Here is a 68,204-nt window from a genome sequence, read left to right as displayed (position 1 = left end):
CCTTTGCCTCATCTGCCCCCGCGCAGCTCACGGGTGGAGACACCGTGGTGCCATCCTGCCCGACGACCCGCTCTCTGCCCGCCCCGTCCCGCCCGGCTCCTTCCTCGGACCCACCCAGGCACGTGACGGCCCCTCAGAGGGGACCAAAGCGCAGGGACTTGAGTGGCACTCCGAGGTCACACAGCCAGCCGGTGGCTTCAGCCTGGGCTGTGGCTCCACACCGCTGCTCCAGGCACCTTTGCTACCCTGCCCGCTGGACCCTGGTCACCTCTTGGGACACGGGGTCAGCCGGAGGCCGCCCTGCCAAGCTGCAGGCACCCACGCTCCTGACCCAGCCACCTCGCCTGTTGGGAGCTGCCGACGGCACCCCAGGCTGCAGGTGACCGCGCACAGGTGCAAGGGGACAAAGGAGCACAAGCCAACTAAGTACTGACCCCGCAGGCTGGGCAGGGAGCCCAGTCCCACCCCCTGCCCTGTGTGGCCCCGCAGCGGGGGAAGGGAGCTTCCGAAGCTAAGCTCTGCTTTGCCCCCAACCCCATCTTTCAGGCTCCCCAAACAACGCCGTTTCTGGGTGATGTTCCTGGGTGGGTTCCGGTGACGGCATTTCTGCGCGTGGAGGCCTGGGCCCATCCCGGGGAGAAGTCTGCGACCAGAGCGCGTGACCCCACCCACAGAGCCAAACCCCACTTAGGCACCTGCCGCTCACCCTGCCCCCGCTGACGGGGCGGGAAGGGGTCTCTCCCCCCACAGGACCCCCGCGAGGATCCCGCACCGGGCACAGAGGGCCGGGCGCTGGCTGCGGCTGCCAGTTCCACCGGCCAGCCTCCGTGTGGCGAGGCCCCGTCACCCACCCCCAAGGATCCCTGGTTTCCAAACAGAACGGAGGGGTCCCACCCACCCGCGGGACAGTGCAGCTCCGAACCGGCCCGTCTTGGAGGGGAGGCCCGGCCGGGAAAGGGTCATCGCTGGACGCGCGGCGATGTTTCGGCCAAGTCCCTGTGTGCCTCTCCGACCAGATCCGTGTTTGGGGACTTCGTGTTGGTAGTTTGCAATTAGCCGTGGTGGGCGTATTTACAGCAGGGAAATGGGCGAAGGCTACACATCAGGCCCTTGTGTCCCTAGAGAGCCAGTGGCCAAACGCCCACCGACCCGCACACACCCAGACACCCGTGCGCGTGCGTGCAAATGACAGAGACGTGGAGGGCTGTGGTTCCAAAGCCAGCTTGTGTCCAGATCGGCCCCAGGTGCCGTGTTTGAAAATGCAACCCCAGATTCCTCACAAAATTTCCAGACACAAGCTAATTCTCGGAATTTAGCAGTTGGCCAAAAGCGGACGGATCGAGATTGCAACGGCTTATACGTTGGTAACGTAGACACCCTGGATTCTCGTTGACCAATGTATCCAGGTATATGTCTTTGCTTCTGTTTACCTCCAACCTAGATACTTAAAGTGCACACAGTCGGGGAGCCCGGACGGCTCCGTCGGTTCAGTATCTGACTCTTGGTTTTGGCTCAGGTCGTGATCCCAGGGTCACGGGATCGAGCCCCGTATCGGGCTCTGCACTGAGCACGAAGCCTGCTTAGGATTCTCTCTCTCCCTCTGCCCCTCCCCTACTCGTGCTCCCTAAATAAAGTGCATATAGTCACGTCTTGCTTTTATGTCCATTTTGACAATATCTGCCCTGATCTTCATTGTAGAATTTAGTATGTTAACATTAGAAAATAACTATTGAGGGGCGCCTGGGTGGCGCAGTCGGTTAAGCGTCCGACTTCAGCCAGGTCACGATCTCGTGGTCCGTGAGTTCGAGCCCCGCGTCGGGCTCTGGGCTGACCGCTCAGAGCCTGGAGCCTGCTTTCAATTCTGTGTCTCCCTCTCTCTCTGCCCCTCCCCCGTTCATGCTCTGTCTCTCTCTGTCCCAAAAATAAATAAACGTTGAAAAAAAAAATTAAAAAAAAAAAAAAAGAAAATAACTATTGAGGGGCGCCCGGGTGGCTCAGTCGGTTGAACGTTCGACTTCAGCTCAGGTCATGATCTCGCGGTTCGTGAGTTCGAGCCCTGCGTTGGGCTCTGTGCGGACAGCTTCCGGAGGCTCCGCGATCTTCATTAATTCCAACATATCCAGGTTTCAATCTGTTCTCATTTCCCATCACCTTGAAGAACTTCCTTTGGCATTTTTTGTTGTTCAGGTCTGCTGATGAAAAAAATTCCTTAGTTTTTTTGTTTTTTGTTTTGTTTTGTTTTTCACCTAAAAAAAGTTTTGATTCAACCTTTTATCTTAAAATATTTTGGACTGACCGAGAATTGTGGTTTGCGCACTGTCCCCCTCCTTTGGGCAATTTATGATCGTTCCTTTACTGTGTTGGAACAAGACCTTATTCCACTGTCTTCTGGCCTAAATAGTTTCAGCTCGTAGGTCCGCTGCACCCAGCGGCTGGTCTGCTGTATCATTTTTTTCTGGAAGCTTTCAAGATTTCCTCTTTATCTTTGGTTTCCAGAAGTTTCACTATAGGGTGCCTCTGTGTCGTTTTCTTTGTATTTTATCCAGTTTGGGGGTTCATGGAGATGACTGAATGTGAAAACGTATGTCTTTGACCAAACTGGAAATACTTTTAGCCATTAATTTTCAAATACTTTTTGTGCCTTATTCTCTCCTGCCTCCAGAACTCCAGTTACATGTTTGTGAGATTTTCTGATATTGTCCCGCAGGTCTCTCAGCCTCAGTTCACATTTTCCAATCCTTTTACTCTATTTTTTTTTTAAAGTAATCCTTAGGCCCAACGTGGGGCTCAAACTCACAACCCCGAGATTACGAGTTGCATGCTCTACAGATCGATCCATCCAGGCACCCCCATTTGACTCTTTATACTTTAGATTGCATAATTTCTATTAGGCTACCTTCAAGGTCACTGACTTTCTTTTGTCATCTCTACTCTCCTAGTAAACAGAACCAGTGTTTCTATCTTGCTTTTTAGTTTTTTTCCCCCCTTGTACTGTCAGGTATTGTATTTGGTTTTCTAGAATTCCCCCTTTGTTTCCTAGGATTTCTATGTTTTTTGCTGAGATTTCTAATCTTTGCATTTCTTTTTTAATTAATAATTAATTGCATGCAAATGAGAGCGTGAATGGAGGAGGGGCAGAGAGAGGAAGAGAGAGAATCCCACGCAGACTCCACACCTTTAGCGCAGAGCCCGACGCAGGGCTCGATCCCACAAACCATGAGATCATGTTGAGCTGAAATCCAGAGTTGGAGCCTGCTTCGGATTCAGTGTCTCCCTCCCTGTCTGCCCCTCCCCTGCGTGTACTCTGTCTCTCTGTCTCTGTCTCTGTCTCTCTAAGATAAACATTAAAAAAAAAATGTAGGGGCGCCTGGGTGGCGCAGTCGGTTGAGCGTCCGACTTCAGCTCAGGTCACGATCTCACGGTCCATGAGTTCGAGCCCCGTGTCCGGCTCTGGGCTGATGCCTCAGAGCCTGGAGCCTGTTTCCGATTCTGTGTCTCCCTCTCTCTCTGCCCCTCCCCCGTTCATGCTCTGTCTCTCTCTGTCCCAAAAATAAATAAACGTTGAAAAAAAATTTTTTTTAAAAATGTAAAGAAAATAGTTATGGACATGGTTGGATTGAAGCCTACCATTCTGACTGAGCCACCCGGTCGCCCTATTTTTGCATTTATCATAAGCACGTTTGCCCTTATGTGCTTGAGAAGGTGTTTAATCGCTGTTTTCACATCCCTGGTCGTTATTGCTAACACCTTGGTCTCTGTCGATTGTCTTAGAGTAGGCTGCATTTTCCTGGTCCTTCACATAACGATTTCTCGTTGTATGCTAGACGTTGTTATTATGTTGTAGAGGCTTTGGCTTCCGTTGGGAGTCAGGCCGCAAACTCTACTGGAGGCATAAACCTCAGGCTGGGTCTTTTGGCCACAGCTGGCGTCTGTCCTGCACAGGAGTGGCTCAGGGATCAAGCAGAACTTTGGGCGGAGCTGATACACGCGATTTAGCCTCTCCCGAGCTGTTTCTCTCCTGGGTGGAACCCCCTCCCCGCTTCCTGGTGACTGTCGTCCCAAACTCTGTCCTGTTCTCCCAGCCAAAAAGGCCAGATTTCTACCGGAGATACAGCCACTCGAACACGAGTGCCGGCTTCAGCCTGGCTCGGTTGTTAAAAGCCACGTAACGGAAGCTCACCCTGTGCCATTCGCTTTTCCAAGTGTGGCCTCCCCTCCAGACTCTGCCCTTGTTCACTCTCCAGTGCCTTCAAGTCATTGCTTTTTGTTTATTTTTGTTCTTTTGTATTTCGTCGAGTCCATAGATGTCGTCTGTGGAAAGGCCAAGTCTTGTAGGAGCTATAAAGCCCCTTGGCTTCTCTCCTGAGGAACTTGGCACGTCTCCACCTGTTCACTTTTTAAGAATCCGTCTTGTACGTATATTGTTCAGAAAAGCCTAATACCGGAGCGCCCGGCTGGCTCAGTCCCTAGAGCGTGCGACTCGATCTTGGGGTTGTGAGTTCAGCTCCCACGGTGGGTGTAGAGATTACTTACAAGTGGGCTCTTTTTTAAACAGTGCAATACTGTACAATTCATGAACAGAAATAGGGTCGGGGATGCTTAGAACTTCACACAAGTGATAACACACTGTGTTTATCATGCTCCGACGTTTTCCCCTCCCGATGTACTATTTGGAGATCTACCCGTGTCGAGCCATACAGACCCAATTCGTTCATTTTTACCCTTCAACCCCATGGACGTAACTCCTTTATCTGCCTTCTCTTCTACCGACGGACACTCAGGCCGCAGCTGGCCACTCACAGGGACAAGAACACTGCCGTAACACTCTTCGATTCTCCACCCAGACGCGTGATTGCTGGGCCAGCTTTCGCCTCACCATCTGGCGAAGTTGCCCTCCAAAGTGTGCCGATTTACAGCTCTCCCAGCAGCACATAAAAGCCCGCGCCTCAAAATATTAACAGTGGTTATGTGCGAGCGGTACAGTTCCGAGCGATTTCACCTTCTCGTTCCATACTTTCTGTCATTCAGTTCTCTCCCCGCTCTGAGCAGCTGTTCTTACAACAGCGGGGTTGTCTGTTCGCAAACCAGCAGAACTTGTCCTTCCTCTCCCACCCTCTCCACGTCAGGGCAGATCCCCACCCTCGGCTGCCCGCAGGTCAGGTGAGAGGGCCGGCAGGTGCCCGAGACACGCTCCTCTGTCCCTTACCCGCTCTCCACACTTGCCCGTGTCCCGTGCACACCGCATTGGCTTGAAACACGCTGATTTGTGCGTTTCGTCGCTTATTTACTCGCCAACTAGTCCGCCAGCCCCGGGAAGGCAGGAAGCGCATCCTACCCGTCTCTGTTACTGACAGACTGGCACTCCCTGGCTCGAAGCAGGTGCTCAGAAGCACACGGGATGGACGGCAGAGGGGACAGCGCCTCCTGCACCCCGCTCGCACCCCTACAGCGGGGGACAGAAAGAAACCCAAGCTGAACCTTCTGACTGGGCAAAATGACTGGCCCGGGGCCACACAGCTGTGGATCCGAGCTGGTGACAGAAGCGAGGTGCCCCGTCCTTGCTCCCCCAGTGACGGCGGCGTGGCTCTCCTCGGGGCAGACTGACCGACTGCGTGCATTCTGCCGACTTTTATGTTCTGGATGGCATTCAATAATTCATCGTGAGTATCAGCGACGAGATCTGGGCAGGCTGCCTAATCTCCCGGGTCACTTAAAAACCTCTGCCGTTTCTGCAAAAGTGAATGTTTGAACAATGTATTCCCCACGTCCTGTCAACAGAGACACCCTGGAGTCCCCGGGTCCGCGTCACAACTCATTGTTTTACGATGAAATGCACCACACGTGTCTCCAACACATGACCACCGTGATCGCTTTCTTCTGCCGCGGAAATGACGGGGGAGATCGTGCTTTGATACAAGGAAGGGTGACAAGGCCACGCCGTGCCGAAGCCGAGATTCCGCAATTATCGTTTGTGAAAGGGAGACTGTTATCAAGGCAGCCACAGGGACACGTCTCGGGGCCGCCTCTCGGAGTCAGGAAATTTGAGACATATATTTCACAGACGCGCGTCACCCTGTAAACCCTTCTGCATAATGCACGAGATTTGATTTAATGTCGTTGTTAATTCTGCTGTTCACAGCGGTGTGCTCTTAAGGGAGCCATCATTTTTATTTCAGGGTGGTTTTTTTGTTTTTGTTTTTGTTTTTCCCTGGCAACAGAACCCGGAGGCTTTTCTGGGGTTGTGCTGGAGTGCGTGAGCACAAGACCCCTTCCCAGGCACAGGGGGGCAGAGGCCAGGCAGCCTCCCTGGAGGCCACGGAGGTCTCTTGGGTCCGCTCTGGGCTCTCTGCACCTGGCTGTGGTCGGTCAGGGCTCGGAGGGTCGAACTTGAAAAAGAAGAAGGAAAACAGAAAAGGCTTTGTGGCAGAACAGAAAGTGAAGCCAGGGTCACCTTCCAAGCTGTGTGATGGGGTCGCTTTGGCCGGGGTCAGCCAAAGGCGTGAGAAGAACGGGATGGACCGAGCTCGGTGAAGGGTGAGAGCAGACAAGAACCAGCCCCTATGCAGCAGGGACCCAGCAGAACGCAGCTGCCTGTCGCCGGTCTGTGGCCCCGCATTGCCGTGTCTGTCCCCTCACCTCTGACCACATTCGACCTGAGGCCACAGAGCCCTCCTCTCCCAGGGAAGGCGTTCAGGGAGCAGCAGGGACCCCCTCGCAGCATCCGGGGATCCCCACCCCCTCTGCTCCAGAGGCTTTAAGGGGATCAACATCCCTGCGAACCGGATGGACGGCCAGGGCCCAGGGACGCTGGGCTGCAGCCCTGACAAGGGCTGGAATCCATGTCAGAGGAATGGCTCCGTTTCTCTGTGGGTCCCTGTGGGTCCAAACAGTCCTCAGTGGGAGGGGTCAGCTGTCCACTGGCAGATGCTGGGAGGTACTGGCCGAGCTCACACGGCCCCTTCTTTAAAGACAGCAAAGCCAAGCACATCAGCTCAGGGAGGGGGATTAACCCCGTGGAAGTGAGAAGAGAGAGGGAGAGGTGAGGGAGGCACCCACTCTTTCCTGGGAGACCCCAGGACCCACACGGGCACCTGGGGGCATCGCTCAGTCGGGGGTCAGCACCCCGTCCCAGGCCTGGACAGCCCGGGGGGATGTGCAACGGACATTTATCCTTTGCTCCCTGACAGCCCCTGACGCAGTCCTGACACGGCTTACGCTCGGTGGAGGGCGGCAGGCGACCTGTCACCATCCCCTCTGGTGCTACGGGTGCACTGTTTGTGCCCCCTCACCCCCAAACCCGTACATTGAAGCCCCGAACCCCAGGGCGGCTGTAACCGGGGACGGGGCCCTTACGGAAGTAATTCAGGTTGGATGAGGTCACGAGGGTGGGGATTAGTGTCCTTCTTCGAAGAGACTCCAAAGGGCTCTGTCTCCCTCTCTCCCCATCCTGCCGGGCGGGGACACTGCGAGAAGGTGGCCGTGCGCGAGCCAGCCAGAGGGCGCTCAGCAGAACCCGGCCGCGTGGGCCTGCAGAGCTCGAGCTTCTGGACTCCAGCCTGTAAGAAATAAACGTCTGTCGCGTAAGCCCCCAGCCTGTGGTGTTTGTGACGGAAGCCGGGCTTGACGCATCTGGGGCGCCACCCGTCCTTAACCCCAGCCCGGGGTGGGGTGCACGACTCGGGCCCAGGGCAATCGGCACAGACCCGACCACGGTGAGGGTCAAGGTGGGCACGTGGCCCAAGCCTGTCCAATCGGGGTGAATCTGGGGGGCTCTGCGCTGGGAATGCGGAACACCTTTCTCTGCCGTATCTAAGCGGGAAACACCGCGCGCGTCTCCCAACGCAGAGGCGGAACACGACCAGGAGCCCCCGGCAGGCCCCAATCCCCCAGCCTCCCCATGGCCGCCCTTTGCTAAACAGCGTCCCAGAGCCCTCCCACTGTGACTCCGGCCTCGGACATGACATTTGCCCTGGCCGACGGGTGTGAGTATCCACACCACCAGCCAAAGCTTGAAAACCACCTGCACCCATGTCGGCCCCCTGCCCGCACACGAGCGACCCCGGCCCCTGCCCCGCCTGCCGAAGGCATGCGACACCCTCGAGGGAGCTGCGTCCCTCCAGGTGACCTCTGGCCAGCCCGACAGGAGCAGAAGAACCGCTCAGCTACCTGCTCACCAGCGGACAATAACGAACGGCTGTGACCCGAAGTTACAGTTTGCCACCCGGCATGACAGCAACAGTCGAGGCCGGACGGGAGGCCCTCACCGATAAATTCCCATTTCCGCTGAGGCCGTGGTTACGAACCTGGTAGGTCCGTCATCTTGTCCCAGCCCGCAGCCCAGGGACCACACACAAGGGCCAAAGCGCAGAACCCCGGACGTTCACTAGAAGGTTCACGAGAAGTTTGTTTAATGGCAAGTTTACAAAACACGACGACAGCACGCACAGACGGGCCTCAGCGTGACGCTTCCAGCACCAGAGGAGTCTCCCGGGCACCGTCAGGGGCCGCGGAGGCGCGGGGCGCGAGGCCAGGCCGTCGGGGTGTCCGGCCTCTAGAGACGGGGCCACTCCGCTCCCCTGCCTCAACAGCACCGGCACCGAGCCCCCCGCGAGCCTCCTGGGTGCTGAAGACCATCTCGTAGTACTCGATGAGCAGCTCGGTGAACAGGTTCATGGGCACGAGGGCACTCAGGGAGGACGCCCCCTGGGACGGCCAGATTAAATTCAGCCCAAAGACACACGCCAGGTTGGAGCTGTTCATCTTGTTAAAAATGCTCTCCCGGGACACCTGGAGGACACACATGAGACAAGGGACGTGACTGTGGGTTCAGTGCAACGGCCTTGCACGGCCACCTCCCGGCTCTGGGCCTCGGTGTCGCCACCTGTAAAAGGAAGCAGTCTTTTTTTTTTTAACTTTTTAATTTTTTTAACTGTATTTATTTGAGAGAGAGTGAGTGAGCAGGGGAGGGGCAGAGAGAGAGAGAGAGAGAGAGAGAGAGAGGGAGGGAGAATCCCAAGCAGGTTCCACACCGTCAGCACAGAGCCCGACACGGGGCCCAAACGCACAAACCGTGAGATCACGCCCTGAGGCAAAACCAAGAGTCGGCCGCTCAACCCACTGAGTCCCCCGGGCGCCCCGAAAGCAGTCAGTCTTGATGCTCTGAGAGACCTCGGGCTCTGACCGTCTCTGAGCTCCTCCTGGATCTCCTCAGCACCCCCAGCCTTCTCTCCCACTCCAGAGGACTCGGGAGGCCCCCTCGGGGACAGGGGTCTCTAGCACAATGGGTACAAGCTTGGCCTTTGGTGTCACCCAGCCAGACCACCTCTCTGACAGCCACACTCTGGCCAGCGAGTTGGACACAGTCAAGGCCAAAGAGCAGGCAGGGGTCATCGGAGGATCGGGGGCAGCAGGGGAGGGGGTGAACCTGCCTTACAGCACTTACAACCCCATGAAGTTAGGATGCATCACCCATTTTACAGATGAAGAAACTGGAGGCCCAGAAGGCGCAGGGGACTTTCCTGAAGTCACGTGGCCAGTCGGGGGCAGGGGGGCCACTTGGGCCCATCTGAAGGCCTGATCTCCCCCTCGCCTCCAGGGTCCTGGGGACCTCCGACAATCGGAAGCAGAGACAATGGCAGAACCTCAGGGGTCATGGGAGAGCAGAGAACGGGGGATGGGGCATGACCCGGTGAACCCCCCCCACTTGGATCTGGTGAGGACAGCGGCCCCCAAGCCCCTGCAGGAGCCCACCGGGGCCAATGCTACACAGCACCCAGCCCCATGGGAAGTTTCAACGTCAGTGCCGTGGAGGACGGGGAAATCAATCCACCTCCAGCAGATGAAAAACAAGTAGAAAGAAAATTAGGGCAATAACTTGGTTTTTGGCCTCTGAGAAATAGTTTATTATTTTTTAAAAGCAATCCTGGGCGCCTGGGTGGCTCAGTCGGTTGAGCGTCTGACTTCGGCTCAGGTCATGATCTCGCGGTCCGGGGGTTCGAGCCCCGCGTCGGGCTCTGTGCTGACAGCTCGGAGCCCGGAGCCTGCTTCGGATTCTGTGTCTCCCTCTCTCTCTGCCCCTCCCCTGCTCATGTTCTGCTCTCAAAAACACATAAACATTAAAAAAAATTTTTTTAAAGCAATCTCTACACCCAACGTGGGGCACCTGGGTGGCTCAGTCGGTTGAGCCTCTGACTCTTGACTGCGGCTGCCCCGCGTCGGGACGGCGTGGAGTCTGCTTGGGATTCTCTCTCCTTCTCTCTGCCCCTCCCCGCCTATGCTCTCTGTCAAAATAAGCAGACGTCAAAGAATAGAAATAAAAAGAAGGTCCCATCTGTAACCGAGGGCGGCCAGGCATGTGACCGGTCAGCAGGGTCAGGTGCAGAAATGGAGCTGCTCCCCGGTCAGGCCTTGAAGTCTTCTGGGCCAGGGAGCGGCGTTCCAAGGCTGGGGGAGACCCCAGACCCCGGGCTGTGTGGGCACCAGGTGCAGGAAGGGCCGCCGCCTGGGCCAGGCACGGAATTGGGGCCTCCCCGCCCCGGGCCCTGCTTAGCCCCCTCACCTCATGCAGGAAGCCCATGAGGTAGCTGAGGACGGCGTAGTTGTGTTCTGGAAGGCTCTGCAGGATCTGGTGGCAGCGGGTCACCCGCAAGCTGCTCTCCACACCTGCAGGGGCACAGGGGTCCCTCCTGAGTCAGTCCTGCCCGAGGGGCCGGCATGGGCCTAGGGAGGAGGTCAGCTCTGAGGACGCAGTGTCCCGAGGTCGGGCCTGGAGCCCTCACTTACTCCCAGGCCGGGTGGCTGTTCGCAGCAAAGCCCTCCCTTCCATGAGCTCTGTTCCCGTTTAACAGCCATACTGCAACTCTTACCTCCCAGAAAGTCCGTAAAGCCGAATCACTCACTTTGTGAGCGACAATGGCCTAGACCAGCGGTCAGCAAACTACAGCCTTCGGACAGAAAGGCCAATTTTTGTCAATAAAACTATTGATACAGGGGCACCTGGGTGGCTCAGTCGGTGAAGCGTCCGACTTCGGCTCAGGTCACGATCTCGCGGTTCGTGGGTTCGAGCCCTGCGTCGGGCTCTGGGCTGATGGCTCGGAGCCTGGAACCTGCTGTGGATTCTGTGCCTCCCTCTCTCTCTGCCCCTCCCCTGCGCACACTCTCTCTCTCTCAAAAATAAAGACGAACAAAATAAACCATTGGTACAGAGCCACACCCTCCCACCCACACATCACATGTGGCTACTTTTGCACAACAGCAGAGCCCAGTCGGGGCAACACAGACGGACCCACAAAGCCTCAAATACCTACTACCTGGCCCTTTACGGGAAAGGTTGGTCAGCCCTTCTCCAGACCAACTTAGCCTGTTTGTGATGCCCTGCAGCTCAGGTCCCCACACCCACCAAGAGCCTGGGGGAGGCTGCCCCAGACTCAGACCCCCGTTTCCTCATAACCATGTCCTCCGCTGAACTCCAGACCTCAAGCCAGGGCGCACCCACAACTATTCACCGTGCTCCCCACGTCCCGATCCCCCGACGCTAACCTCTTCCGGCTAAGCCTTGGGCGGGGCTACCGTGAACGCCTGTGTGCTTTCCAAACGCAGCCCCTGCTCAAAAGACACAAACGTCCCCACCGTCAACGTTCTCGTTGGCCTCTTAAGAAAAGCCTCTCTTTCGTGAGCTCAAGCTGTCGTGGGTAACGGGAATGGACAGGGAGTTCCCGCGAATTGATCTTCGAGAAACCAACGAGCTTGGGGGCCGCCACCTCGTTGCCTGGGTCTCAGCTTCCCGGCCCCAACCTCCTCTTTGTAAGATTTATGGTCCCAGAGCACATCCTTGCACAAGGTCCGCCACCCGCTCTCTCTACGGTCTCTCAGGGAAAGAGCGCTCACCGGCGAGCAAGGGGGAGCAGGTTGTCACAAAGCACCTCCTGCGTGCCACGAACCGTCACGCCCGGCATTTTACGCACCTTTGATCCTCACAACAGCCCCCACTTTTACGCACCTAAGGGAAGTGAGCTCAGAGAGGTTAAGCGACTTGTCCCCAGTCACACAGCTACTGCATGGCGAAGCCCAGACTTGAATCCAGACCCGCGCGGCTCTAAGCCAGTGCTCTTAACCTCCTGGCTGCACACCGGGAGGTGGTCGTGGCTGCAATTCCCTTGTGCCCTGGACACTTCCCGAGTGTCCCTGCATTTCCCGAGTACACGCAGAAGCCCCTGCTTTCGCCCGACTTCACGGAGAAACCCATCCCACCTGAGAACGGGCTGACAGAAAAAAGAGAGGACACTCAGTTAAATTTGCATTTCAGCTAAAGAGCAAATATTACTTGCGCTAAAAACAAAAAACAGACGTTCACCCTTAATCGGAAATTCAAATGGAGGTGGGTGGGCATCCTCTGTTTTCTGTTGCTAGATCTGGTGACCCTACACCTGTCACCGTGCGGCCTGGCCGAGTGAGACCACGGTCCAGAAAGCAGGGTCTCGGTTCTCATCTCAGGGCAGCATCTCGGTTCTCAACGACCGGAATGTTGGGACTTCCTGAGTCTTCAAATTAGCGGAGGGCCAACCAAAAATGGAAACAGCTCCAAACGTTGACCCGTAAAATTATAAAGCTGGTGCAACACGACCATTGAAAGAATGAGTGACTGCACACGAGGAGGGAGAGAGGAGATGTGATGCTAACACACGAAAGCCAGGCTCCAGGACCGTGCATAGGAGCGGCGCTCCTGGCGTGACGGGCAGGTGCCCACGGAGCCCCCGCCGGGGTACGTGCCCGCGTGGGAGCGCAGGGGGGGGCGGGGACTCCCGTTTCACTGCTGTGGACTTTGGGGCTTTTGTTTGTTTCCTACGCTATGTGCCTGTGTTATTTCCAACAAAATAGAATTTATTATTTTTTTTAAATTTTTATATTTTAAAGTTTATTTATTTTTTATTTAACAAAATTTTTTTCTAACATTTATTTATTTTTGAGACAGAGAAGAGACAGTGTGTGAGCAGGGGAGGGGCAGAGAGAGAGAGGGAGACACAGAATCCGAAGCAGGCTCCAGGCTCTGAGCCGTCAGCACAGAGCCCAACGCGGGGCTCGAACTCACGAACTGCGAGATCGTGACCTGAGCCGAAGTCGGACGCTCAACCGACTGAGCCCCCCAGGCACCCCTAAAGTTTATTTACTTATTTTGAGGGGGCTGGGGAGAGAATCCCAAGCATCTCTGTGCTGGCAGCACACAACCCGATGCAGGGCTTAAACTCACGAACCGTGAGATCGTGACCTGAGCCAAAATCAAGAGTTAAGACGCTTACTGAGCCACCCAGGAGCCCTCTCATAATATAATTTTTTAAAAATTCTCAGCAGCTGCCCCAACCCAGCCCCACTCCCTGGTGCCCAGGATGAGCTTTGCCCCTAAGACACTTGTGCTTTCCATGGGTCGTGCCTCAACCCCGCTGAGCTAGGCATTCCGTGGCACAAAACCCAGACCGTCAGCATCTCCCAGGGTCCAGTTAGAAATGCAGATTCTTGGGCCACTGCCCACACCTATGAGTCTCCGGGGTGGGGCCCAGTGACCCATGTTTTAGCGCACCCTCCGGGGGTTCTGGTGCCTGGGGACGTCTGGGAACCTCAGACACCCTGACAAGCCTTCACCTCCTGCCCAGCAGGCCTTTCCCTGCTTTCCTTCCAGTAAGTGCCAGACGCCCTGCAGCCACACCACCCTGCCACACCCGGTTCAATGACACGCCTGTCCCTGCGGCCAGCCTGAGCGCTCCTGGCGAGCAGGGCCTACGTGCTCACTCCCCTCCCGTCCGCAACCACCCCGCACGGGCCGTGGCAAGCAGGTGCCAGAGTCAAAGAGGAACATGTGTGTTCGGTGATAACCACTGCACGAGGGACGGCCCGACACGGCCGAATGGCTGAGGTGACTGGCGTTTTAGAGGGAGAATGAGGGCACAGGGAGGGGTGCAGGGGTTGGGGGGGGCCTGAGCAGAGTCAGGGAGGGGGTAGTTATCCGGGTGTGTTCATGGGAGAAACACGCTGCTCGTGTCCTGGGACGGGGTCAGCGGTGCAGGCTGGGTTAGGCCCCCACCGTCACGGGACACTGGGGTCTCCTTGAACCTCTACATCTCAGAGCCGGCTCTGGGGTCTCTGACACAGTTCTGGGTGTAGAAGATTCACATCCCAAAGGGCAGAGGAGGGATTTCTAACTGCAAGCTTTCTACGGTAACCGCTCGAAGAGGGGGTTCGGGGCCTCTGCCCCCCACCAGCCTCCACCCCCCTTCTACACACAGAAGTTGGGGTGCTGGAGGTGGGGGGCTCCCCCAGAGCAGGGCAGGGAGGGCCTGGAGGCGGCCCTTGGACCGGGCCGTGCACCCCGAACCCAGAGACGCCCTCTGCCACGCTGCCTGTCGCCCCAGCTGCACCCGACAACCCCTGCCCCCACCCACGGACGGTGGTGGCCCGGCCCGGCCACTGACACTTGTCCACGGGGTCGGACGGCAACAAGAAGAGGCCGGCAGCCCCTCCCCCCCACCCCCCAGACTGGCCCTCGGCGGGGCCCCCCAGGGCAGGTACCCACTGGTGATCCCGAGAATCTGCTCATAGGCCGTGAAGGTCAGCAGCGGCTGGGGAAGCTCTCGCAGGAAGGTCTTCAGGATCACGGCAGGGATGTGGACGTCCCCATAGTCGTCAAAGTTCACGGGCTTCCCTGAACACAGAATGTCACAAGTCTGAGTCCCGACGGGGCCGCGGAGTCCCGCGTCATGATGGGCCCCGACACAAACGGCTTTAGAACTCCCGAGGGGGAGACCTCTCGCCAGGCATGACCCTGTCGCCTGCTGGACCCGGGGGGTGCTGCTACCGTGCCCCCCTCGGCGCTCTGGGGCACCTGGCAGAGTCTGGGTGTGCCCCCAGTCCCCCCGCCGTGTGGGTCGGCCCCGCCTCGGATGCAGGTGCTCGGCGCACGGGCCTGAGGACGGCCAGTCCACACGCGCCCCGCGCCGGCCCTGTCACCGGACGGGCGAACCGTATGAGGGAGAGGAATGAGGAGGGTGGGCGGGGGCGTGAGCAGAGCTAGCCACCTCAGCAGTGTCGCTGTAGGGTGCTCAGCTCTGACACGGCCTCCCGACCTGCGGGTGTCGCCGCAGGCAGCCGAGAAAGCGGTGCCGGGCCCGCTGGAGGGGCTGCCGAATGGAGACTCCATGGAACATTTCAGACCACCTGTCCGCCTGCAATGACGGGAGAAGCCCTCAAGGCACAACGGCAGCGTGCGGCCACCTGCCGAGGGCCGGGGCTCCGGGCGCAGGCCTCGCCTGGGCAGCTGCCCGGCCCTGGGCTATGCTGGGGGTTGGGTGGGGGCGGGAGCCACGCTACCTTGGGCCTGGGGGCTCTGCGGCCGTGGAGGGCTGTGCAGGCCGGGCAGGCGGGAGGCCCAGGGTCAGGGGTCTCTGCGGGGACAGACTCACCTTGATTGTACAACCGCTGAATCTCGCGGATGGTGTGGACACTGGCCGATCTCCGGAACAGGCCCTCAGTGCGGAGTCCTAAGGAGAGAGAGCCTCCAGGCACCTCACAGGTCCTAGCACACTGGGTTTCTGGAACATTCCACGACTCCTCCTGCCCACGCGTCACCCTCCCGTGGCTGGCAGGGAATGCTCTCCAGCTTGGTTCATCCCCCCCCACCCCCCCCCCGACGCCCACCACCCACGATCCCCACCTTTATTTATTCCTCAAACTTCCAAACTCCCAACCCCACCTGACTGCCTACTTCCGTGGCCCCCGGGAAGAGAGAACCAAGTCAGACAGACCTGGAGTCCAGCCCAAGTCTGTCTCATCCCGCTGTGTGACCGCAGCGAAAGCACGTAGCCTCTCTGAGCTCAGCCACCCCGTCTACAGAGTAAGGCCCTGAGCCCCTGCCTCTGAGGGCTGCAGAAAGAATCGATGAGGCTGGATATGGCACACGTTCAAGCACCCGGGTGGCCTCCATACACGCTGCTTCCGCTTAGTCCCGCAGCTGCATCGACACAGGTGACCCGTCCAGTATGGCAGCCACGGGCCATACGTCATGATTTAAATTTACGTTTAATTAGCAAAAATTAAGTAAAATTAAAAATGCGGTCACCCGACGTGGGAGACACCTAGAAAGTGCTCTACTGGGCTATTGCCGCGAGCAGCTAGAGGCTACCGTTCCGGACGCGGCAGATACAGGGAGCACTGGGCTCCCTCCCCAGCCTCTTCTCCCTTCTGAAGCTGGGTCTGTTCAACGAATATATCCAGGTCGGAGCCGCCTATGCACGGACCTTGCCGGGCTTCACCGGGCAGCTTCCCACGGGGACTTCCCACGGGCCTGCACAGTCCGGCCTCTCCTGCCCCACTACCCCTCGGCCCCCTCCTCCGGCCTCCAGTCTGCCCCATGCTCCTTGCTCCTCCCGGCCTTTGCACGCGCTATCCCCTCTGCGTGAGTGGCTGGTCCCTCTCTTTTTTTTCCTGACAGATTGTAGTAGGAAAATTTCTGAGGTGGCTCCCAAAGTCCCGGACCCCGTGGGGCACACTCATTCTGCCCGGGATCCAAATACTTATCTAGGTGCCACAGGGAAGGGACTCTGCAGACAGGATTCAGGCCCAAGGAGCTGACCTTAAGATATGGAAGATCATCTTTGGTGGGCCTGACCTAATCAGGCAAGACTTTTAAAAGGGACCGGGTTCTTCCTGGCTACAGACATTTGAAGCATGGAGGCCGGACTCGACAGGAGGGAAGGTCTCTGTTGGTGGAGGGGGCCGCACGGAAAGGAAAGCGTGCAGCCTCTAGGAAGAGAAAGAGGCCTTTGGCCGACAGCCACCAAGGACACACAGGCATCTCTGCAAAGAACTGAATTTGGCCAACAAACTGAATGAAGGTGGAAGCGGATTCTTCCCCAGAGCCTCCAGAAAGGAGCGCAGCCTGGCGGGATACCTTGAGTTTCGCTTGCGAGACCCTGAGCAGCCCGGCCCCCATGTGCCTGGACTTCTGACCCGTGGAAACAGCTTTACAGAGGAGATCGCAATGGAGTCCTCTCGGTCGCGACCGTGAGCCCCCAGAACGGCGGCTGGTGGAGGGGGGGGTGCCGTTACCATGGCAACCCCAGCACCTCAATCAGGGCTGGATGCGGGGAGGTGCCCAAAGGGTACATGTTTGATCGTGCATTCATTCAACAAATACAATACTGAGTTCCCACTTCGAACTGGGTTTTTTATTTTTTCATAAATAAAGGACCTGATACGTTAAAAAGGGAGACACTCCCTCTCCCGGTTTCTGACAACCTGGTCTTACGCACTATCTTCTCTCTGCTCCCGAAACACGGAACAGAACGGGAGGTGCCGCGAAGGACTTCTCGCCAAAGTAGAGACCATTCTAAGCGACAATCAGATCCTCCGGCTAGAGAGGCGACAGCTCATAGAACTTTCTAGCATTAGGACATGCAGTTCTGAGGGCGCGCCAGGTAAAAGGCCCCCCAGGGCCCCCAGCAATGACGGCTCCCACTGCTCGTTGGACGCGCCCCCCCCTGCACCCTGCGGCACCTGCCTGCGGGGGGCCACCCCCCCCCCCCCAGCAGCCTGTTTGCCCAGAGAACTACGCTCCTGTCAGGGTCCACACTTTTCCTGTGGATCTGGGAACTCTGGCCTCGGGCAGGAGTCCTGGAGGAGCCACAAGGCGCACCCCCTCTGATCACCGAGTGCGCCCACCCCACTGGCGACAGCACCTGCAGACCAAGCTATCTATCATATCAAAGGGGTCTCTTCACGGAGAGCTTTACATGTATCATCTCATTTAGGCCCCAGAGCAACCCCGTGAATCAGGCACTGTCATGAACCCCATGGGGCAGATGAGGAATGAGAGGCCCAGAGAAGGTAAGTAACTGCCCAAGGTCACACAGCAAGTACACAGTAGAGCCGGGATGCAAACCCAGACATTCTGTGTGCCTGAGTCCATCCCGTGCTGGTCACCCTTCCCGCACGAGGCCCAGCCCCTCCAAGTCCCCGGTCTGCACGGTGCCCGGGACACGAGATGGGCCTCCCAGAGGCCCTCACACCCCTGGCTGAAGCCAGCTCTCACTTACCTTTCTCTCTTAGGTATGTCACTGTGAATCTCAGCACAGGAGGGATGAGTTCACCTTGATTTTTGTCCTTGAGGCTGAGGGAAAAGAAAAGAAAGCAGTTTTTACCTGGAGGTGACAGGTCCTCTCCACATCTCTGTGTAAACACAGGACCGAGGAGCCACACAGGGACAGACGCAGACTCGGTGCTCAGACAGTAGGTGTTCTGGTGGCCAAAAGAGAGGCAGAAATAATACACTAGGGCAGCAGCTGAGGGCCCCACCATGATACAGGGGAGACCTGGGGAACGGGGATGGCTTCACGTGGGGCCACTTCTGAGCTAGGTTTTGAGGTATGAGTAGGAGCTTGTGGAGGACCAAAGCCGGGGGGCGGGGAGCATTCCAGACAGGGGGGAAATGCACAGAGGAGGACCAGAGGCACGAGCGGATTTGGCCGTGAGGGCAGATCCGGGAAACCTGGACCACGTGCTGACCAATCAAACAACATGCCTGATGGAAACCTAACGTGCTGCCTCAGCTGCTAAGACCCAGGCTCCTACCGTGTTCATTTGGTAGAGAATTGATACACAAGGCAACTTTAAAACACAGCCACAAATACACCACCCCAGCCGGCAGAGAGGATGTGAAGTCCCAGCCGCCCACCGTGAGCATTCTACGGCCCCGCTGGGCTCCCGCGTGAAACGTTTTGTTTGTCTCTTTCTCACGTGCTGAACGCTCTTGCCCGGAAGGCGACATATTTGGGAGACGGTTGGATGGAGGGGAAAGCGCTCTGTGGTCAGACGCGCCTGCTGGAGTCCTGCTCTGTGACGGTCGTAGCTGAGAAGAGCATGTGTTTTGCGGTTCTCTAAACGTCCGCTAGGTTAGTTTGGCCGATTGTGTTCAAGTTTTCTAGACTGTTGATTTTCTACTTGTTCCGTCAATTACTTAGAGAAGGATACTGACGTCTCCTCACGTGTGTCTGTTTCTCCCTCGGTTCTACCACGTTTTCCCTCGTGGATTTTAAAGCTCTGTTACTAGTCTGTAACTTTTTAGGATTATGTCTTATTACGAAACGCCCCTCTTTGTCCCTGGGGTTATTTCTTGTCCTGCTTGGCCTGATATTAGTACAGCCACTCCAATTTTCTTTTGGTTGGTGGCTGCATGGCAGATCTTACTCTACCCTTTTACTTTTAATCTATAGCGTTTTATCGTTTTACATTTTAAACATCAGTAGGAGCTTCCTTTTTTGTAATCCAAACTGAGAATCTCTTTTAATTGGAATGTTTTTGCCATTTACGTTTAATGTAATCATCACGACTAGGTTTAGATCTAGCATCTTGCTATTTGTTCTTTACTCGTTTTCTCCCTTTTCTTGACTTTGTTTTATTCTTTAGGACTCAGGATGGAACTACCCCAGTGACCCTCCTGAGTCACCGGCTTACAGGTATTGGGACTTCTCCATGACCACATGAGCCAATCCCTTATAATAAATATCCTCTTTCTTGGTTCTGTTTCTCTAGAAAACCTACACGAATATGCTGGGTCTGTGTCTCCTGATCGGTTTTTCTCCTAGTTACGGAACACGTTTCCCTGCTCCCACCTTGTAATTTTTCTTTTTTAAATTTTTTTTTCAACATTTATTTACTTTTGGGACAGAGAGAGACAGAGCATGAACGGGGGAGGGGCAGAGAGAGAGGGAGACACAGAATCGGAAACAGGCTCCAGGCTCTGAGCCATCAGCCCAGAGCCCGATGCGGGGCTCGAACCCACGGACCGCGAGATCGTGACCTGGCTGAAGTCGGACGCTTAACCGACTGCGCCACCCAGGCGCCCCACCTTGTAATTTTTCTTTGGAAACTTTACACTGTTGGTTGCTGGGGTTTGTGTGTTTGTATTTGGTATTCTTTTGAACGGAGATGAACTTTGTTCTGTCTTGCATCAAGTCATTTGGGAACAGGTAGAGCCTTTCAAGGATCGCTTTGAATTTTGCAAGGGGGGCTCTCGAGCAGTCTTCAGACTAAGGCCAATGTAGCTCAACGGCTAAGACAGAAACAGCACCCAAAGCCTTAAGTGCTGACGTCTCCACTTTAAGTTGGGAGAACACTTACCACGCCCAGCCCTGTGTCAGCTCCAATAGCTTCGGGGCCCTACTGTTTTCCGGTGGTACTTTAATTTCCTTTTACATATAGACAGTTTAAACACTCAAAGACTTGAAGGGACAGTCTGTGGAGAACTCTCTGTGCAGCCCCCCCCCCCCCCGGAACTCTGTCCCACAAGGTCACCCACCCAGAGCCCCCAAACTCTGAACTCCGTTACCCCACTTCGGCAAGAGCACTGGAGCCTGTCTGGCTTCTCCCTGCTCTGCAGCCTGGAAACATCCCCCGGGCAGTGAGCCGGGGGAGTCGGAGGGTCTGCTCTGTTCGTTTCCTTTCTCTCTGGAATCACGGCCCCCTGCTGCATGCTGCCTGGTGTCTGGAAACACCTATCATGATAGGGCTTGTGTGTCTCTCTACGTTCGGGCAGGACGGTCAGTTTGTTCCATGATTCTGTCACGGCAAGAAGCAGACGTCACCGATATATTGTGAAAGGGTTTCCGGGGGCAGGGAGGTGGCCACACGCCTGGCCGCGGTCCCTAGCTCCCCCGGGTCTCACTGTGTTCCATCATCAAGTAGGACCCTTGGGGAGACGGGGACAGGAATGGGGCAGGTCTACGCCTCCAATCCTAACACACAAATATGGACCTCAGCCTCCTGCCTTGGCTCCCTGAGAACAGCCCAAAGTTCAGCAACCCCCAGCTCTTCTGGGAAAATCAGTCACCTCAACAAATACACAGCATCGTCCTTGCCGTGCACTTGCATATTCGTCATTTCGTTTGATTCCAACAGGGAAGGGGCGGACAAGACAGGCTGTTATTATCCCTGCTTCACAGACAGTGAACAAGGCATCCCAGGGAGAGGAGTTACATTTCTCTTTTCTTTTCTTTTTTCTTTTCTTTTCTTTTCTTTTCTTTCTTTTTCTTTCTTTCATTTCTTTTCTTTCTTTCATTTCTTTTCTTTCTTTCTTTCGCTTTCTTTCTTTCGCTTTCTTTCTTTCTTTCGCTTTCTTTCTTTCACTTTCTTTCTTTCTTTTGCTTGCTTTCTTTCCTTTCTTTTCTTTCTTTCCTTCCTTCCTTCCTTCCTTTCTTTCTTTCTTTCTTTCAACTTTATTTATTTTTGAGAGAGAGAGAAAGAGCATGAGCAGGGGAGGGACAGTTCTTCCTTTCTTTCTTTCTTCTTTCTTTCTTTCTTTCTTTCTTTCAACTTTATCTTTGAGAGAGAAAGAGCACGAGCAGGGGAGGGACAGTTCTTTCTTTCTTTCTTTCTTTCTTTCTTTCTTTCTTTCTTTCAACTTTATCTTTGAGAGAGAAAGAGCACGAGCAGGGGAGAGACAGAGAGAGAAAGAGAGAGAATCCCAAGCAGGCTCTGCACTGTCAGCACACAGCCCGACGCGGGGCTCGAACCCACGAACCGCGAGATCATGACCATGACCCCCGGGAGGGCCCGGGGGCAAAGGCAGCGCTCCGTCCCTGATTCCCGGAGATACGTGTGCAGAGTAACAGCACCCCTGCCCCCAAAATGCGCGTTAAAATGCAGCCACTGGCATGCATTCTCATCACAGCGGGACGCAGGCTGAAGGTAGCCAGGGCCGAAGGGGTATCATCTGGGCTTCCAGCCTCGCTGGAGCTGGGCTCCACCCGTGACGATTTTCACCGAAACCACCTCAGGCTGCTTCCTTCCTCATCTGCCCCGGAGCTCTCCGGGTGCCATCATCAGAGTGGCTGGAACTCAGATGAGGAAACTCAGGCTCTGAGAGGTTGAGCCACTCGACGAAACGGGAGCGGGGCCGGGATCCGAACCCAGAAAGGCAGGCTCCGGAAGCCAGCCTCTGAGCACAGTATGAAAACCACTACGCAGACGTAAGTCGCAGATGGGCAAGAGCAGAGACGGGACGGCGAGCATCCACTAAGGGCACACGCTTAGCCCGGCGCAGGGGGGACACCACCGAGATACACAGGCAGCCGGACGGAAACCAAAAGCGCGGGCTCTGGTATCTGACCTCCTGAGGCCAAATCCTGGTTCTGCCGCCGAAGCTGAGAGGCCCAGATACACCCCTCGACCTGCCCCCACACCCATGCCTCTATTTCCTCTTCTGTTAAATGGGACGATAATCGGACCTGCCCGCCAGAGTGCTTAACACCAGCAAAGCCGTGGGACAGGCCCCGGTGCTCCAAAAACCATTCAGTGAAAGTGACTTACGGAGCAAATGACGTCACGCCGTCCAAAGACGTAACGATTGCTGGGGCGCCTGGGTGGCTCCGTCGGTTGAGCGTCTGGCATTGGCTCGGGTCGCGATCTCACACTTCACGAGTTCGAGCCCCACATCGGGCTCCGCTCTGACGGTGCGGAGCCTGCTACGGATTCTCTCTTTCCCTCTCTCTCTCTGCTACTCTCCCCAACTCGTGCTTTCTCTCTCTGTCTAATAAAGTTGAAAAATTCTAAACAACAACAACAAAAAGGCGGAACAATTGTAAAACGGAAAATTGAACTAAAACTGGGGCCGGAGTCCCGACCGTGGACGCTTAAGCGGATGCTACAGGAAATGCACAGAAATTCTGGTCGCCCTCGGACCCCCCTCCCCGCTAAGGCGCTGGCACACCGCCCCCCTAGCAGGCCGTCTCCTCTTGTCCTCTCTCGGGGCCAGAGAGGGCAGCGGGGACCACCTCCCCACCGCCATCCCGCCCGTATAGCCTCGCGACCCAGATGGCGCTCACACGGGGCACGCGGCACCGTTACCCGTCCCGCCTCGGACGCTGTGGGCAAACGGAAACTCACCACCGACACCCAGTCTTTCCCACGTCTCAGGGTCTCAGGCCTCCGGGCTGGCTCCCAGCACACCCTGCGCCCTCCCCGCTGCAGGTACACCCTCCCTATTTCTCTTTCCAGGCCCAGCCAAAGCTCTCCTCCTCCAAGAAGGCCTCCTTGCTCCTCTCCAAAGAGCGCAGGCTCCGTGTCCGCTGTCCCCCAGCACCGTGTGGGGAGATTACCATGGACCGTCCCCACATAAGCCCAGGGGAGGCCCAGACTCAGAGCAGATGTGGCAACAGAGGCAGAGGTCAGAGCGGAGCACTTTGAAGGTGGGGGACGGAGCCACGAGCCCAGAACCCAGAAAAGAAAGCTGTTTTGACCAAGAGAATACGGCAGAAGCGACCGGCCGGTTTCCGGGCCTCGGCCTGAAGACTCTGGCAGTTTCCACCGTGGTCCCAGGGACCCCTGCCAGAAACCGCGAGCTGGCCCGTAAGAAGGGGGCCACCCTGGGCGTGTCCGGTGGGGAGGCCGTGTCCCAGCTGAGCCCAGCCTTCCCTGCCGCGCGCCAGGACGTGAGGCGACGCCTCGGACCCCGGGCCCTCCGGAGGAGCAGCCGGGCCACCACTGGACGCCACGGAGCGACCTCTGGCAGCGCCCCCCGGAGCACGCTTGCCTAGCTGGGCTCTGCCCAAATTCCCGGCCCCCAGAAATCAGGACGCGTAACAAAACGGCGGCTGTTTGAGACTGCTAAGTGCCGGGGGAGGGGGCTGTCGTGACAGCAGGTAACGGAAGACGGTCCAGAACGCGCAGCCGGGGATGAGCCACGCATCTGAGCCCACAGGCCCTGCTCCCGTATCTTGTCCGCTTAGTTTCTGTTGTGATTTCATTGGCCCAAATTCGAGATGGGCTGTGGACGCTGGGAGAGGCCCCAGAGCCCCAAGGCGGCCCAGCTGGAGGCAGGCCCGGGCCTAACTGAGATGTGCGGTCGTCAGGGGCGCCTGGGGGGCTCTGTCGGTTGAGCGTCCGACTTCGGCTCAGGTCATGATCTCGCAGTTCGTGGGTTCGAGCCCCACGTCGGGCTCTGTGCTGACAGCTCGGAGCCTGGAGCTGCTTCGGATTCTGTGTCTCCCTCTCTCTCTGCCCCTCCCCCGCTCACACTCTCTCTCTCTCTCTCTCTCTCTTAAAAATAATTAAACATTAAAGAAAATTAAAACAAAACCAAAAGCGTGCGGTCCTTCCGCCGCGATTCCTCGGGGGGATGCAACACCAGTTCTGTTCTTCCTCTGACCCCAGGGTTTACAGAGGACTCCCAAACACATGGCCCACATGAACAACCACGAAAACTTTGCCAACGGCACTAACAGGCCTATGCGTGTCCTGCTCTCTACGGAAAGCTGGTTTCTTGGTGGTTTCTCTTTGCAGGAGCTGTATGTCGGGGACACAAAGCAACATTCGGCCGGCCAAGCGGTCCCTGTGACGCGAGTCGTGTTGCCACGGGAATGCGGGCGGACCCTCCCCCCCACCTCTGACTTGGCCTCCCGTGTCCCCGAGAGGGACGTGGTGGCCTGGGACCCAGGCGGTCCCCTCTCTGCGTCCCCAGGGAGAGAGGAACGTGGCGGACGGGTGGCTCTCTTCCTCCTCCTGCTTCCTTTGGGAGCCAGAGCAGTGCAAGTCCTGGCCCTGCCCTCAGGAGGCGGGTGACCTCAGGCCAGGCTCCTAGCTTCCCCGGCCTCTGTTTCCCCAACTGGAAACCAGAGATGCTGGTGCCCTCCTCCCAGCTGCAAAGAGTAAATACTGAGCGACACAGAGGCCTGCGTTCAGCTACGAGTCAAATGTACCAACGATCGAAACCAATGGAGCTCTGGGGGCTGAGTGACGTCCCAGGCCACACGCGGGCGGCCCGTGTCGGACCAGGAAGCGGGCCCAGGACGCTGCAGTGACTTGCCCGGGGTCACACAGCTAGGGGGCCTGGGTCTGCTGATTCCAAAGCCTGGCGTAGTGAACGTTCTTGGGGAGGGGGCCCTGCTGAGACCGGTCAAACGGGCCGACGCTGATGAACTACCCAAAGACCCCCTTGCCTGCAGCTTAGCTCACATTTCTTTCTTTCTTTTTTTTTAAATTTTTTGAATGTTTATTTATTTTTGAGACAGAGAGACACAGAGTACAAGTGCGGGAGGGGCAGAGAGAGAGGGAGACACAGAATCTGAAGCGGGCTCCAGGCCCCGAGCTGTCAGCACAGAGCCCGACGCGGGGCTCGAACTCACGAACCGCGAGATCATGCCCTGAGCCGAAGTCGGACGCTTAACCGACTGAGCCGCCACCCAGGCGCCCCCACATTTCCTTTTTCTAAAGCAGGCTTCCAGGGTGGGGAGGGGCCTGTAAGATGGTGAGACACTGAGGTCCCAGAAGGGGTGTGCCCGAAGTTGCAGGGCCCCCAGCCAAGCATGCCTCCTCCCCCGTGCCCTCAAGGCGCACGGACCTCCAGCCGGGCACACGGGCCTCTCGTGGTGAGCCACGGAGCGACTCATCCCCTGGGATTCGATGACCGCTCTCGGCAGCGCAGAAACCCATGTCGTGGATTTCTCCTCCCTCCCATCGCCCACCCGCTGGCTCAGAGAGGGGCTTGCTCAGTGGCCTGGGTCAGTGCAGAGGATGACAACCGCCCCAGGGGCTCTGGATAAAGCGTGCTTCCTGGCTGAGAGGGGACGCCCAGGGCAGCAGCGAATCCTTTCTCACTGGGTCCCTCCCTGTGCACCCCCATGTGTGCGGGCCAAGACCAGGGTCAGGTCTCCACAAGGACGCACGGATTACTAGACCCACAGCCTGAACTAAAGTTCCAAGGTGCATGCGGCAGGCAGGCGGGGGGCTCTCCACAGCCGAGCGCTATTCCTGGGCCAGCACCATGTGCTCCCGGCCAACCGTCTGGCCCCAGAGGGCACCGGGGGTTCTCGGCACATAATCCTTGCTCGTAGCCCCTCCCCGCTGGGGACGCGCTGGGAGTGATCAGCAGGTTCCTGCCCTGGTTTTGCAGGTGAGAGGCACACGAGTGAGGACAGGCTGTAGCTTTGTAGCGATGGGAGGGACGGAGCGGGAGGAGCAGCTGGCCGGCCCGGCTGGGGACCCGGGCTCTCCCGGCCCTCTGAAGTGGTCATTGACCTCTCGGCCCCTCCCGGTTCCGGAAACGCCTCGCTGGGCCACAAAGGCGGCCGGGAGGTCACGGGCGCCCACGGAACCCGGCAGTGCACGTGGACAACCGCCACGTGCAGGGGACCGAGGGTGCGCCGGTGTGCCGCCAGGCCTGCTGGCTCTATCGCCGTGCCCGCGTGGCGACAGAAGACAAAGCCGGCTCAGAGAGGCAAATCGTTTCACCGGAAGTCACACGGCCTAAGGGTTCAAGTGAGAATCGGACTCCCAAGCCCTTGTAGCCGGAGCAGACCACAGCCTTGCATCCCGGGTCGGGGTCTGGTGGGACTGACCCCCCACCCCTGCACAGCTGGCCTCTGTGGGAGGTGGAGGAGGAACTGGCAAGTTTTGTATCGTTCGCAAGACCAGCCCCCAAAACTCCCCGTGGGGCGGGGGGGTCCTGGCAAGTCAGGCTGGCACACGACTTAGGAGCAGAGCCCAAGGAGGCCCGGCCCGGCCCCCACCCAGGAGGCCCTTCCCAAGGACGGCGGCTTCTGCTCTCCGGACAGCCACACGGTGCAGGAGACCAAAGACGAGTGTTCCCGGGCACCCCTCACTCCCTTCCTCGTGCAAGTGGCCGCTGGGTCAGCTGGAACCGTCCGCTCTGGGAGAGGAGCAGCTGGGAGTCACGTGGTCCTGCTCATTAACGAACGGCCCAAAGGGGACCTCTGCCTCCGTCGCCCCCACATCCCACTTCCTGCAGGTGCGGAAGGAGCGGGAGAGGTGTGGGCAGGGGGACCCACCCGCTTCCCCCCCGAGTCTGGAAGCCCCCCACCCCTCTCTTCTCCCACCTGCCCACCTGCTTCACCTGTACGTGCAGGACGGAGCACACAGGTGAGGGAAATGCCACCGGGAATCTCTTTTATAAAAGAGTTTACGGGTGTGACCGTTAGTGCCTCTTTCTCCCCCTTATCTGACTTAAAAGGCCACAGAGCAGAGCAAGAATTACAAATGTGTGCCAGTGGGCACAAAATTAAGACCTAGTTGGTGTGCCCATAACGACACAGAGGGGAGAAGGGACAGGGGACGAGTTTTGTGCCGTGGCGGCAAGGTGAGTAACGTTATCGCTACTAAGAACCAGTTTGTGATGAATGAAGCTGTGAACTCTAATCCCAAGACGCAAACTACCGCAAGTGACTCAAGAAGGAATGTAAGATCTGAGAAGGTATGACGCGTGAAGACACTGAACTGTCATTTTAAAACTTCCCACGAAGAAAAGCCAAAGACATTGCCGTATGAGGTGACCGCAGATCAGTTCTTACGAACACAGACACCAAATCATCCACAAGGTACCAGCAAAGCAAATCCAGCTACGTAGAAAGAGATTATCCACCAGGAACACATGCGATTTATCCCAAGGATGCAAGGTTCGTTCAACATAAAAACTGATCAATGTAACCGCCATATTATTAGAATAAAGGACAAAGCCTCTGTCATCGTCTCCATAAAGGCAAAAAAAAAGCACGTGACCAAATCTCACATCCCTTCATAGGAAAAAAACAAAACAAAACCCACCGCTCAATGAGCCAGGAACACAAGGGCTTTTCCTCAGCCGGATAAAAAGCATCTATGAAAAACCCACAGCTAATATCATATTTAATGCTGAAAAACGTAGCCACTTCCCGGTAAGAAGAGGAAAACGCAAGAATGTGTGCTCACCCCACTCCTTCCCAGCACTGGAGGTCCGGCCAGTGCAATCAGGCAGGAAAAGGAAGTGAACGGCACCCCGGATGAACAGGAAGAAGTGAAAGTATCTCTATTTACAGACGACAGGGTCTTGGATGTGGAAAATACTAAACAAAAAATCATAAAACATCCATAAGAACTAATAGATTTTACTTAGGCAGTAGGCTATAAGATCAGCTGACAAAAATCAATTGCATTTCTTTTTAAAAACACATTTTTTTTAATGTTTTATTTACTTTTGAGACAGAGAGAGACAGAGCATGAGCAGGGGAGGGGCAGAGAGAGGGGGAGACACAGAATCCGAAGCAGGCTCCAGGTTCCGAGCCGTCAGCACAGAGCCCGATGCGGGGCTCGAACTCACGGACCGTGAGATCATGACCTGAGCTGAAGTCGGACGCTCAACCGACTGAGCCACCCAGGCGATGGGCCACTGATTTTTGACAAGGATGCCAAGGCAATTCAGTGGCGAAAAGAACGGTGTCTTTAACCAACGGTCCTTGTGTGCGTGGAGTCATCCGGGAAGGCTTCCTGGAGGAGGAGACTATGAAGGAGGACTAAAGGCAGGCAAGCCTGGCAGCAGGAACGGGTTCACGTGGTCCGCACACCCTGTTGTTATGCCCCCCCTCCCCCGGGCCCTGGAGGTGGGGAGGGCATGGTTTCACCTCCAGTCACAGGGAGGGAAACTGGGGTTGCTTAAGTTAACCAGCCTGACTTCCCAAAGCTGGGACCTGCATCCCCCCTCTGCCCTGAGGAGGCCCTCCCTCTTTCCACTACCCCGTATCTGACCAGATAGAGCCGTACTAAGTGCCCACGTGCATTTTCTCTCTTCAGCGATGGCAAGGGCCAAAGATCCCTCGAGTCTCTGACGTCCCCCTTGATACGTTAACTTAATTAGCTTGTTCTAAGGTGACAGCTTTCTGTTGTGTGCTTCTGAACTTAACTCAGCAAATTAACATTTGTGAATAGGATTTGGTGATGAATTTTAATGACTTTCATTCATTCACAGTCCAAACAAATTACATATTTGGTACTCTATTTAATATGTTTATTGCCGTTTTATTGTAGTCGTTTGCAACGAAACGGCATAAAATATTAATTTAAAGAGGCAATCGCATGGATTATCTCTCAAAGTGGCACACACGACGTTTTCCAAAGGTTGTCCAGTGAGACTCAGCACTCCCTAAAGATACAAGGAACCGGGGCACCTGGCGGGCTCAGTGGGCAGAGCATATGACTCTTGATCTTGGGGCTGTGAGTTCGAACCCCACGTTGGGCGTTAAAAAAAAGACAAGGAACTGATTTTTACAGTTAGAACTGGCCCCAGAACAGGAATGAACCAAGACCTTTATAAAGGCATTTCTAATACCTGTCTTCGATCTGGTAACGGACATCTCTGGAGTTCAAACTCTGTCAACGCACCCTGAAAGACACCTGCTCAAGACAGGGGTCCCAGGGTGACTCCCCCATACTGTGCTCAGAGACATGGCTGTAGAAATCCACGAGGTAGAGGTGTTCCGTCTTTCATTTTTAAAGCTTTATTACACAGGGGCGCCTGGGGCGCTCAGTCGGTTAAGGTCCGACTCTCGGTTTCCCCTCGGATCACGATTTCGAGGTTTGTGAGTTTGAGCCCCACATCGGGCCCCACCAGCACGGAGCCAGCTTGGGATTCTCTCTCTCCCTCTCTCTCTCTGCCCCTACCCCGCTCACATGCTCTTTCTCCCTCTCTCAGAATAAATAAATAAACTTGAAATAAATAAAGTTTTATTATTAGACAATAGGAGACAGAAGTGGTTTGGAACAACGAAATCGGCGATCTGAAAGGCATCACTAGAGTCGTCAGACGAAGGGACTGATGACGGAAGCAGCACGGATACACAGGCCAGGCTGAAGGCGGAGACACAGACAGCAGAAGCCTCAGGCCTGAAAATCCTGGAGCCTGGGCCCGCGGGGGGGTGGGGGGGGGGCCCTTCTCACCAGCGCCCCCAGAGGGGCCCGCCGTCACTGCATCGGCCAGTGCCGCCTTCCCAGGCGGGCCGCAGGGGTGCCGGGGCCACACCCACGGGCAGGAGCAGGTCACTCCAGTACATATTGACAGCGGGTAAAGAAGGAAACTTTGGTAAATTTTTGTTCCGGATACATTCGGGAACACTGTAGGTCAACATATGCTGCGTTCGCTAAGTGCTTACAATATAGCTCTCCGGGGAGACCCCACCTGTGTGCGTGTCTGGGGAGGGGAGGCAGCGGTGAGACCCCAAAGGTCTAGAGCTGAGCTGTCCAGCGGGGCAGCGGGAGGGGGGCACATCAGTTGGGGCCGCCTGGGTGACACGGTCGGTTGAGCGTCTGACTCTTGGTTTCGGCTCAGGTCATGATCTCAGGACTTGTGGGTTTGAGCCCTACATCCAGCTCTGCACGGACAGTGTGGAGCCTGCTTGGGATTCTCTCTCTCTCTCTCTCTCTCTCTCTCTCTCTCTCTCTCTGCCCCTCCCCTGCTCATGCCCACACATGCACACACTCTCTCAAAATAGATAAACATTAAAAAAACTTTTACAGGGGCGCCTGGGTGGCGCAGTCGGTTGAGCGTCCGACTTCAGCCAGGTCACGATCTCGCGGTCCGTGAGTTCGAGCCCCGCGTCGGGCTCTGGGCTGATGGCTCAGAGCCTGGAGCCTGTTTCCGATTCTGTGTCTCCCTCTCTCTCTGCCCCTCCCCCGTTCATGCTCTGTCTCTCTCTGTCCCAAAAATAAATAAACGTTGAAAAAAAAATTAAAAAAAAAAAAACAAAAAAAAAAAACTTTTACATCAGTTAAAATTAAATAAAGTTAGAAATTCAGTGCCTCAACTGCACTAGTCACATTTCGAGTGCTCAACAGCCACAACCTGGCAGTGAGGACCATGTCTATCATCGCAGAAAGTTCTGGAAGGCAGGGCCTTCCTTTAGCTGTGGTGACACACCCGAGGTGCCGACTCCCACCCCCTTACCAGCCCCGCCCTCAGCTCCTTCTCCCAGGCCCCCCCCCAAGTACCTCCTTCCCCCACATACCTCTCCCTGCCCCACAGTCATTTCCTACACCTGCTATAAACTAATCGCTACAAACTCCGTAGTTCAAAACCACAGAAGCTTCCTATCCTGCACTTATGGGGGTGTCAGAAGGTAAAACAGGTCAACACGGCTGTAGTTCTACAGAAGCTCTAAGGGACGATCTGTTCCTTGTCTTTCCCAGCTCCAAAGGGCGGCCTGCATCCCCTGGCTCGAGGTCCCATGTCACTCCAACCTCCGCTTCTGTCCTCAGGCCTCTTCTCTGACTCAGACAGACCCTTGTGATGACACCGGGGCTGCCTGGATGATCCGGGATCATTCCCTCCCCGTCCCACGATCCTTCCCCGACTCACATCTGCGGTTTCTTTCACCATGTAAGGTGACACCACCATGGGCTCAGGATCAGGAAGGACACTGACGTCCCCGGACGCCATCATTCTTCCCACCACATCCTACCCCCTTCACTCTAGGCAAGAAGAAAGAGGGGGTCCCCAGCGTCTGTCTCCCCTGTGGCCCCGGAGCCCGTAGGAGGGAACAATGAAGGGTCCTTGTGCCCAGATGCCTCGGGAGGGACAAGTGACAGGTACGAGGCAGCACGTAGGCACCCCCCAGTGCCCCAGCCAGGACACCACCCCGAGAGTCTCCGTTCTCATCCCTCCAAACCTCATCGAGCCCCACTGTGGATCTTAAAGGTCACCAGCTTTTTGCGTGGGAAAGCACACCACATGCCACCTTCCGACACCAAACGACCGCCTAGTGGGCCCCACCCCCACCCTGCAGACCCTGGTCTTCCTACACGTGGTGTAGACCAGACCCGACCGCCCGGCGGGGCCGCGGGATAAAACGTCTCCTTTGTCCTCCGTCATCCCAGGTACCCGAGAGCCTGGCCAACCGCCCGAAGCAGAGCGCACGAGCACGGCCAAGGCACTTGTTGCCAAGCGGGGGAAATACCCAGAGAGGCTCCCGGGGCAGCCTGCTCGGGTGGGGTGGTGATGCAGGAGGGCCCTGGATACAGCCCAGAGCATCAAGGAAGGCTTCCCGGAGAAGGTGCCTCGGAAGGAGTCTCCGAAGAGAGGAAGCTGGCCCGGAACCCTTTTGGGAGGGGGCGTCAAAGGCCTGAGCTCACGTCATCCACCTCGCTCACCCCAGAAATAAGCAAACAAGCTGAGGTGGGGAGTGAGTTCAGGGTCGCGTGGCTAAGAAGGGGTGAGATCAGCCAGGAAGGGCAGGACACGCTGTGACACGAACACTCCCTGCTCGGGGGCTTAGACCCGACAGGAGCGCGTTGCTCCCTCGTGCCCGGCGTGGGCGTCAGCGGGAGGCACGCAGCGGTCACTCGGGCTGGCGTGACCACCGGCTGCCGTCACCACGACATGAACTCGCTTAGTGGCTCCCAAACTCCCCTCCCGACGTGGCCTGCCCCACGGTGGCGCCGGCTCGCTGGCCAAAGCAAAGAACAAGACCACGCTGCACTCCGGGGTGGTGGCACGTGTCCGGCCGCGGCCTGGGAGCCGGGAGCCGCCGCAGCCGGCGAGCAGCACCGAGCAGCGGCGACGAGAGCTCTGCTCGCCGCCGCCGGATCTCGGCGCGGCACGGCGGGAGCGCGCGCCGTGCACTCCCCGCTGCAGGGAAAGGGCGCCTTTCGCATTCTCCGCAGGGTAAGCTGGGCTGCGGAAGGCAAGGGTCTGGGGACGACCTCTCTGGGGCGTGGGAGTGTCCCACGGTCCCACCGAGGAAACGAGCAGGCCGCGGACCGGCTCACTTACTATTGCAGACTGACGCCAAACTGCTGGGTGGGCAGAGGGGGCCGCGGCGGCGGCGTCTTGGCGGGAGCGGGGACCTGGCCCCTGTGCAGGTTCCGGAGCTTCTCGTCGTATCTGCGGACACAGCAGAGGCGCGGCGCTCAGCTCGCGGGGGAGGAGCCTCGGGCCACGGGCCGGGTGCCCCGAGCCTCACGCTTCTGGGCCCATGTGCCGCACCACCACCTCACACGTGTGCAGCTGTGTGCGCGTGTGCATGCGCCCCCCACCCCACCCCCCGCCCCACAATCCCCCGCCGTCCTGGGTCTTCATCCCACCCCGGCACACGTCCAACCTCGCCTGCCAACCCTTGGCCAACATTTCACCCACGTCTCTGCTGGACACACCCTTTCCCAGCCTTTCCTGTCCCCTGGAAACTCACTTCAGCAGTCACCTCCTCCTGGAAGCTCTCCCTGATAGTCCCCTCCCTAGTTGTTCTCACGGACTTGTGGTCCCCACCGCGTGGGAGCATTCCAAGGGCAAGGTCACTGCCTACACCGCTCTGTGTGCCCGACTTCCGGCACGTGACCTGGCGCCCAGAAGAGCTAACATCTCCCCTGCCCCTGCAAGGCTGCCCACCTCGATGCGGCTTGGCGAGGACCCTGCTCCCTCAGCGAGCCCCTGGAGTGGGGACTGCAAAGGGCAGAGGGTGCCTGGCAGGGACTTGGAGACCAGCCCCTGTGCTGGCTGTGGGGCCAACCGGCCACATGCCTTCCTCTGCTCCCCTGACCCCACGGGAGAGACCACAGAGCCACATAAAATGAAGTGACAGACGCACTAATAGGGTTTCAGCAGAAGCCACGGCGGGGGGGGGGGGTGAGGGGGGGGGGCGGGGCTGGTTTCCAGAGCACCTGCCACTGCCTCGGGTCGCTTCATTCCACACACCCGAGAAATTCCCCTAATTCTCTGCTCAAAAGCAAAAATGGCAAATACCAAGGCAGCAAACTGCAGCTACGATCACGGCTTATTTTTTAAAATCAGTTTGCGACGCGGGGAGAGAATAACCTCCGGTGTCCCGCCAACGGCCTCCCGCAGCCTCGTTTCTCTGCGTCAGCAGCCGGCATCTTTGTTGACGCCGCAGATTTCTGGGCCGGATCCGCTGGGCGCACGTTTGGAAATTAAGCCTTCCACGCTGGCGGGACTGGACGGAGGCCCGTGGAACCACGGAGGTGTTCTCCCCGGCTGTCGGAAGAGGGTCTGACTCACCGCAGGACCTCGGGGGGGACGATCAGCTGGCCGTATTTGAGGTGTTCGCGCAGCTCACTCAAATAGTTGAAATAAATGACTTTTCTCCCAAACTTATGACTGGAAGGGCAGAAGCAAGAGAATAAAAACCGATTAGGTGGCACCAGAGAGACCAGGGGCCCGGGGGGAGGGGCGGTGGCGGCAGCCGAGGAAGAACAATGCGGGCGTTTTCCGTATTAAGTGAACGTTAAGTGCTGACGCCAGAGAAAACCGGGCCATAACGAAAGCAGCGCACGTCTGCAGAGGTTTCGCTTTCCTAAGATCTCGGATGCGCCAAACACTCTTGAGCGTCTCATCTGCATGAAAATAAATAGTTGCCTCCAATGTGAAGCTGCCGTGAGTGAATCTGCACAGATCCGGGAGATGCAGGGAGGGGCCCAGAGGGCCTGCGGTTCCCGCTTGGCGGTGGCTTCCCTTTTGGGCACCCCTCCCTCTTCCAGGCTCCCGTCGGGGACAGGGACCAAGAGAGACACTGGTTTCTCTCCAGGACGGTGGCCCCCAAGAGGCCACACCGGAGCGAGCGTCACGGAGACAACCCCCCCCCCAATCCACCCACCCACCGCCCAGCGCCTCAGTCCTCCCTCGGAAACGGGTCCTCTCCCCGAGCGAGACCAGCCAGGCGAATGCCCACTGGCCGACACCTGGTGGGCACCGGCACCTGGCTGCCGTCAGTAACGCGTCCGTTTCCTGAGCTGCACGGCGGGTGCAGAACAGGATCCGGCGGGTGAGAAGCCACATGCCCGGCCCGGCCCTGCTCCTGGCAGGCCGCCATCACCTGTCCCCTGCCGCGGCTCTACTGAAGTGCAGCCGGCTTCCACAAAACTGCACGGATCTCACGTGCACAACGCGGGGAACGTGAACGCAGGCACACACCGCGATGCCATCACCACGATCGAGGGACCAAGCATATCCGTTGTCTACCAAGCTCTCCTGGGCATCCCTTTGCTCTGTGTGTGTGGTCAGAACACTCAGCAGATGTGCCCTCTTGACAAATCTTCAAGCGCGGGACACCGTGTTGGCCGCCGCAGGCTCCACGCTGGCCATCCAGAGCCCAGCAAACTTCTAGAACCTTTCTTTCCCTTCTCTAACCGAAGCTGAGCTGTTCTACCGGAAGGCAGGCTGGAGCCCAGAGCCCGCAGGAGGCCGAGCCGTGTGCGCTGGCTCCCCCTAGTGGATGAGTGGGAATCAGACCAAGTGCCCGGACCCCCAGCCACATGCCCCTAAGGGCCGAGGGGGCCTGACCATCTCCCGTGAACCGCCTGTGGGTGGGGGGACAGAGAGCTTCCAAGCTGCAGGGAGGCCTCTGGTGCCAACCCACACTGCCCGTGCAGGAGCGCCCCCCACTTTCGCTCTCTTTCTGCCTGACCCCCTCTAGCATTTGCTGGTCCCCAGGCTCTGGAGGGCAGATGCTTCCTGCCTCTCATACCCGGAAAGACCTCGGGGCAGTCCAGGCAGGGGAATTCAATCACCAGGCCCCACCTCCAGAGGTCTGAGTCAGGAGGTAGGGGCTGGACCCGGGGAAACCCCTGTTCATGGGCTCTGGAGAGCCTCTGGACTTGTCCTCCTCATTTTCAAATGAGGACTTCAAGGCTCAGAGAGGTCAAGCAGCTGCCCAAGGCCACACAGCCAGAGCCCAGTCCCGGCTCCGGGGTCTCCAACCCTCAGTCCTGAGGTTCTCTCCTGGCACCTGCTTATGTCCATGCCTGAGGCGGGATAAGGGGCAGAACCACACAGGGAATCCCAGCTGAGCCATTACTCACGGTGTGACCTCAGGCAAGCTGCTTAATCTCTCTGAGCATTAACCTCCTCTCCTTTGGAAGAGGGAAAATACAGCTGATGTCATAGGATTGTTTTGGGGTGCTATGCACGTACAGTGCGTAAGAAATTGTAATTAAAGTAATCACAAAAAGATAATAAAAAGGTTTTTTTAAAAAAATGAGTCCGGGGGCGCCTGGGCGGCTCAGTCAGTTAGGCGACCGGCTTCAGCTCAGGCCATGATCTAATAGTTCGTGGGTTCGAGCCCCGCGTCGGGGTCTGTGCTAATGGCTCAGAGCCTGGAGCCTGCTTCGGATTCTGTGCCTCCCCCCGTCTCTGCCCCTCCCCTGCTCACGCTGTGTGTCTGTCTCTCAATAATACATAAACGTTAAAAAAATTTTTTTAAAAAATGAGTCAGGAGATAGGGGCTGGGCAAATGCTAGCAGCAAACATTGAGCATTGGCTTTTACCAGGCAGGCCCTGTTCTAAACATTCCGTAATACGTTGTTGCGACAGGATCAGTACAGCCGCAGTCTGTCTCCCGGGGAAATTAAGGCAGAGGGAGGCTGCATGTCTTGCGCAGAGGAACAGGTGATCAGAGGCGGGGCAAGTCACGCCTGAGCTCCAGAACCACCGCAGCCTCTGGGCTGCCGCACTACAGAGTGGGAGAGGGGTTTTCCCCCAAGAACTGGAGAGGTTTCTAGAACTCTCAGAGCTTTTCTAAGGTGAGTGCCAGCACCCAGGAGCAGGAGAACATCTGAGCGGTCTTCTCGGGCACTAGGGTAACGGGCACTGGCTTTCTCACGTCAGCCAGGGACGGGCATGCTGGTCCTGGCTAAACAACGGAACAGACGAACGAAATCCCACCGTCCCAACAGGTGCGTGTGTGGCTGCGGCACAGGCAGCCAGGTGGGAACACTGACTGCGTGGGAATCCTCCTGAAACGAAGGAACTCTGGCCTCAGAAATCTCTCCCCACCTTAAACGGGAACAGACTCAAGGCTGCCGTTCCAGGCATTCTCCAAGTGGCACCTGCAGATCTGGGAACCGCAGCCGGCCCCAATGACAGGGCCACACGGGCCACACTCTCTGGAACGAGCGCTGGTCTGAGTTTTGGGAGTCCTTGTAGTGAATCATGAAACACGAGGTGGTATTGGGGACCCCCAGCGCAGATGCATGAAGTAGGTGCTCAGGCCAGGGCGGGATTTAAAATACCAGATACAGGGTCACCTGGGCGGCTCAGCTGATTAAGCGTCTGACTTCAGCTCAGGTCATGATCTCGCGGTCCGTGGGTTTGAGCCCCGCGTCGGGCTCTGTGCTGACCGCTCGGAGCCTGGAGAGTCTGCTTTGGATTCTGTGTCTCCCTCTCTCTCTGCCCCTCCCCTGCTCCTGTTCTGTTTCTCTCTCTCTCTCTCAAAAAATAAATACACATTAAAAAAAGAAAAAATAATAATAAAATGCCAGGTGCAAAGCTCGCAGCTGTCGTAAGCTGGCGTCCTGTTCGTGACCGTCAGCCGTTGTGACCCGCCACAGCCGTGGGGCGGGCAGAGTGCCCCAGGGACGAGACCGCCACGGTGCCACAGAGGGAGGGCCGTCCCCCCGCCCCACGGGATGCAGCCTCCTGCCCCGGTGAGGTCCTCGCCTAGAGCACCACGTACCTGATGAGGGGTTTGAAGACGGTCCACAGGACTTTGATGAAGTTGGTGGGGTGCACAACATAGAGCGCCTTCAAGTTCTTTTTGTACCTGAGGAGGGAAGCGTGGGAGGACTTCAGAGCGCTACACCCCGCGCCCGAAGCTGAGCCCTGACTGTGAGCCTCAGAACCTTCGCTGTCCGAACAGAGCCACTTTAAGGACGTTGGCCCAAAAGCAGGAAGGGGAATCAGGACCTCCCGTCCACTGGCACCACCTGGCACGCACACGGCACTTCACCGTTTGCGAGAGCAGAGCCCCCTTGCGGGCGCTCACCCAGGGGGAGGGGCGGGGCGCACCGAGCAGTTCGCAAGGGCAGGCCGCTGGGAGAGCCCCGGTGCGCCCACCGACGGGGTCCCGGGCACCCACTTAAAGAGCCTGCGTGCTCCCCTCATTCCAGAGTAAGTCAGCGCAGAGCCACGAGGCTGAGGCAAGGAGGCTGGCACCGTGCGGGGTGGCCTGGCGTCCACGTGCAGCCAGCGCGGTCCCCCTGTCGCCCGCTGTCCGAATTTCAGGAATTTGGGGAGCTGGTTGTAAAAAGCAGCCGTGATTGAATAATACGAACACGTAATTAAGTAACTCATGTTAAACGCCAAGGTAATAAATACTCGGAACTCCTCACTTCCGGCTCATTTTACTCCCCTTACTCTTTCCTGCGCCCCCGAGGCTATTCTGTCTGTGTATCTGAATAACAGAAGTCCATACCCGGTGTCCCCCTCCGACTCCGCGTCCAGGGGCGGCACGCTGGTGCCCTGAGGCTGGCCACGGTGGCAGGAGATCGCACGGGTCACAAACCAGTCACCCCAAGCCCCCGAGGGCTGGTTAGCACGCGCGGAGCAGGGGGCTGCCGGGTCGGACCCCGGGGGGCAGGGGTGAGGACAGGGGAGTGACAGAGGCCGGGAGGGGGGTGCTGGAGCCGGCAGGTGTGCGTGAGCAGGGCTCCCTCACGGGGAGGTGGCGGGACGGGAAGGCGGTGTGTGCAGGGGTGGGGTGGCCCGATCAGTAACCGGACCCGTGAGGGGGGCTGATCAGATGCTGGGTGACAGACGGGCAGGCACGTCAGTGAGGGAAGCGCGAGCAGCGCCTCCCCACCAGAGACGAGGGCTGCAGACCCACAGAGGAAACCAGAGCGGGCCCCGGGCTGCAGGACAGGAACAGCGGGCGTCGGGGTGAACACGCGGGGCCCGGCAGGGACGGACAGGTGTGAGCAACACCCCAAGGGTCCACGGGTAGTGCCTGGGAGCCAGTCACCCCAAAAGCAACAAGCACACTACTCTGACACCCCGGCTCCTAGAGAAATGGCGGAACGCCCCGTGCGGGGTGAGGACAGTGTAAGGGGCGCCCGGGGCATCTTCTTGTGCTAGAAAATGGGGAGGGGGGGCACTCAGCGTAAGGGGACACGTCTGAGGGCCCCAGGAGCCAGGCTGGAAGGGGGCCCACTTGGCCGAATTTGAATTTGAACGCTGAATATGGTCATGGATTATAACCCATTGAAAGAAACAGGAAATCACAAGTCCCCATTGATACGAATGAGCCAGGACGGCTAAGCTCTTCCTTATGGTAAATTGCCGGTGGCTTCAATCACCGCTCGGCCACCGTCCCAGCAACCACTGGGCCAAGAAACGGCAGTGGAGACAAAGGCCCACCACAAGACCCTTCGATGGGGAGCAAGACACCCACAGTCTCAAAGTATCTCCCAAAGAGATACTAACTAAGGACAAAAAGAACGGCTCTTCATGCAGAGAGGGGGGAGGTGTAGCGACTTGTGGATGGTCCAGGGTCCCAGAGGGCAGGGGCCACCGAGTGCATCCTTCCGTGGAGGTGGCTTCCCGGAAGGGGGTCGCAACACATGTGGGGGGACCGGTTCTCCCTTGAAAGGAGTGACCTGGAGGCACAGTCTGGAGAATAAGGAGCCAACAGCCAAGAGAAAAAAATTCAGGAAAACCCGCTGGGGTGCAGTCACGGCAGACGGAAAACCCTTGCGGTATAAATCTCACCAAATTGGATTTGGAGCTCCACTTGCACACCTCTGGTGACGGGGGACTCACTATCCCAGCAGACCCTCCACTGCTGGTTCCGATGTCTAGAAGGTCCATCTTTCTGGATTCTATCGAGCCAAGATCTGTGATCCTACGCCCACCCCCTGGTCCACCTTCGTGGCAAGTAGGGACTCCCACAGAATAAGTCGGCCACCTTCCATCTGACAATTTATCTGTATCAGCTCACCACAGGCCTACACAGGCGTCTCACTTCTCCTCAAGCACCTTCCGTGGCTCTCTGTTGCCTCCTTCACCACCTCCCTCCGCGATTCCCCAGGGGAACCCATCCCCCCCCTCGTCCAGCCCTCCCACCACGCAGCCTCAGCTCACCCGACTCTTTCTTCGGTCTGCCACTTGGCAATGCCCTGCCCACCCCTCCAGGGGCTGCTCAAAGGCCGCCTCCCCCACCCGGCCTCTGGCCCCACCTGGCTCCCATCTTCCCGCCCAACACGGAGAGCCCGCCACCTGCAGACCCCTTCCCCACGCGCAGGGGAGGGGACGGAGGGCGGCAGCCAGGCACGGTGCGTGGGCACAAACACACCGCTCTGCGCATGCGCTGTCTGCTCAGGGACCTTGAGGCCGCAGGGGAGGGGCCGGCGATGCTTCGGGGACAACCCAGGAAAGCTTCATGGGGGAGGGGCCAGAGCTGGGGCCTGGTTGCCTCTGGCTCCGCTCAGGGCCGGGCACCCAGTGTCAGGCAAACGGCGGTGCAGCTCAGCGACAATCCTTTCCCCGAGACACAGGCCAGAAAGCCAAGAAATTCCTCCGAAGGTTCGAGGCCCAGCGACAGCAGGACCCAAAAGACGCGAGGGCGGGCTTTGGGAGATCAGGCTCCGCCTCCTCCACCCCGCCCATCAGAGCTCTGAGGGGAAGACCTCCAGCACGGGTTAGAAAGGCCTTCGAGAAGGAAAAGCCAGAGAGAGGAACACGGGACACCTGCGCGAAGGCCGGACGGTGCAGTCTATTAGCAGCCCCGAAGAGCTGACTGTGACACAAGACGTCGCTCAGCAAAAAAATCCGCCAGCCCCAAGCCGTTGCCAAGGGGTGCGCGGGGCCCGGGGCGGGACAGGGAGAGGGGGTCTCGGCGGGGGGTCCCAGCACGGCCACACACCAGGTGCGGGATGGGGGTGGGGGAGAGACACGGCTCTCTGGGGCCTGTGCGTCCGCACCTGTAAAACGTGCTGCCCACCTGCCCACCTCTCCGACACGAGGCACCAGAAAGCCCCTTGCAGGTGGGCCTGCACAAGCACGAAGGGCACCCGGAAGACGGCGCGAGCCCACGTTTCTCTGCCATGTGTCTTGGGGGTCAGTAATCTGGGGGACACGGGCCAGACCCGGCCACCTAGTACTGCACAGCCCTGCAAGCTGTGAAGGGTTTCACGTTGTCAATGGCCGGAAAAAGAATTAAACACACGATAGCTCAGGATATGTGGGAATGACACTCGGGGCGCCCGGGGGGCTCGGTCGGTTGGGCGTCCGACTTCGGCTCAGGTCACGATCCCGCGGTCCGTGAGTTCGGGCCCCGGTGCCGACCGCTCGGAGCCCGGAGCCTGCTTCGGGTTCTGCGTCTCCCTCGCTCTCTGCCCCTCCCCTGCTTGCACTCTGTCTCTCTCAAAAATAAACATTGACAAAATCACAAGAAAGTGACACGAAAGTCACATGCCAGGTCCGCCCCCGGTTTCCGTATTACCTGTGGCAGAACCCGGTAGCTGCCGCAGCAGCCTGGTGGCCCACAGATACGGGCCGTCCGGCCGCCTCTGCCCCAAACGACAGCTCTGGACAGAGCCCCGGCCCCCAAGGGAGGGGACCCCGAGCTCCTTCGGCCTAGCTCCCGGCCCCCTGCCGCACAGCCGAGACCCCTCCTGCCCCCCCCCCCCCCGGGGCCTGCCCGTCACTCGGCGCAGCCCTGAGGCCCACCCCCGAGGGCTGGAGGGCACACACCTCCCGTCGAACTCCTTGTAGGTGCTCTGGAGCCAGCCCAGGGACGGCTTGTTCCGGCTGTTCAGCCCATAGTGGAAGTAGACGATGGTGTAATCGCTCTCCACGTACTGGTCCAGCGTGTGCTTCAAATACCTGGGCACAAAGCACAGACTCGGTTTCGAAAATCACGCTCCTGCCGTCGCTGAAACCAAATACGCGTTCGCCGCAACAGAAGCTGTGGGCACCGGGGACGGGCCGGCACCGGGTCACGTGGGGACACGTCCAGGGCACCGGGGAATCCACCTGCAGGGGCCCTGTCCTCGTTAGCTACATGAGGCTCAGTGAGGTTGGTACTGAAGGCCACGGTCACACAGCACGTGGCAGGCCAAAAAAGGGCCCTGAAAACACATCCGTGTCAAGCCTCTGGAACCTGTGAACGTGACCTGATGTGAAACGGGTCTCGGCAGGTGTGTGATCGAGGGAAGGCTCCTGAACAGGAGCTCATCCAGGATCATCCAGGTGGGCGTGTGTGCCGATGGGACAGACAGAAAGAGGGGAAATCACGGAAGGGGGTGTGTCTGAGAAGACACAGGGGAGGGTGACGCCCCCCGACCCCGGGCCAGGACCACGGGCAGCCACCAGAAAACAGAAGCCAGGAGCCTCCTCTCCTGGACGGGGAGCTCCCTCTGGAGGAGCAGGGCCCAGTCAACACCCTGGTTTGGGACTCCTGGCTCTGCCGGAATAAACGTGTTGCTCTGTCCCACAAACAAGCAGTAATGAGCTGCAGCAGCCACAGGGGACTCTCGGAGGACGCACCGGGATTCAAGCCCAGGACGGACCGCTCAGCCCCCCCACCTCAGACTCCCTGCCCTTCTGCCGCACCTCTAGAAGCAGCCACTTCCTTCCCGATCAGCTCCGAACGTTTTTCTTGTGCCCATAAAGCAGGATCCTGACTCTGCTCTGCGGTCACCTGACCGCACGCCACAGTACAAGTTCTAGAAAGCTCCGCGGTCACTTCCCAGCCCTTGGTCCCTCCCTGCCTAGCTGCGGGACCCGCTTGAAAAGGCCGCATCCAGCCACCCGCAGGAGGCGAGCTGTTCCGTCGGCGTTTTGGCCAGGGCCCCTGACGTCGAGCGGGCCGGAACGGGCTGCCCAAGTCGCCACCCAGAAGCGCATCCTGGAATTCAGCCCGGATTCCGTGCCACTGGGGCAGGGATCACACCTGCTTCTGCTGTGAGCCGTGCGAAGGCGGCCTGCCCGGAGCCCCGGGTCCAGCAGGTTGTGGGCCGGGTGCTCACGGGGACGGAGTCCGCGGATCTGCTCCAGGAGAAAACCCCAGCGGCCTCTGCCTGTCTGCAAGGGCTCAGCTGCCAGCCTTTCACTGCAGGGACACTGCGGTGGGCCCTTTACCTCACCCAAAAGGGCGTCAGCTTCTCCTCTGCTCATCTGACTTCAAAGCAACATTAGAGTGGCCTCTGCCCAAAACACTGGCTCTCTGAACAGCAGGCCTTTGCACGTATTTACTCACTTAACCCTGTGAGGCAGGCACCATAGACCCATTTTACACAGGAGTCAACTGAGGCCCGAAGAGGCGAACCAGGAAGGGCAGAGCCAGGATGTGAAGGGAGCAGCCTGGCTCCAGAGTCCACTCTCTTGCCCACACTGTCCCGCCCCCAGAGAGCCACATGCTCCCGCCCGTCGTCTCTGAGGTATAAACGTGACACAAAGCCATCCTGCCGTGACCCTGGTTTCGGCTTCCCTGTTGTGGGAGGAGTTCCAGGTCCCGGATGCTCTCCGGTGCGCCGGTTCACACACCCTCTGGACTAAGCCGTGGAAGCGCCACTCACTAAGACCATCCCTTCTGTCACCCTCGCAGACAGAAGCCAGACTGAGATCTCCAGTTCCAGAGTCCCGCACCTCCGGGGCCTCCCCGCTTCTGTAAGGACAGTCACTGTCGCGGTCCCCAACTCCCTCGCCAGGGGAGAGCAGGGGAACGTCTGGCCAGCTCGCTTATCCACGCTGGACGCATCAGCAAAAGCGGGCACCCGTGGCCCAACGCGCTCCCCAGTTCCTTCCACAAACACGCTGAGCCCTCCTGCTGTCAGAACACATCTGCCAGGCGTGCTCAGCACAGGAAGCCATTAACTAAATTACGGGTTGAGCTGCAGAGACACGACTTATTTCTTCACCCACTTCAAAAATAGGAGCGCGCATCTGGCCACAAGAAAGCCGCCGCGTGGACAGGGAGAGGGAGGATGGCGTATGCGGCGACAAGGTTTTCCGTGGAAACGTGGAGAAGGCTCAGCCTTAGGGCTCTTCCTAGCAAGGCCAAGAAGCCCACAGGCACCTCTGAGTAGATTAGAAAAGATGCTCCTTCTTCTAGCTAGACACTCTCCAGCACTGGGTGAGAAGAGCACCAGCTGAATGGCAGCCCCTCACGGCGATGCCCCTGTGCAGTGAACAACCTACACAACTGGTCACAGAGGCCATGCTGACCACTTCCTTCTGGGAGTGAAGGTTTCTGAGGGAGGCGGGCACGCGAGAAAACACAACGCACCAGCTGTCGTCAGAGGCTGGTTGTTTTTGGACCGAGGTGAAACTCCTAACAGTACCATTTTAAAGCACACGCTTCGTGGCATTAAGTACATTCCCCATGTGTGCAACCGCCACATCCATCCCGTTCCAAAATAATCTCACGGCCCGAAAGAGAGCCCCCACCCATTAGGAAGTCAATTACCCCGCCTCCTGCAACCGCCAACCTGCTTTCTGTCAAGGTTACTTCCCTCTTTGCAAGGAAAGGAATTCCAAACACGTTCTGGCCCAGCGGTGTGACTTCAGCGAGAGCCGACCCGCCGGTCGTGGGTCATGGGATGCCACAAAAGGAAACAATCCGGCAAGGGAACGTGTCAGCCTTGGAGGACCCCAGACGAGAGCTCTCTCCTCATCCGGCTTCTCTCCCCCCCCCCCCACCCCGTGTGCCCCGTAACGCTGCGGGCGCGCTGGAGGGAGGCCAGCACCTCGCGGGAGGGCCGGCCCGCTGTCCGGGGTCACCGGCCGCCCCGGATGCGGGCGCCCCTCGGGAATCCCGCGGCAGGTCTCGCCGCGCAGCGGCAACAGCGGCACCGGCTGGAGACTCCTGAACACCTGCTGCCAGGCTCTTGCCGTTACCGGTGCGCCTCCCGCTGCCGTGGGAAGAGGCTTTGACAGACCAGGTCGGATGCTCGGGTCGAGGGGATTCTCACAAGACCCCCGGCCCAGAGGCTCCCGAGTGCTTCCGGGGCCCGCTCACGCTTTCACTCGAGCTGGGGGCTCTGCGCTATGTCGCGGGGGGAGGAGCAGGTCAGCCAGAACGGTTGTGACCCGGAATGGAAGCCGTAGCCAGACGTGAGCCAGGGTCTGGCCGTGCGAGTGAGTCGCAACCGGCAGGCCGCCAGAGGGCAGATTCGAAGGCAAGGCGCAGCCGCGTGCGCCCCACAGGCGCGAGACCACCACCACCAAATGTGGTGACCGAGGCGAGTCCCGCCGGCCCCCAGCCTGGGCAGGTACCCCGGCAGGGCCTCGCTCGCGGCGAGATCCTGTGCGAGAGGGCACTGCGCCTGGAAACGCAGCCACGGCGGGTACTCGAGCGGTGCTGCCCTCGGGGAACGTCCTCCGCTCCAGGCCCCGGGGGTCCCGCTCACCCACAGAGGGGTTCCGTGCAGCGGCTGCGGTCAGTACACGCGGGCTCTCACGAAGCTCATGGGGTCGATCGAGAAAGGAGGCACCAGAAGCACCCTGGCCATCACACGGAGCGTGCAGACGTCACAGGGACAAGACGGGGGGCGATGGCGGCCGAGGCCGCAAGCACGTAAGCGGAAGGCCTTCCTTCCGAGCAGAGAACACTAAGCAGATGCAGGAGACGGGGCTCCCTGTGGCTCTGAGAGGGAGGGAGGCTTGAAAGGGCCCCGAGATCTAGGCCCAGCGCTTCGGACGGTGGACCCAAAGCCACCCAAGGCTGGAGAGGCCATCAGTCCCACAGGTGGCTTTGCTGACCTGGCAACAGATGTGACATCCATCCGGGGACCCGCTAGTCAATGTTCATACATGAGCCTTTAGCCCTAAACGTCCACTCTGTGCTGATGGTGAGGGAGAGGCCTGCGCACAGGGAGGCGGATACACACGTGTTGAGGGGCAGGCAGCCTATAGGGTGTGCGTGCACACAGAGGGAGTGTGTGTGCGCTGTGTGTGCCCATGGCAGGTGTGTGCACAGCGGGCGTGTGTGTGCGTGGAGAGGGAGATACGCATACGGTCGTGGGGAAGGCAGACCACAGGCTGTGCGTGTGGATGGGGTGTGTGTGTGCACAGGGGTGTGTGTGCACGGGTGTGTGCACGCACACCGGGAGGGCACACGCACACAGGGGGGCGTGTGTGGAGGGACACAGGCAGGACTTACTCCAGCAGACGCCTGTGGTTGAGCTCGTGGGAGGGGGGCATCCGGCAGCAGCTGAACGTGATGACCCGTCTTCCAAAGCGATCCTCCCCTGCAGGAGCAGACACGGGGGTGAGGCCCGCCCGCACCCGAGGCCCCCCTCCTCCCCTGCGGGAGCAGACACAGGGGTGAGGCCCGCCCGCACCCGAGGCCTCCCTCCTCCCCTGCGGGAGCAGACACAGGGGTGAGGCCCACCCGCACCCGAGGCCTCCCTCCTCCCCTACGGGAGCAGACACGGGGGTGAGGCCCGCCCGCACCCGAGGCCCCCCTCCTCCCCTGCGGGAGCAGACACGGGGGTGAGGCCCGCCCGCACCCGAGGCCTCCCTCCTCCCCTGCGGGAGCAGACACAGGGGTGAGGCCCGCCCGCACCCGAGGCCTCCCTCCTCCCCTGCGGGAGCAGACACAGGGGTGAGGCCCGCCCGCACCCGAGGCCGCCTTCTCCAGGGACACCCACAGGCATTAATGGAAAAAGGAAGCCTCCTGAGCAGCCGGCCGAGCTGAGAAGCCCAGGTGGCTGGCAGGCGGCACCTAAGGAGCATCTACTACGGATGCTCTGTGCACATTAGCCAAGTTCACGTTCACCACCAGCCTGCACGCTGGGAGCAATGTCTCCATTTTACAAACGGGCAACGGGCCCTGTGCAAAGCCACACGGGGCTGAGGGCCCCAGGACTGAAACCTGGACGCCTCTGCCTTCAAAGCTAGTGTCTGCTGCTTCCTCCACACAGCGAGTGTCCTCCGGGGCGTCCCCAGGACTCCGGGCCCTGGAGAAGGCTGGGTGGCCTGGGGGACAGTCACTCCTGGACAGGACCTCACAGGGTACAGGAGCCCTGATGATCGGTGCTGCCCCCCGGCATGGCCCAGGTGACCCTGTGACTGTCCCCACACAGCGGTGCTCACCACGCAAGGGACAGTGGAGGGGGGATGCTCCCCAAGGGCCGGTGTCTAACCATGTGCCCCAGAACCCAGGCTCGCTGCCCGTTGCCTGTGCCCAGATTGTGTCCGATAATCAGTCACTGATCGACTGAAAGACGCGTTGTAGAGCCTGAGGCGAACAGGTACTGTCTGAGAAATCGCACAACTGTGAACTCACTTTCGTGGCGAAGAAGCATTTGCATCTGTTTCAAGGGTTTGCTTGAAATGGGGAAGGATGAGGGGCGCCTGGGTGGCGCAGTCGGTTAAGCGTCCGACTTCAGCCAGGTCACGATCTCACGGTCCGTGAGTTCGAGCCCCGCGTCAGGCTCTGGGCTGACGGCTCAGAGCCTGGAGCCTGTTTCCGATTCTGTGTCTCCCTCTCTCTCTGCCCCTCCCCCGTTCATGCTGTGTCTCTCTCTGTCCCAAAAATAAATAAACGTTGAAAAAAAAAAAATTAAAAAAAAAAAAAAAAAGAAATGGGGAAGGATGAGAACTCTGAATCAGACGAACCAGAAATGCACGCACGCACACATACGCACGCTCATGCCCCGGCCCCCTGCACACGCCCGGGGCAGCTGCTTGTGATTTAGGACACGTGTGGCTCTTTCCAGGAGCCTGGAAGCTTCTCTGATATTCAGAATTCTAGCGCTGTTCTGGTTTCCAGACACAGCACCTTCTCATCGCACGGGCTCCTTAGGGATTCTGGTCATGCCTTCCCATTTGTTTAGAAAGCCCCTGTTTGGAAAGACTGCACCGGGACCCACACGGGGATCTGCTTTGCCAAATGGGGGCCTCGATGGCTGCGCCTGGAAGAAGAAAAGCGTCTCCCACATGCTGTTTCTACCATGTCGGGGGCCAGGGGCCCACGGCCACCCTGAGTCTGTGCTCGCCTGTGGGAACCGAGGGAAAAGGACGGCATTGCTTCTCAAGTTGGGAATCGTCTGTGTGGCTACTGAAGAAACAAGGAATCGATTCCTCCCAGGGTCGAAAGACATTGTTAACGTCCGTGATAAGAGGCCAAGAACACACGGCATCATCATCTGGAATCAGACCAAGTGGAAAGCCTGCGATGTGCTAAGTCATATGGCGAATGGAAGACCAGGTCAGCAAACGCTCGCCGAAGACCCACCGTGCACTCAGCTCTGGGGAGAAGGACCAGACACGACACCCGCCCGGCCCCACCGATCTGGGCGAAGGGCAGTGATGCGGGGACGGGGTCTCGGCCCAGCCCCACAAGCCCCCGAGAAGCCACGGGGGCTCTGGCAGGCCAGGCCATTTCTGCAGTGACTTCCACGTGGTTGGGTTTAGGCCACGCTTCTCAGGTGAGGGGTTCCATCCTTCACAGGACGGTGCTCGCTTCAGACGGCGGACGCCGGCCGGAGGTCCCCAGGCCCCCCCCCCCCCCCCGCGCTTCTGACCAGCTGGCTACAAATCCAGAGGTTCCCACCACCCCCTTGTGATCGATAATCCACTCGCTCACTTACGTTTTATCAGAAAGGATACCAGTCAAGACCGGCCAAGAGGGGAGACGCGCGGGGCGGTGTGTGGGAGGGTCCTGCCCACGGAGCCCCCGTGCCCTCTCCCCGTGAAGTCTGGAACACCGCCATGTCGCCACCGCGCAGGGCAGGCGCATCCAGAGTGGTTCCGGGGTTTCATCACACGGACGTGGCTGACTGAACTGTGACCCAGTCAAGGCGCGGCTCGACCGGTCAATCCAGAGGCACTGCCGACCAAATCCCTGGCTGTGGACTGAACGCAGTCTCCAGCCCCTGGAGGTCACGACGCCCAGACTCTCCGACCCAGGTGGTCGCTCCCGGCACAGCAGCTCCACCCCGAGCTGTCTCAGTGGCACCCGCGACACGGGGTCCTCCGTGAGCCTCCCCTCCGGCATAAGCCAGCAGGAGTCACAAAGCTCCTCCCATCACTTGGGGATTCCAAGGATTTAGAGGCTACTTCCCAAGAACCGGGGACAAAGTCCAGACACATTCTTTGACCCCACCGCGTCTCACGACCCCGCACCCCCACCGTGGTCAATCGTGCCCGAGGGGTGCACCGCGGGGCGGGGACGGACATCACCCACCGGGCCAGAGGAGCAGAGGCCGAGCTCCAGAGAGAGGAGGTGAAGCTTCTTCTTCTGCGGATGGGGCCTGGCTGAGGGCAGGGCAGGCGTCTGCTCACGGGACGCCCTGGGCAGCCGAGGAACAGCACGGGGTGTGATGCAGACGTGCCATCGCGGGCGGCAAGGGGTGACGGGAAATGATGGTGAGAAGAGGTCGAGGCCCCAGGGACGAGGAGGGTGAGGGTCTGACTTTACCCGGTTGACGGCGGGGAGCGGTGAGGAGGGTGAGTAAGGGACACCATCTTACTCACTCAGTGGGTTATTCTGCAGGCCCTTTGGCTGCTGGTGAGCATGGCCTGAAGCGGGATGTCCCAAGTAGAGACTGCGAGGGGGATGGGAGGAACAGGGGACAGGGGACAGAGACCCCCAGGACTGGGGAGGGGCCCCCAATGCTGGCTTGGGCTGCTGGGCCATTCACGGAGGGTGGGGGAGGGTGGACACAGGAGCCAGAACCAGTCTGGCAAGCCGCGGGGGAGGGGCGCGGGGGAGGGGCAGGGCCAAGAGGGGAGCACCGGGCACAGCTACGGACAACCGCTGAGGCAGCATCAAGGACGGAAGCTCCCTGGTGCAGAGTGGCGATGGCCTGGGAGTGGACGCGGGGCCGGGGGCCGGTGGATCCCAGGGAAGAGTGAGCCCCCCCCCCCCACCAAAGCCACCCAGTCAGGATCCACAGAGGGTCCTGGTGGGTGACACTCGGGCACCACTGAGGCTGAGAAGCAGAATGTCCCCACCCCAAGACGGCGAGAAGCGAGAGACAGGAGCAGAGCAGAGCTCAATGCCAGGCAGGGCAGAGCCTCACAGAGGAGCGGGGGGGACAGGCACAGGGACCAGATGCCCTGCCACACAGGGGCACAGCAAGGCCACCCCAGGGCCCAGGGTGAACAGCAGGAAATTCCGGGCAAGAAGTGTGAACTCAGGCTCCCGGAAAACCCCAGGGACTTGGTGTCCAGGGACCCCAACCCTCCGGGCCAGGCCAGAACACAGCGGGTCTCCATCAGACCCCAGAGCCCTCCCCAGACCACGCGTTCCCTGGTTTGTCGAGGGGGGCGGGAGGGGCTCTCGGCCTGTCCCTGCTCCCGGGCCCGTGGCTGCTGACAGGCCCCTTGCTGGCCAGCTCGGGTCAGCGGGCCCAGAGGGCAGGGGGTGTGCAGAGACGGGGCAGGTCAAGAAGGATGAATCCCCAGCCGAGGGGTCTGGACTCAGTTCAGCCACGCAGCGTGAGCCCCCGCCATCCGCCATCTGCGAACAAGGGTGAGAAGCTTCCCGGGCGGCGCACGACGCGGGCACGGGCACGGCACTGAGGCAAGGACGCGGGGAGGGGCTGGGAGGCCGGCGCCTGCATCCGGCCCGGGTCCTTGCCCTGTGGGGGCCTCCTGCTTGTATAAACCACTGACTGGCTCCCTCACTCATCATGAACACTTACTGTACAACGTTCCTCAACTTGCATGATGCTGAGTTACTATGGAAGGCCTTCTCCTCTCCTCAAAACCAAAAAGGCAACTAACTTAACTTTTTCTTTTCCTTTTTAGTGTTTGTTTGCTTATTTAGAGAAAGAGAAAGAGAGGAAGAGAGACAATCCCAAGCAGGCTCCGCACCGTCAGCACAGAGCCCAACGCGGGGCTGGAACGCACGAACCCGTGAGATCCTGAGCTGAGCGGAAATCGAGAGTCGGATGCTTAACTGACGGAGCCACCCGGGTGCCCCAGCATTTTCTTTTCGTATCAGTAGACTTCCAAACGTCCCGCCAAACTACGCCCACAGCACTAATCAGACTGAACAAACTCTCACGGCAGGTGCAATGGCAAAAACAACCTGGGTCCCTTATACGGTTCTCTCCGCAGCTGACGCTTTGGAAAATTTCCATCATAAAAAGTGAACAAAAAGCGAGGGAGGGAGGCACAGGCCGGCCCTGGCCCCGGGGACAGAGTCCCTGCCCCCCACAGCCGGGCAGCCCCACACCAGCCTCTCTGCACCGGCACGCAGTAAGTGCTCAATAAATGCGACCCGTTACCACGTGCCAGGCCTGACGCCGGGTGCCTCCAGGTGTGCTGTTTCGTTTACAGAAGAGGAAACTGAGGCCCGGAGAGGCCACGCGAGCATCGGGGCCGGGTCCACGCTTGCAGCTGGCTGACTCCCGGCCTGCACGGGGTCCTCTGCCCCCTGAGGACCCCACAGTGGCAGCAGGGAGGCCTCCCGCGTGCACGCCTGCGCGGCAGCCCTGAGGAATCCCCGGGACGTCCGGGATCCTGCTTATTAAGCAGTCGAGGCGGCATCTGCATTAATGACATCAGTCAACATGAGTGAACACCCCCTCGTCGTTCTCTGGTAACACGGGCCAGCGTATCGAAAACGGGCTTCAAAGTGATATAATGTGCAAGGAAATGAAAACCATCAATAAGATGCAAATTCTCCGAGGCCTCAGTGTAATTCATGACCCCTATCCCTCCCCTCGCTGTGCACAACACAGCATCGCTCACTGTCTCCAAGGCGGGAGAAGCCCAGTTTATGAATAAAGAAGTGCTTCCCAGAGCCATCGCCCAGAACGCGCTCCAGACGATCTGTCATCCGCTCCGAGTGAAGGACGATTAAAATGCATAATAAAGGCAGTGGCCATCTAACCAGGAGCGATTTGGGAGTTCGTCTCCTTGGGTGTCTGTTTCAGGGCTGCTCATCGTTTTGCAGAGAGGAAGGAAATGCGAAGGCCCATTTTTCTGCATCCTGCAGGGAAGCCTGGCTGGGGTCTAACCTGGGGACAAAGATCTGGGTGTGGGGTGGTGACCTGTCACCCAGTGGAACCAGATCCTCCTGTCCTCCTCTTCTCTGCCACTCGCCTCCTCTGTGTCTCTGGATCACATCTCCAGCCTCTCTGCTGCTCCGGCTCCAACCTTCCCCCTGCCCACCCCACTCGCCACCAGGTAATCTCCCCCTGGGCTCACAGCCCGGCCCCCGACTAAGCTCCAGACGGTGACCACTGAAAATACTGAAATCCGGGGCGCCTGGGTGGCTCAGTCGGTTGAGCGTCAGGCTTCGGCTCAGGGCACGATCTCAGGGTTCGTGGGTTCGAGCCCTGTGTCGGGCTCTGTGCTGACAGCACAGAACTTGCTTGGGATGCTCTCTCTCTCTCTCTGCCCCTCCCCTGCTCACTCTGTCTCTCTCTCAAAAATAAATAAACCAAAAAAAAAAATTAAAAAGAGCGATGACCCCCAACTTACTTCCCAGGGCCCCCGTCTCTTGATTCAATCTCCTGCACCCCTGGAAACCTCACCCTACCGTGCGGCAAACCCTTCCCAGGTAGGTTTCTGCTTGTCCTCCAGGCTGACATTGAAAACCTCTCTCAAATTCATCCCCTCTTCTCCACGCCACCGCCACAGCACAGGCTCGGCCCTCTGTCCTCGCTTCCGCTGGGTCCCCCTGCGGCTGCCATCAGCACCCTCCACACCGCGGCAAGAAGGGTCGCTCTGAACCACAAGCCCCCTCCTCCGCCTCAGGCTCCCCACCAGGACCAAGTGCAAACTCCTGAGCACACCCTGTGAGGTGCTGAGAACACGGTTCCCGCTAAGCAGCCACCCTCAAAAGTACAAAAAGATCTAATGGGAAGCGGTCTATATGCGATGGGCTTCATTTGTAAAGACTGGGACAGGTTAGGGGCGCCTGGGTGGCTCAGTCGGTTAAGCAGCCAACTTTTGATTTCGGCTCGGGTCATGATCTCACGGTTCATGAGTTCAAGCCCCCACGTTGGGCTCTGTGCTGACAGTGCAGAGCCTGCTTGGGATTCCCTCTCTCTCTCTCTCTCTCTCTCTCTCTGCCTCTCCCCTGCCCGTGCAGGCTCTCTCTCAAAATAAATAAACTTAAAAAAAAAAAAGAAAGACTGGGACAGGCTGAAGGGAAAAGCATGGAGAAGGCGTATCTACCAACGCCAATAAGGAGAAAGCTGGTGCGGCTGTCCCGGCTAGATTAACGTCAGACATGCTAGGCGAGGAGTCACCAACACGGGCGCACGGCCGTTGGTAAAGGAGGGCGTTCAGGAACACAAAGTTCAACAACACGTCAAGAAGACCTCGCAATCCGAAGGGTACCTGCCCCTAAAAACAAAGCATCAAGACCCACGGAATGAGTGGACAGAACCAAGGGCAGAAACGGACACGTTTCAATCGTGGGCGTTTTGGACACTCCTCAGTCGACAGCTGATGAAGTAGAGAAGTTAGTAAGGACGCAGAAGGTCTAGACGCCGTCAATCGACAGGACCTCACTGAAATACACAGAACACGCTGCCCGATCCTGGGACACACATTCTTGCCAGGTGTACGAGGGACGTTCACCTAGACAGCTTTCAGGCTGCAGAACCTGTTGATACTCTTAAGGCTACTGAGGCCCTCAAAAGGCTTAAAAAAAAAAAAAAAAAAAAAGAGTGGGTTGTTTCTATAGCGGTTGACCATACTAGAAACCTAAAAGAGGAGATTTAAAAATATTCATTCACTGGGGCGCCTGGGTGGCACAGTCGGTTAAGCTTCCGACTTCAGCCAGGTCACGATCTCGCGGTCCGTGAGTTCGAGCCCCGCGTCGGGCTCTGGGCTGATGGCTCAGAGCCTGGAGCCTGTTTCCGATTCTGTGTCTCCCTCTCTCTCTGCCCCTCCCCCGTTCATGCTCTGTCTCTCTCTGTCCCAAAAATAAATAAACGTTGAAGAAAAAAAATATATATATTTATTCATTCATTTAAAAGTAACCCACTGCAGGGCCCCTGGGTGGCTCAGTCGGTTGGGTGTGTGACTCTCGATTTCAGCTCAGGTCACGATCCCAAGGTTGTAGGATCGAGCCCCACGTCAGGCTCCGTGCTGAGTGTGGAACCTGCTTAAGATACTCTCTGTCCCTCTGCCCCCTCCCCTGCTCATGCTCTCTCCCTAAAAAATAAAAAAAAAAAATGAAATTTAAAAAATTAAAAAGTAAAAATAACCCATTGCATACTAATAATGTATTTTTTATTCTCAGGAAAAGTAACTCTATTTCTTGCCTTCCTTTGGTGGGCACCTGGTCTGTGCTCCCACACTGGGTCCGGTGTTGGGGGAGGGGCAGAGAGAGAGAGGGGGACACAGAATCCGAAGCAGGCTCCAGGCTCTGAGCTGTCAGCACAGAGCCCGACGTGGGGCTCGAACCCACGAACCGTGAGATCATGACCCGAGCCGAAGTCGGACGCTCAACCGACTGAGCTGCCCAGGCACCCCCCTGCTACCTAAACCTTAAAGGTTCTCCAGAAGGAACACTTGGGGCTTCAGATGGTTGACCACCTGTCCAACCCCCACCCTCTCCTCGTCTCTCCGAGCTGAGTGTGCACAAAGGATGCCCATCTGTGCCTCTGGGGCCTCCAACTGTCGCAAACCATTCCTCTTTCCTCGACAAGATTCCGGCTGGGAGGGGACAGGAGCTAATGTTTACGGAGATCTTAGTGCAGCAGTGAGGTGGCAGGGTCCGCGCCTGCGATGGCTAACTCCACGTGTCACCTCGACTGGGCTAAGGGACGCCCAGGCGGCTGGGAAGACGTTCCTTCTCGGAGTGTCTGTGAGGGTGTTTGCGCCGGAGAGCGGCGTTTGAACGGAGGGAGGAAGGGCACCCTCCCCAGCGCGGGCGGGGGCCTCGACAGAACAAGGGGCACAGGGCGAATCTGCTCTGTGCTTGAGCCGGGAGATCCACTTTCTCCAGCCCGCGGACAGGGGCCCCCAGTGCTCCCGGATCTCCAGATCTTGCTGGGAGTGCCACCGTCGGCTCGCCGAAGGCAGACCCTGGGACCTCTCCGCCTCCACGGTCGCGAGAGAGCCGATCCCTACGATAAACCTCCTCTCTCACGTCTCTCCACATATCAACCCACACGCTGCCCACGTGAGAAACACACCAAGCGGCCCCGATCCCCCCGCGCCTGGTCACAGCGATGCAACACGTTCCCCGAGCCCCGCCGCTGGCCGTAGGGGAGGCTCGTCTTCTCCGTCCGGACAGGTGTTTGTTCCCTTTGAGGAAGCAGCATAACACTGCCCTTGGTTAACAACGCCAAGGAGAGGGAGGCAACGGGGAGGCAGCCCGATGAACCCACCCCCACCCCACGGGGCCCACGGGAACGCTGGCACCTGTCGGGAATCCTGGGACCACCCAGCTGCAACCCACCTGCCACCTGCAGGATACCGTGTCTGGCCACGTCGTAGAAGGGGTGATTCACGCTGAGCGCGGGGTCCTGGCCAGGTGTGGGCACCACCAAGGGCTTTCTCGCTATGCTCAGGGCGGCCGCCTTCTCTTCGTCCCTCCGCAGCTCTGTGGCAGACAATGAGGATTACAGGAAGTCAGGTGTCCTCTTGAGAAAGATGGGCAACGAGGGAGCCTCCCGGCGTCTCTTCATAGGACAGTCACCATGCCTCAAGAGTGCACCCACTGTGCATCTGCTCACTGTATACCTACTGTGCGCCCATCTCTGTTGTGCACCCACTATGCGTCTGCTCAGTGTTCACCCTCCCCTCCTGTGCACCCACTGTGCGTCTGCTCAGTGGGCACCCACCTCTCCTGTGGACCCACTGTGCGTCTGCTCAGTGGGCACCCTCCCCTCCTGTGCACCCACTGTGCGTCTGCTCAGTGGGCACCCTCCCCTCCTGTGCACCCACTGTGCGTCTGCTCAGTGGGCACCCTCCCCTCCTGTGCACCCACTGTGCGTCTGCTCAGTGGGCACAACCATGGAGGGATAAAATGAGACCTGGGGGCGAATACTGTCCTCCAAACTGACAGGAGTGGAAACTGAGGCTCAGAGACAGGGAATGAGTTGCCCAAGGTCACAATGCTCATTGGCAGTGGAGTGTGGATTTGCACTTGATTTCCCAACTCCAAATTCCAACCCAGGCCCTCCTGGGAAATGTGGATCCGCGCAGCCGGCAGGAAACCGTGGCTGGGTTGAGGGCAGAAGGGGGTCACTGTGCCTCGAAGAAGGAAGGAGTGCTGTCTCCGGTTTAATTTTAGTAGGTGAGGTTCCTTCATATAAAACAAATCAAGACAGAGCTCTTTCCAACGGGAAACAGAATGGGGCCTTGAAATTTCAGGTGAGAGCAGACTGTGGTCCCCAGATGTACTGGGCGGAAGAGCGTTGCTCCAAGATTCACGTCTGCCTGGAAGCTCACATGTGACCTTGTGTGGAAACAGTGCCTGTAGAGAGGAAATTAGTTCAGACGAGGTCACACTGGATCAGGGTGGGCCCTAAACCCGATGCCTGGGGTCCTGCTAAGAGAAGAGACACGGAGGGAAGCATGCTGACATGCGGGCCGTGTACGATGTTAAAGCGAGTCGTAGGCAACAGTGCGACCCAGAGAACTGGAAACGGGAATTCTAACAAATACAAGTGCACGCCGTGGTCACAGCAGCACCCTTCACAACAGCCAGAAAGTGGCCCCGGCCACGTGTCCGTCCGCGGATGAGTGGACACAATGTGGGCTGCCCACGCAATGGAGTACTACTTGGCCGCAAGAGGAACGTGGTACTGACCCGCGCCACGATACAGACAGCCCTGAAAATATTACGCTACGTTAAAGAAGCCAGGCCACAGGATGCGGGATTCCATTTACACGAAGTGCCCGGGACGGATAAATCCACGGAGTCAGAAAGCACACTGATGCCTGCCCGGGGCTCAGGGAAGGAGTGACTGCCTAATGGGGTGTGGGGTTTCCTTTTGGGGCGAAGCAAATGTTCTAACAGGTGGATACACTACACGTTATGAATGAGCTAAATAATACTTCACGATGGCTCATTTTATGCCATGTTAATTTCACCTCCGTAAAAAACGGAAAACAACGGTTCAGCACACGGGGGCCCGGCCACAAGGAAACGTGAGGAGGCAGAACAAACCGGACCGTCTTAAGGAAGGCAGCGGACGGAGGAAACAAGGATGCCCTTCCCGCATCCCTAACCACACCGCTGACATCGGGCTCACTGCCCTGCCACCGTATGGACCCAAGCGAGAGATGCTTTACTGTGCCGCACGCCTTAAAGCAGCAAGGGGAGCAAACCGGAAGGCGTAATTAATTGCGGGCTCCCGGGAGCCCGAATCAAGCAGCACAGGCAGACGCAGCCAAGGCTCCCCCCAGCATCGGGCGTGATGCACTGATGCTGCATCGCAGGACGGAAAGTCATTTCTTTCAGGGCCACGGGCCTTCGGCGGATCCTCGGGAGCCACTCCGGGTTTTTGCGAACCTTGAGGACAGATGTGCACTAGAGGGAGACGAACGGGGTAGCCTGGCCCCGGTGCGCGTAGCAGGAACGGCCTCTCGCGGAAACACGTGCACACGTGATGTTAACCAAACCGCCAAGGGGTGGGTCTATGCAGAGGCCCTCCCCGCAGCTTGGCCCCTGTCACGGGGTGCCCTCAGCCGTGTGTTCCAGTCACCCCGGGCCTCAGTTTGCTTGTCTGTAAGATGGGGATGTGGACGCTGGCACCTTGGCGGGTAGCCTCAAGCAGTGAATGAGGATGTTATCCCATCTGAGCCTCATAACAACCCAGGAAGGTGGCTCCATCTCGGAGGGGCTCACCTGAATTTGCACAAAAGAACCCTGGAAAGATTAAAAAGTCACTACCTGGGGCTAACGGGGGTGGGGAAGGGGTAAGACCCCAGATGAGGGAGAAGGACAACCTCACCAAGCCCTTCTTACAGGGCTAGACTTTTTCCAGCCGCGTAAGCGTATTAGTATCTGTTTAAAGCAAACATCCGCCAACGGCCTCCTCGCGGGACGAGGCTGGAAGGAGAACGCGCTTTTACCTATTTCGGCCAGCTCCTCCAGGTCCGGCTGGGACATGTTCTGCTGCTCTCCAGGGGGGCCCAGCACACGGCCCCGATGCCACCTCTCAGGGGTCCGGGCACGGGGTCCTTCCGACACCCTGAGGGAGAAGCACACGGAACCCGGGGACATTGAACACACACGTGCACACGAGGGCTCAAGGAATGAAGGAAACACCCTTCAAGCAAGGGCCTGGTTTGCTTTTCCCTCCTGAACATAAAAAAAGCACCCACTTCTGATTCTCCAAGACCCCGTGTCAAGACGATGTTTCCACCTCTGTTCCCCTGCCCAGCCCACCCTCTTCCACACGGGGGGAGGTCCACTTCCACAAACAGCTCTCGCAGCCAAGGGAGCCTGAGCCCTGGAAGGTGGCGCCGACCCCATGTGTGGGCCCCTTCCTCGGGACTGGTGCCCCTGGACGGAGCTCCTGTCCCCAGGTGGCCCGTGTCCCAGGAGAGCGGGGCAGGGGGGCAGTGGGGGTGGGGCACACTCAGAACGCGAACAGCCCTTTCAGGGCCGAATCATTTCAAGACCCCCGTCATCTCTGCCCAGAGAGATGCATGGTCACTCCCGCACCCGTTTTATGGAGGGGAAAACTGAGGCCATCAAAGATCTATTAGAACGGCTCGTGCCTCTACAGCTAGGAGTTACCAAACGTGGTTGTTCTGTGCCCAGGATAACGCTTCGGTACCTGTGCAAATCTTTACGAGAAATCCCTGTTAGTACCCAAATGATGGCATATGATTTATCCACGAAAAGGAACGCAGGACTGACACATGCTACCACGTGGATGAACCCTGAAAGCACTGTGTTAGGTGAAAGAGGCCAGCCACAAGAGATGATCCCATTTATACGAAACGTCCACAAGAGGCAAGTCCATAGACAGAAAGTGGTCGGTGGCTGCTGGGGGAGGTGGGGGGTTAGACAGGTAGCAGCCAAACAGTGCGGGTTCTTTCCGAGGTGAAGAGACGTCCTAAAGTTGGTTGGGGGGACAGTTTCACATGATGTGTGGGTACAGTAAAAACCACTGGACTATGTAGGCTTTATGGGGGTCAGGCGCATGTCATGTGAATTACATCTCAATAAAGGTGTTTGAAAAAATTAACAAAGCTGGGTCAAAGCAGCACACACAGTTTGGCCCGATTTTTTAACAGCAAAAGAAAATGGACATTGTTACAATGCTGTGTCCTGGGAGCTTTAGGATTAGGACTGATAAATCCATTCGGTTTTCCACGTTTATCCCTTTTTCATTTTTGCAAAAGCCTGTACTGCCCTTAGTATGAGATACAGTGATCTGAACTAAGACGATGTATGGCTAACAATATAAATAATGTTTTATGAACATAAAAGACTTAAGGCCTTGCTGCCTTCTACTTGTTCAAAACTCCCTTGGGGCGCCTGGGTGGCTCAGTCGGCTGAGCGTCCGACTTCGGCTCAGGTCATGATGTCTGGGTTCGTGTGTTCGAGCCCCGTGTCGGGCTCTGTGCTGACAGCTCGGAGCCTGGAGCCTGCTCCCGATTTTGTGTCTCCCTCTCTCTCTGCCCCTCCCCTGCTCCTGCTCTGTCTCTCTCTGTCTCAAAAATAAATAAAAAAAAATTTTTTTTAATTAAAAAAACAAAACAAAATAAAACTCCCCGTTGGCTAAGTGCTGTCTTTCGTCTCTCCACTTTACAGACGGTAACACTGACACAGAGCAGAAGTCAGGGAGTCACCCACCCGGTGCAGAGCCCGTGAAGGGGCGGCAGGGCGGGACCCCAGGGATCTTACCCACAACAGTGGCCGGAGGCGAGTCCGGGAGGGCCCCGGGCAAGGACAGGCACGGCCCTTCTCCAGGGGGGCCGCGTGGCCTCGCCCGGTGGCTCTCAGGGGAGAAGTCGGCGTCTGTGCTCGTCCACGAGCACGACAGCTGCCGAGGGTTAAACATTAGGATCTAATCTAGAATGAAAACGACACGTGTGTGCCCGGGACGCGGCCATTCCACCCGCGGACACACACGCACAGCAGGTGTCCATCTGTGCACGGGAGCAGGACGGCGTGAGCAGCGCCAGCGAAAGAGCCCCAGACGGGAGACGACCCGAGGACCCGCGGACGGCAGAGGGGAGCGGCCACCGTCGCGCTCCGCAGCCGCGCGGCCCCGCCGAGCACGGGGTCGGGCGCCAGAGACGCGAGGCCGCGGGGTCCCGCTCTTCAGAAGCTCGAAGCAGGCGAAGCGAACCCGCGGTGACCAGGCCCGGGAGGGGCCCCCGGGCCGGCCACGCTCCGTCTCTGGGTGCCGTTACGTGCGCGTTCACGCTGCGAGAGTTCGGTGAACCCGGCGGTCAGGTCTGCCAAGCGGTCGGGGGTGGGGGGGGGCGCCCAGGGACTGGAGAGGCTGCGTGGGGTTCCCTGGAGGGAGGCGGCGGGAGGGCGGGCCGGGGGCTCGAGCCCGGGAGAGGCGGCCACGCAGGCCGTGCACTCAGCAACCGGGTCCTGGGCAGGGCGGCGGAGCCCCTCACACGGAGGGGAACAGACTCGGGCCCTCGGAGGCGCTCCGGCCGAGAGAGGGACCCACACAGGAAGAGGTCGGCGTGCAGAAGGGAGCAGACCTCGCCGGAAACGTGGGGACGCGGACAGAGGTCACGCACGGGCGTGGGAGGCCGCGATCACCAAGAACGCCAGGGCACAGCCTCCCCGGCCCCCGCTGCCTACCCCGTGTGCACGACAGGACGATGCTGGGGACACACGCTATGCAGAGCCCAGGACTGCAGTCACACGGGCAGGGGGTTCCTGGCTGGACAGAGCGGACAGGTGTCCTCTTGGCCACCGGTATCCCCCCCGCCCCCGCCGGTAATCACCCGCTTTCCCCCCCCCACACGCACACATGCACGTACGTCCACATGTGCAGAGTCCGTGTGCACATCGTCTGCACACACAGCCTGTGCAACGTTGAAGGAAGCTCCGCTTTGGGCACCGAGGACAGAACCAGGGCTCTTTGCCTGGCCAGTCACGGCACCAAATTCCCTGAGCCGCGGAGATGGGCTCAGGAGTGACCACGTGCCCGCTGCTGTTCCAACCAGAGTGAACTCTGAAACTTCTATCGAAGCTACTGAGAATACTTTTTTTCTTAGTTTATTTATTTATTTTGAGAGAGAGAGAGAGAGAGAGAGAGAGAGAGAGAGGGCACACAGTGGGGGACAGGCAGAGAGTGAGGGAGAGAGAAAATCCCAAGCAGGCTCCCAGCTCAGAGCCCAGCGTGTGGCTCGAACTCACGAACCATGAGATCATGACCTGAGCTAAAATCAAGAGTCGGACGCTTAACAAAGACTGAGCTTCCCCGGGCACCCCTGAGAAGAGATACTTCTTAAATGTGTCCTGCTGGGCCCAAACCTGGAGGACATGGGCCTGGGACCACCAAAGGTCACCACCTGGAACTTGAAAAAATGAAGCCAAAGGCAGAAGACACAGCAAGATAGAGAAACAGATCCAGCTGCACCTGAATGCAAAGATCCCATAAATCCTCTCTTCTGCGTAAGCCGGTTTGGGTTACAGACAAACTGTCACTTCTCTTTTTTTTTTTTTTTTTTAACTTTTTGATGTTTATTCATTTTTGGGGGGTGGGGAGAGAATGAGTGGGGTAGGGGTAGAGAGAGAGACAGAGACTCCGTAACGAACGGCACGAGTTTCTGGATCGTGCATGTTGTGTGTTCTCTTCTTACAAGTTTCCGCACTCTGGACGACTGTGACCAAGAAACAGCTGTAGGGGCGGCTGCTTGCCTCAGTCGGTTCAGCGTCCAACTCTTGATTTCGGCTCGGGTCATGATCCCACATTTGTGGGATGGAAACCCCCCGTCGGACTCTATGCTGAGCGTGCACAACCTGCTTGGGATTCTCTCCCCCTCCCCCCCCCCCCCGCCCCTCACACTCTCTCTCTCTCTCTCTCTGCCCCCCCTGCCCTCCCCTGGCTCTCTCTCTCATAATAAATAAATAAACAAACACTTAAAAAAAACAACTGTAGATGGGAGTTAGGAGGCTGGAATGCTGCCCTTGCCCGGCCCCCTCACGCTAAGAAAGGCCACTGTCCCCATTTACCAGAGAACAAAACTGAGGCCAAGGGGCTGTGCACACAGGCCCGAGTCAGCCCCGGGGTGCCTCCACTTGCTCCGGGCTCCTCACACCTTCTCCCTGGCGCACGCGTGCCTAGGCTCTCCGCATTTCCCGCTTCTGGGAGCCACGACACTGCCCGAGCTCACAGGCCAGTCTCGACCGGCCTCCTCCCTCGCCTCCTGGTGCGCCCCTGCCTCCACCTGCCCTGAGGCCCCGGCCGGCCTCCTCGCGTCCTCTCTGACGGCCATGTGGCCTCGCCAAGGGTTTTGCCCTCTCTGGGCCGAGACACGGCAAAAGCTCCGCGCTGCCCGCCTCGCTGACTTGCTGCTGAAGCCAGTTGGTGGGAGACCCCGGCAGGGGGAGGGAGGGAGAGGGCAGAGGCGCCCGGAGAGAGGCCTCAGGAAGAGGGACAGGGGAGGCCTCGGGGTCACATGCCTGCGCACACAGACAAGGGCACCCTGGCCGTGCCCTCTGGGCCATCACCTCGGGCAGGCCCCTCCCCGTGGCACAATTCCAGGCCAGTCCCCGGAGACCCGCATTTCACACCAGTGACCTGACCCACCGGCTCACGCCCTGCATTTTCCTGAGGTCACCTGACCCTGGAGGCCACGGCTTCTGAGGGCAGGGAAGGTAGATGGGGTGACGGCCGGGGCCGGGGTGCACACGGGGGATCGGGCTTGCTCCCTGGTAGGAATGGGGTGCACAGAGCAGCAGGCAGGGGAGGCCCCGCACCGCCCGACCCGGACCCCAAGGCCCAGTCTGTGCGCGTCAGGGACGCCGGGCCCTCTTCCCAGTCCAGCTCTCCCCAAGCCGGAGGCAGCTGGCTGGGGACCTGGGAGGACAGGAGGGGGACACCGGGCCTGGCTGAGAGGCCCTGCTGCTGGCAGAGAAACTGAGAAAAGAAACTCAGTCGCCTGCGCCCTCACTCTGGGCGCGGCCACGGCAGCTGGTCTGCGAGGAGCGGTGGCCAGGAAGCCTGGTGAGACGAGAACTCTCCCCAGGTTAGTCATCTGTCCCTGGGCCACCCAACCAGGCTGGCGGCCGGGCACAGGGATGCCAAGGGCCGTTGCTGCCTGGGGCGGGGGAAAGCCCAGCCTTGTGGGGGGGACGCACCGCCACCCTGTCGTTCCACTTTTCCCTTACAACAGGCAAGAGGGGCTCCCTGATGTCTGATGACGGAAGGGGGCCACCCTGTCCCCACCCCCAGAGTCCCACCCGCCCCTTTCGTGGGCTAGCCTGGGATGATAAGCCCGTTACAAGCCAGACAAACAGCGTGAAAGCAATCTTCTGGAGGCACCTCTTGAGGGACCCACCCGACCCAGGGGAGGAGAATCCTTCTGGAACATTCCTGCTTCAAAGCCTCACAGGGGGCACCAACCACCAGGGGGCACAGCCAGAGTGGACCCAGGCCTCTTCCTCCTCCACTGCCCGTGGGGAAAGGCCTCCCTGCGACGCAGCACATCTGGAAGTCCTGGCGAGGCGGAGTCGGGAGTTCAAAGCTCCCAAAGGCAAGAAGGCTTTGTGTTTCCTCCAGAGTCTGCTTCGGTTAAAGCCCTTTTTTCCCTTACAGGCTCAAAACCTTTACCCCGATCCCCTATCTCAAAACGCACAGGCAGCTGGATGTGTCTTAAAGTCTGTACGCCCAGATGGTGGGCTCGTCACACATAATTGGTGCCTTGTGGCAACAGCTAGTCTGGGGGAGGGGGAGCCCTGTGAGCTGCCCCCCCCCCCACGACCATAATCCTACACTGGAAAAGAAACCCAGGCTCTCCCCACCATCCCAGGGTGCTCCGCGGGCTTGCACCACAGGCCTCCCCCAACCCTCCACACCCCTCCGCTGCAGGCCGTCGGTGGGACCCCACCCCACACAGGATGGGAGTGCGGCCAGGGCAGGGGAAGGAAGCCCATCCTCAGTGCTGCTGCTCAGGAGCCCAGGGGTTCCTCGGGAAGGCCGCCAGGCACAGGTGGCCTGTCTTTCCAGGTCCAGGAGCCCAAACGCTGCCGACTGGCTGGCTGGGCATCCAGGGGGGCAGAGGGCTCTGGCACCAGGGTGAGTCTCGTCCCACCGGCCTTGTGATGGTTGATTTTATGTGTCAACTTGTCTGGCCAATGGTGCCCAGTTGTTGGTCAAACACTAGCTCGGATGCTGCCTTGGAGGTATTTGTAGATGTCGTTAACGTTTACAATCAGCTGACCCTGCATAAAACAGATGATGCGCCATAATGGGGGGTGGGCCTCATCTAATCAGGTGAAGACCTTACGCGCAAACAGGTTTTTTTCAGAGAACAACTTCCGCCTCAAGACTACAACAGAAAGGAGTGCCTGGGTGGTTCAGGTGGTTAAGCGTCTGACTCTTGATTTCAGCTCAGCTCATGATCTCGGGGTTCGTGAATTGAAGCCCCGCGTCAGGCTCTGTGCTGACAGTGGGAGCCTGGACCCTGCTTCGGATTCTGTGTCTCCCTCCCTCTCTGCCCCTGCCCCACGCTCTCGCTCGCTCTCTCTCAAAAATAAACACAAAAAAATAAACTTTAAAGAATCACAAAACAGTGACACAAGGAAGGACCGCAGTGAACATACTGTGCCATCAACTCTCACTGTACAGCAAGAAAACTGAGGCCCAGAGAGGGTGAGGGGCTTGCCCACAGTCACACAGCAAGTCAGTGGAGAGCTGGATCTTAAAACCAGGACTCCTGACTCCAGCCTAGAACCAGAATGACTCCACATATGGCGGGAAATCGTCAACCAAACTTTTTTAAATGCAAAGAGGAAAGGAACCTCTGGCACATTCCATCACCCCGCCCCAACCACAGTTAATTCAGTCTCCTTGTTGCTTCCAGGAAGTTCAAGGTGTTGCTCTGTGTCGGGCCAGGATTCAGCTAGGAATCCTCGGCTGGTGTCTGCAACGGGACCCCCCCCCCCCCCCCCGCTCATCAAGTGTCTTGAACTGTTATTTCAATCTCACGCTACAAACAGACCCCCTGGCATTTACGACCAGTCCTCGCAGGTGCCTCCTCGTAGCCGTGTGAGCAAACCTGTGCCTTGATGGAAAACTACACCTTGTCTAGAACTGAGAACACCCTTTGGGGTTGACTCCACCCCTGGGAGCTAGTTTATAACTGCACACTGCTGTCGGCGGAGAGCAACACGAATAATTCTCGCCTACAGACGTGCAAATTCCATCCTGTCTGGTGGACTTCTCTCCCTTCCCCGCCCTCCTCCCCCCAAATGCCCCAAATCGCCTCCATTTTCGTTTCGATCCTCCCGATCTGTAAGTGCCTCTGTACTTCAGATCCTTTCGACCAGTGACAGCGTGTGCCTGGTTCCCTCAGAAGCTAAATAAAATCTTTAACTGTGTTCATTTTTCCATCAGTAGGACAGTCAGGGTTTTCTGCCTTTTTTGAAAATTATCGTTTCATGGGACTTTGCTCTGGGCGCCTGGAGTCTTGCAAGGAAGGGACGCTGAATGAAGGAAAGGCATTTCTATCCCTGCCTTACTAACAAGAAAACAGGGGCATAGAGGATGAGGCCCCACTGCCCAGGGTTTAAGTCCAGCTTGGACTCTACCCTCGCCCCTCACCCTGGGCCTCCTTCTCCTCTCTCTCTCTCCCATGGCTATGGCCACAGAAACCCAGCGCATCTGAGGCTTTCCCAAACCCCATGCTGCTCCCACCTACCCCAGGGCCTTGACACAGACTCTTCCCTGAGACTTTTAAGTTCTTTCCGCCCCCGTGAGGTTTGCTCCAAACAACAAATATGTTATTCCAACACCGCTTCTCTGATTCTCTGACATGAACTGGGTCCTACAATGCAACCCTGTTCTGACACAAACTACCAGGAGTCAGCACAGACCCCACTGGTGAATGGCTCAGTCCCACAGTGACTGTCCCCATTTCGGACACCAGTCCCGAGTCCCAGGTTCCCAGGCTGTTGCACTTCTGTCTGACTTGGCTACAAGTTCGGGGGTTCCCACAACACCCATTCAGGTTCAGTAATTCAGTAGAACAATTCACAAACTCAGGAAAGCGCTTCACTTATGGTCACAGGCTCACGGAACGGGATACGACTCAGGACCAGGCAAACAGGAGCCGCACAGGGCGAGCGCTGGAGAGGGGGGTGCGCACAGAGCCTCCCGCCCACCCTGGGTGCGCCACCCTCCCAGCACATCAATGTGCTCACCAACCTGGAAGCTTCTCGGTTTCAGAGCTTGTACCCATTACCTGTTGCGGGAGACGGGCATGGCTGAATCACGGCCGTGGGGGATGGCCCCTCCCTGGAAGTTGAGGGGTGGGGCTGAAAGTTCTAACCCTCTAATCAGGATTGGGGGGTGGGGGTTGGGGGGAGATACTCTGGCCACCAGTCCCATCCCCATGCTATCAGAGGGCCCAGCCGGAGTCGCCTCATTAGCATGAACTCAGGTAAGGTCAAAAGGGATCCTTTATGAATAAGAAAAGACACTGCCCCCAGGAGGGTCTCCAGGGTTCTCAGGAGCCCCCTGACAGGAAATGGGACAGAGACCAAATACATGGATATTACACTGCTCGGCCTGTTTACCCTTTATCCTGGGACCGTGTCAGAGGACTCCCCCTCTGCAGACTCCCCCACAGGGTTAGTGTCCCTCACCCCGTCCGTAAACCTGCACCGGCTGCAAACGCGTGCCCATTTCTGTGGCCCTTAGGTTAATGTTACCACGGGCCGCCCTCACCAGATCAGTTTCAGGAGGGCCGAGCTGCTGTGTGGACTTGTTAAAACGGGATCCCGAGAACCCAGCTCCGTGCAGACACTACAAATGGACCCTTTCTCCTCGGCGGTGACTTTGGGGCACAAGCCCGTCACCCTCCACCTGAGCCCGCCCACCTCAACTCCCGCCAAGCTGAGCTGTGAGCCGGGCTCCGGGAGGAGCCCCCGCCGGGATGGGGGGGCTGGGGCAGCCGGGGCGGGGGTGCTGCGCCGGCTGGAGACGGTGGACCAGAGCAGGCACGTGGCATCCCACGCGAAAGAGATTTCAAACCACCGAACTCATCTGTTTATAATTCACAGCAAAATGGTTTGTTGCTATAAAAATATATTTGCACATTTCACAAATAGACCCTCCCAGCAATTATCTTAAGGCGGTAGCTACAACTTAACACCTACCAACCTCGGGCAAATTAGCACCGCGCTGAATTCGAGTGGTGTGGTCCTGTGCGGGGCGCACAGAGGAAGGGCTCGGGGAGGAGGGGGCTTGTGTCTCAGAAAAGGGGTTCTGCTAAAGGGCTCGGGGAGGAGCGGAGGGCCCCTAACCCCGTATTTCACAGGCCCCAAGGCCCAGGGAGAAAGGGGCTGGCACACCCAAGGGGGTAGGAGCCCTCGCTCGTGGCTGGGAGGGGGTCACCGCTGAGTTGGGATTCCGCGCTCTCTAAGGGTACCCTGCAAAAAGTAATTTTTGCCCTTTGTTTCAGCCATGCCCCAAATGCATGAACTCAGACCCCCCCACACTACCCACTCTGCCTCCCAGACAGCACTGGGTCCCTGCCACCAGCGAGAAGGCCTGTGCCAACCATTTGTGCAGGTAGCCGGGCCAGAGGTCACTACAGCCTGTGCAGGGTGCCCAGGTGAGACACCAGCAGCAGCAGAATCCAAAGAAGCTGTGACCGGCTGCACGACTTTGCCAGAAGCCTGCCCACAAGTCCCAGCGAAGTCTGGTGCTCTGAAAGGGCCGAGGGACCGCTGGGGCCACCCACCCCTCCCATGCCTCTCGTCGCCAACGTCAAGACTCGGCTGCTCCCCCAGCCTCTGGACAGACAAGGCTGCTCACTCCCCAGCATTCCTGTCGCCCTGCCTGGGGTCACCCACGTGCTCACTCAGGCTCACTGGGGCGTATGCCGTCACCTGCAGGACCCTGTGGGGTGGCCTGATGACCTCAGAGTAATCCCGTCTCCCTTCTCAAAGGCTTGTGGGGGAAACCAAGCCTGGGCCAGTCGGCACATGGCAATTTCTCTGGTCTCAGGGGTGGGTTTGTTCAGGCCCATGAGGCACCGGGAAGATTTCCGGATGCTTCTGAGAAAGATCTCAAGAGAGGAGCGCTGGAGAAGTCTCTCTCCAAAGAGCCAGAAGAGGCCTGGAGTGGCTGCAGCCAACTCACTTCCCACTGAAGATCCAGAGGCCATATAAACAAGGCAGAGAGCTGTCAAACCTTGAGCCAGCCATACCTGATCTCCGCCCTACTGCCATACGTTTCAGCTACATGGGCCAATAAATCCCCCCGCCTCGACTTTTCGGGCCCGTTGAGAATTGGGTTTTCTCTTCATCAACAGCGTCCTGATGCTTTGGTTGCCTGCCCACCCCAGGCTGGGAGAGGGGCCTCCTCTGGGCTCCGGCAGCCCCCAGCTCCATCACAGCCCTCATCAGCCTGCACCATACGTCCTGTCCTTGACCCGTCGCCACGTGCTCACCGACAGCCAGGGCCGTGGGTGGCTCACCCCAGCCCAGGGGGAGGGACGCAGCAGGAGCTGGGAGTATCTGTTGAACAAGAGAACGCACAAAGGGCACACCACAGAGGCCAGCACTCAAGGCCTCCTTGGCCTGGTCTTACCAACA

At 58.3% G+C, this 68,204-nt stretch overlaps 1 protein-coding gene across 1 annotated transcript; it reads right to left on the bottom strand.

Moving 5' to 3' along the window:
- Window positions 1-8,454: 8,454 nt before the first annotated feature.
- ARHGAP8 (Rho GTPase activating protein 8) lies at window positions 8,455-57,637 on the bottom strand. The gene is made up of 12 exons (XM_047066417.1): window positions 57,527-57,637; window positions 54,903-55,046; window positions 45,684-45,771; window positions 41,273-41,404; window positions 37,260-37,346; window positions 33,809-33,907; window positions 32,570-32,680; window positions 18,081-18,154; window positions 15,450-15,527; window positions 14,564-14,692; window positions 10,559-10,662; window positions 8,455-8,787 (listed from the first exon to the last, which is right to left on the bottom strand). The coding sequence occupies exons 1-12, from the start codon at window positions 57,561-57,563 to the stop codon at window positions 8,455-8,457; spliced, it is 1,416 nt and encodes a 471-aa protein (XP_046922373.1). The 5' UTR covers window positions 57,564-57,637.
- Between the last annotated feature and the right edge of the window lie 10,567 nt (window positions 57,638-68,204).

This window comes from Lynx rufus, unplaced genomic scaffold, assembly GCF_022079265.1.
Source record: "Lynx rufus isolate CCGP_SWC_20201006 ecotype Redwood Valley unplaced genomic scaffold, mLynRuf1.p SCAF_7, whole genome shotgun sequence".
Taxonomy (NCBI): domain Eukaryota; kingdom Metazoa; phylum Chordata; class Mammalia; order Carnivora; family Felidae; genus Lynx; species Lynx rufus.
The sequence above is the reverse complement of the archived record's forward strand: the minus strand, read 5'-3'. Positions and strand labels throughout refer to the sequence as shown.

Coding starts and splice junctions, on each gene's coding strand:
- ARHGAP8 (XM_047066417.1), bottom strand. CDS start 57,563: ATGTCCCAGCCGGACCTGGAGGAGCTGGCCGAAATAG. Junction 14,693..15,449: donor TCAGCGGTTGTACAATCAAG/GTGAGTCTGTCC, acceptor TTCTGTGTTCAG/GGAAGCCCGTGAACTTTGAC. Junction 8,788..10,558: donor TCATGGGCTTCCTGCATGAG/GTGAGGGGGCTA, acceptor TGTGTCCTCCAG/GTGTCCCGGGAGAGCATTTT.